General features: G+C 42.8%; 1 protein-coding gene across 1 annotated transcript; it reads right to left on the bottom strand.

Annotated features, from left to right (window-relative positions):
• Positions 1–21372: 21372 nt before the first annotated feature.
• Positions 21373–48780, bottom strand: EGLN3 (egl-9 family hypoxia inducible factor 3). Its single transcript, XM_063160385.1, has 5 exons — positions 48396–48780; positions 28805–28924; positions 26814–26950; positions 26052–26125; positions 21373–24961 (listed from the first exon to the last, which is right to left on the bottom strand). The coding sequence occupies exons 1-5, from the start codon at positions 48750–48752 to the stop codon at positions 24924–24926; spliced, it is 726 nt and encodes a 241-aa protein (XP_063016455.1). The 5' UTR covers positions 48753–48780; the 3' UTR covers positions 21373–24923.
• Between the last annotated feature and the right edge of the window lie 23309 nt (positions 48781–72089).

Raw genomic sequence — 72089 nt, 5'->3', positions numbered from 1 at the left:
AACTCATTTCATCAAAGGACATTTCCCAAAATAACTGATCTCAGTAACTGCCATCTCTAAAAAATTTGTTCCTAACCCACTTGTTTTGCAAGGTGATGTATGCAGGTATTTAAAAGCTAGCTGAAGTGTTGCAAGAGGAAAAGGGCTCTTTCCAAGCCTCATGACTCTGAGAAGTTACAGTGAAAGAAAAATATTTCAGGAGTACTTAAATAATCAGCTCTGACAGCTTGCACTGGTGCTTTTGCACAGTGGTCGTGTCACTGGAGTAACTGTGATGCCCCTGACAGCACATTTATTGTTATGATTCTAGGAAATGCATTAGTTTAAATGTGTCAGTGCTCTCAGAGTTATTTGCATAGTATTTTCCCTTCTTACCATTGTAATTTCTTTATTTTTCATTTTAGGGCTGGGGGAGGAGGGTGGAAAGACTGGATATGCATTGTCAACTAATTTAATGAACTGTCATCTATCCAGTGAGTTTACTGAAGAGCCTACTGAAATGTTAACAAATGGGATGTCACCAGAGCCACAGATGCTCAGGTAAGATCAAACCCTTTATAAAACATGCACATGCATGCACACAGGGTGGTACCTATGTATATATGCGTAATAAAGATCCTTTCTTCCTCTCTCACCTATTCTTTCATCTTTTCATAAGTGAGAATTGGAAGCTATTTTCATAAAACCTATCAAATCACATCCACATTTTTTCAGCAAATCATAGAATTATAGAGTAGTTTGGGTTGGAAGAAACCTTAAAGATCATTTAGTTCCAACCCCCTCCAGCTGCCCTCCAATGGGCAGGGATGCCACCCACTAGATCAGGTTGCTTAAGGCCCCATCCAACCCAGCCTTGAACACTTCAAGGGATGGTGATGCCTGGCTTGTCCACAACTTTTTGAGCAACCTGTTCCAGTGATTCACCACTCTCTGAGTAAAGGATTTCATCCTAGCATCTAATCTAAACCTGCCCTCTTTCTTTTTAAAACCATTGTCCCTTGTCCTGTCACTATTTGCCTGTATAAAAAAGTCCTTCTTCCTCCTTTTTTATAAACCCCCTCATGGTACTGGAAGGCTGCTAGGAGGTCTCCCTGAAGCCTTCTCTTCTCCATCTTGAACAACCCTAACTCTCTCAGCCTGTCCTCATAGAAAAGGTGCTCCAAACTTCTGATCATCTTCATGGCCCTAACAGGACCAAGTAGGATCTTTTTGAAAGCAAAATGACAGGAGATAAGCCAAGGATTCAGAGTTCTTCTTTTAATTGACCTGAATCAGGTTGTTCAGAAGTCTTGTTCAGAATCCTAAAGTCAGCAAGAGAGAGCGGAAGAACAGCTTTTATTTCCAGAATCACCATAGGGTGGGTCTTTCAGCAAAACAAAAACTCAGAGTAGTTCAGACTTTTTTTCATATAATATATTTCACATTTCCAGAAGTATCGTACTCTAGAAGTAAATACAGAAAGCTTAGTGACCTAGGTCTGAAGCCAAGCAGACAAAGTCAATAACTGTGAGGTTGATTACATTTGTAGGAAGTCATAAGTTTATTCCCAACTTGTAGGAGCTGTGTAGACTAGACGCAATGTGGAAAATAAGGGATCTTTTTGTAGACACCAGCAGTACAACGAGTACTGACTTAATGCTTGGGCAAAAAGATCATTGGGACCCAATAAAGGCTTATGGGATGCCAGTGGGAGAAGGTTTGCATGCTTTGCAGACAGGAGACTGTATTGCCCAGTACTTTGTCTCAACTAACTTCTCACTAACTCTAGAGACATGGAAATATTGAGATTACCTTTCCCCTTACAAGTTTTCCTGAGCAGAAGGACTCCTTGTTTTTCTTGTTTGTAATTCAAGGGAGCATAATATTTTCTGGCAAAAGGAAAGGAATCAGGTTTTCCTCTTGCTTTAAACACATTCACAGATTTATAGCGGAAATGACAGGAACAGGATGTATTAACCATATGACCCCAGCAGAATGAGTCTACGCTCTTGATTGATTTAAAAGTTTATCTCTGTCCTTTGCACAGCCACAAAGGGTCAAGTCTTGGTCTTGCTCAAATCAATGAGAGCTTGACTAATGACTTTAATGGCTCCAAGACCAAAGTTTTGAGCCAATACTCACAATCAAATAACAAAGCACAGCCTACAGCATGAACCACTGGCCAGTGAGTCAGGCTAATTGTTACCCTGCATCGTTTCCTTTCTAATCCTGTACCACATCAAAGAGAGAAGCTCTTTTTTGTTTGATTAAAAAGCCTTTCCCAGTTTTCCCAGCTGCATGGTCTGATCCATCCAGAGATTCCTACCTTTAAAACAGGTGAGGAGTGAGGCAAAGGCATATGCTGGCCTGCAAAGATTGCCTTCTCACCCATGATCTGTGGGAATGAGCCTGGCAGCCTGGGTCTTTTATATAAAAGCAATGGTGGAAACGCTGCTGGACAGCAAAGCTTGTATTTTCTTGAGCAGGCAGCAGTGCTAAGTGATGGCACATCAGTGTCACCAGTACAGCTTCCCAGATCCTCTTTTAATACCATCCAAGAGATGGGAAAGTTTACACTGTAAGGAGATGAGTATTCACTGAAACCAGTTCCTAATTTCTTTCAGTACTGTGAATTTCTGAGGTCTCTTAGTGTCCTCTGTTGACTTTCCTGTACTTCATTTCTTTCTTCTACCCACTTGTCTGCTTTATTACAGCATGTAAGGTAGCATCTTGCAGGGTAGTGACAAAAAATTATTTCATCTCAGGAAATCCAGTCTCCTTAGATCATAGAAAATGTAAAGAGTCAGTATTCTCCAAAGATTTCTTTGAGCTGAAAACACAACCTAAATGCTATGATTCATCCTTGCAGCAAGGCCCAAGAGATCTTTGACTTTTCAGGATAAAATCAGTTTCTGAGAACATGCCTCCCATTTATTGCTCATTGGCACCTTGAAAAAGCTGTAAGTTTTGCCCTTTCTCCTATTTAAAAGGGAAGATCCTTGCTGATCTGTATACTTTTGCCTTGCCACAAGACCTGCCACTTAGTTGCCTGACTTGGGCCCCTTCAGTTCCTAGAAAATTTTCTTCACTGAATATTACCTGAAATTTCGGGTTGCACGTTGGCATCACTTGCTTCTCATGAGATTGTAGCCTGCCTTCAGGTGTTCTTTTTTGCAGCATGTTTCCTCTTTTTTCCACCACCTTTGTTTTTGGCTTCGCTCATCCCTATTATCTTGAGAATGTCTTCAAACACACACCCCAGGTGCATAGCACTTCCCCAGCATGATCTATAACCATTACTGCCATTCCATGGGTCTTGTTACCAAGCCAATTTTATATCCAATTGAGGATTTTACTATCAATCCCATACTTGCTAACCTTATAAATTAATCTGTTATGTGGCACTGTATCGAGAGCCTTTTCAAGTCCAAGTAAATTATGTCTCCTTCTTCATCGCTGTCCACTTTCATTGCCACTTCCTCAGAGAAATGAATCAAGATTGTTAAGCATGACCTCCTTTTTGTAAATCCATGCTGACTACCTCTAACCAATCTATATTAGATTGATATTAAATCAGGACACAGACTCAAAGGGGGCCTGTTATATAAATGCAACCTAAGGTTGCTTCATGTGGAGATGAGAGATGGGAATCACTTATACACTGAAGTTAGCTGTACCAGGTCTGATGGTTTGCCAATAACTTATTAGTGGCCAGATCCCTCCCCAGGGTCTCAACCAAAACTCCCCTGGAGAGAAGAAAAGCTTTTATCTGCATTTGCCTAGCCTGTTTCTATTGCAGAAGTGAATGTGATCACCGAGGATGAGAACTGGTTCTGCTTTTATTCATCTGTGATTAAGTCAAAATCACAAAGGCATTGCAAAACCCTCATTTTCAACAGGATGTTGTCCCTCAGCTTCTGAGAGAGCTGTATCTGCATTGCCTAAGATGAATGTCAAAAGGCAGTGTGGGTGTTGCTTTCTGTGCAAATGCAGCCAAAGGATGCCAAGAGAGTCTCCCACCTTGGCCAATCTCCCACCTTGGCTGGAGAGCGTGGGTGCTCTGTCAACTGCAACAATTTTCCTGATATCCCATTAAGACACAGGGTCTTACTTCCCATGAAACATGTGTCTACTCTAAATCCACATCACTGCTGACTAGTGCCAGAAAAGCAAGCTTTTCCTCAGCAAGAGGTGGGGTCAGGGACTACAAGGTGCAGCCGTGTGACCTGCACCATGTTCCCTTGCTTGCTTGCTTGCTGGGGTATGAAGTTGGCAGCCCACATAAGCAGGATGAGGAAAGAGGCTCTCAGCAGTGAATCCTGGGAGCAGTTTAGGTATAAATTAGGTGTTTTGTGAGCTTTTCCACCTCAGTGACTGGAAATCCCTCCCCCAATGGTGTAAGCATAGTAGTGATCTCTTTAGTTTGGGAGGAGAAGGCAAATCCATCCCAACAGTCTGTCTTGAGCTTTTTTGACAACATATGCATCAAGAACACTGAACTCCAGAGGAAGTCAAAGACATCCCTCAGGAAACTAACCTTTGGCCCTCTGCCTCACAGGACACCCAAAGTGCACAAAGTGAGCCTTCTAATCTACACCCTGTGGAGGCTTATTGCTTATGTCCAATACATACACATGTGGTTCCCTTGTGCCTTCAAATCAGAAATGTGGTAGTCTGTGTATGGTGGGAGAGATGTCGCTTTGGGAGAGTTCAGCAGTCAGTGCTGCTGCAAGACTCAGATATTCTGGCAAACATCCACTGAAACAAAGGAAAGGGCCCCCCCAAACAGTTTGGCTTGTGTTCAAGGCCTTGACACTCTAACAGCCAGGACAGACATCATCAGAAAAATAACTTGCAGACAGAGTAGGTCAATACAGAGAAGCATAACTTAAAGATAAGGGTTATAAGAGTATAAAGAAATGGAGCATGTCTTCCCTGTTTGGAAGAGAAGATTTCTCTTTCACTTTATGATGAAAGAGTTCTGAAGAGAAAGTAAGACTACCATGTACTTCTTATGCAAATATTAAAGCAGAAATGCAAAAAAAAAAAAAAAAAAAAAAAAAGGGGCAAATCATGTTCTAGAGTTCTCATGTTCCAGTATGTGGTATCTGCAGGTAAAACAAACAGTCTTGTTGTTGGCATAAGATGCGTCACATCTACATGAAGTCCCACAATCAAATAAACATGGCTTAATAGCAAGTGCATCATGTAAACTTATATACGCAATCCAAATTACCTAATATCTTTAAAGAATCAGCTGTTGAATAAGTATAGACCTTAGAAAATATATCAGACAAGCAAGTTATATAACTTGCGGCAGAAATTGTAACAATGCTTTCCTAAACATATCTGGTCATGGGTGAGAGATCAGATGATGGTAACATTCCCTGCTGATGGTAAAACCCCATTCAAACAGTGATCTTGCTGAAACTAATAAGTCTGCTCTATATATGCACAATTTGTAGAGTTAAAACTTAGACTAACTAGGAACAACAAAAAGTGAACCAAAAATGTAAACAAAACCAGTAGCAAAATCATTTGTCATTACTGTAAGGTTCTGCCTATGATTTCTGGCATACTTTTGTGAGCAAATAGTGAAGTTTTGTAAAGGATCAAAAAGTACATTTTCATTATTATGTTTTCTCTATGTTACCCTGCAGCAGATGAGTTGTACTTACAGGAATCCACAGTGCACTTCAGAGAAAGCATCCATGAGAGGAGAGGGTGGAACTGACATTTGAGATAGGAGATATCCTTTAACTTCATCATTAAGCATCTGCAGGACATTTGCCTTCTTTGTATCACAGCTCAAACATCCCCATACACCAGGAGGGACCTGGCTCCCCATGATAAGCAGCTTTGACTCACACCAGCCAGAGCACTGAGTGGCAGAGCCACAGCTGGGCAGCACAGGACATGGAGCTCCCCCACAGCCCTGCCTTGCACACATCACTCCTGGCTGACACTGTCAGGGACACACTGACTTGCATGGCTGTGAGCACAGCACAAAATTTATAAATACGCTTTGGGCCATTAAAGTTAAAATCAGGTTGCTTAAAGTATGAAAATTCATATTACCAGAAATCTTACCCTGAAAACAATTTTCCCAAACTTCATAAATATTAACTTCAACATTGGCTTAGTACCAAGTTTAAAAAGAAGGATACAAAGCTCAAAAACTCTTTCATTACTTTAAAGGCATGGTGCTGAGGTGTGAATTGCCTCAAACATGCACCACTTTGGCTACATGATGCCGCAATGAGACACAGGACTTTGTCACCTAGTCATGCATTTATTTCCATCACTTAAATTCAGGTTCCAATGCAGACAAGAGATTTTTGAAACTGAATTAAGCCACTGCAATATTCTAGACCTTTGCTTTGACCATGAGCACAACCCTTCCTTTCTTACAGAGATGACAGAGGGAAAGATATATCCCTGTAGTCAACACATCCCCCTAAAAAGTGGAAAATCTAAAGTGCCTTCTTTGAGAAGGCTCAAAATCTCTTCTCCCCATCAATTTTGGTCAGGTCCAGAGGATGACAAAACAATCAAGAGAGCGATAAATAAATGAATCTAACAAAACAATTATTTGTAATTCCCTAAAAGCGTGTTGTGATACCACTTAGTAGCACTGCTGAGTAATGATGCTGCTGCTGTTAGCAGTTGTATGAGCATCAGCAGGAATGTGGTGTACTGTAGAAAAAGTATCACTTTTGCTATCTCCCAGTAGTGATGGTAGTGGTACAAGGATGAGTTCAAAGTACTTGCTGGATTTTCCTGTGCTCATGAAAGTGCACTCAGCTGGGAATGTTTGCTTGCAACTTCCTTGACCCTCTCTGCTTGCTTCTACCCATTTTGGTCACTGATAGACTCATTTTTTCATTTGTGCACAAGATTCCACACTGTCAGAGGTTAGCAAAGTAGGCAATTTGGAGTCTTTATGTTAGAATATTATTTGTCAGTTGACCTTGTAATACTATCATTTGATAACTGCATGTGACACCAGCATTTAATACTCTGTCTGGGCTGACAGATAAAATTCAAGGCACAAATCAGTAACTGTCCAAGGGCCTGATCACCACAAGGATGGCTTGCCTTTTCATGCCATGCTCAAACTAATGCTGCCCAAAGAAATCTGCATAAGCTATCAGGTGGTGGGTCACTAGTTCTCAAAATTAGTTACTTTATAATTTACCACAGTGGGAACTTGACAGCCTTGCAAGGAGCCAGAAAAAAGCCTTTCTTTATTTGTCTCAAACAGCTGATAAATGCTGTGATGTTGTATGTCAGAAATAACATTTTCATTGATGATATGGGTGGGTCTGGGAACCTCTGCTTCATACTACGAGAATATGTCCCACACCAGGGCTCAAAGAGTATTTAAGTGCTGATCACTAACTCAAAACAGTACCATAGTGTTAAAAATAATGATAATAATGATGAATGGTAGTGTTATTCATAATTGTTCATTACAAATCTGATTAGATCTGATTAGATCTTCAAACACATCCCATCCATGTACCTGACAGCCCTCTGCTGAGCTATAAAGGTGAGTGGCACGTGCTCAGTGAAGCTGACCCATACACTGAAATGGTTTATGAGGAATGACGATATATGATGAGAATACAAAACTTGATAATGGGTTTATTTATTGATTGCAAACAAAATTCATGAACTGTGAAGCTGGAAACTGCACCAGAGGGAATTGGTCCAAGAGGACATTAGGGGAGAATGGGAGAGGGAGAAAGAGAATGTATTACATGTAAACTAAGTTAAAGGTTGCCTAAAGGCTTCTGATTCCACAAGAAGAGCCTCTGAGGATAGGATCTGAAAGCCTTTAATGCTACTAAGGCTTTGTCAGTAAGATATTTGCATATTTTGCCTACAAACCCAAAATGCTGTATTAATTCATTTTTATTTACCTTTCTGCCACATCTAAAAGAAACCTTGCAGGAAGCTATTAATGACACCGCTTCATAAGAGATAATTTTCAGAGAGGCTTTGCAGGTAGTGACTGAAGGGGGGAAATATGTGTGTTAAATTTAGGTTATTAACAATATAATCCTTAAACAGACAGTATCTCAAAGGCTAATTCATCTTCAAATTTGTCTGTAAAAACCTCATGATCCTTCACTCTGTGTGCATGCAAACTTACATTGCAATGTCTTTTTTTCATCATGTTTACTAGAAAGTGAGGAAGGACAGCTTTGCAGCACTGGGCTGGAGGCTGGAAAACACAATTTTGCTACGGCACCTTCCATTCAAATTCAGGTCCCTTTCTCCACAGTCCACCAGCAAAACCAACAGACAAGCAGCTTTCTCTCACAGATCACGTGCAAAGAAACAGGGCAGCAACAGGGATGAGATTGATGTATTTTGTTCTAAGTTACACATGATGCATTTTGTTGTAAGTTACACAATATTTTTTGCTTAGTGCAATGCCAGGTTCTTGCTGGAAAAAACTTTGGACAAACTAAATGTGAAGCAATTGCTCTTAAATCTGTGGCTATGACCGTTTAATACAATTTTAATGGCATGACTTTTTAACCACAGTATGACAGAAGGAGTCTTGACCTTTTCCCTACTTGAGCATAAAGTACTGAAACCTTTGTGTCTTTCCACACTGAGAGAAGACCTTCATCTCATGTGAATTTATAATATTCAATACAAGCTTCTTTTAAACTTTCTGTTGTTGGAGGTACATTTTTCCTCCCCCTACTCAGATCCTTTTAAGATATAATTTATTAGAGATTTACTCTTCCTTCCTGTACTTTTCTGCTCTGCGTGTTCTATCTATAATCTTGGTAATGTCAAAGAAAAACTCTGAGGAAAACCACAGAGTCATATATGTCACCAACATGAGTGCCCCCATTGCAGAGCCACAGCCTTCGTGGTGCCTCCCAGCCCTGCTCCACACGGACGTGGGCTGGCAGGGAGGGAGCTGACAGGGGGGACAAAGACACCTGTGGCAGCAATGGCACCTGAGTGGAATCGCCTCTGTTTACAGCAGAGCCTTTTGTGTGCTCTGGGAGGGTTTCCATGACTCTGCACTGAAAGGCTACAGTGAACTGCAATTACATTTGTTCTTCACAGGTGCTGTTTTGTTTTCCTGGGGTTTTTCCACACAAAGTGAGGAAACATTGCATCTGGAAAATTACAGGCTCTGCTCATGCCAGTAGCTATTTCTGGAGAAGCAGCCCCGTGACACCATTAACACAATTAGTAGCAAACCCCAAAGATGTTTCTTAGATCATCACATAAATGATAGTAGAGATGGTAAGAAAAAGAAAACTTTTTCTTTGGGTAGGGGTCTTCAAATGGGATATTCCCTAAAGAAATTAATATGAGGTAATTAGAAAAGAATGATCAGTATTGTAAGGATGTCACAGAAGCACAGAATTACAGAATCTGATGAGTTGGAAGGGACCCACAAGAATCATCAAGTCCAAATCCTGGCCCTGCACAGGAACATCCCCAAGAGTCACACCATGTGCCTGAGAGTATTGTCCAAATCTTCTCAAACTCTGCTAGGCTAGGTACAGTGACCACTTCCCTGGGAGCCTGTTCCAGGGCTCAGTCACCCTCTGGGTGATGAACCTTCTTCCTAATTTCCAACCTAACCCTCCCCTGACACAACTCAGGCCATTCCCTGGGCTTCTGTCACTGTCACCACAGAGCAGAGCTCAGTGCCTGCCCCTCCTCTCCCCCTCACGAGGAAGCTGGAACTGCAGTGAGGTGTCCCCTCAGTGTCCTCCAGGCTGAACAGGCCAAGTGCCCTCAGCCACTCTCATATGGTTTCCTTCCGAGGCCCTTCACCACCTTTGCTGCTTCCTCTAACCACAAGTGCTGGACATAGCTTTGAAAACTTGCAGCATCTCTGTGTGACAGCATCCTCTCCTCTGTGTGTTACCCTGGGGACGTGGCAGGACAAGATGGAGAATTCTCAGGCGTGGGAACAGGCTTCACCAATGTACCTGCTCACTGAGTGTGCAGGAGTAGTCTCTGGAAAGGTCTTTTGTGTTGACATTCATGCCCTGGAGTTCTAATATGACAATTAGTTTATAATCCTTTAATATATTTTTTACCTAATTTAAGGTTCAGTGCTGAAAGAAGATTAGCCATATAGCTCAATTACATAAATGCTTAAGACTCTTCTTACACACCAAAAAGAAGGAAAGTTTAGGTATTTGAGCTTTAATGCCCCATGATAATTTTCCCCCTTCCTTCAAAAACAGCTGCAAAACAAACAAATTACAGGAAACATTCAGGGCCAGAAACTCTTTCTCTTTGCTGCTCTTCAGAGATCATTATCAAGGTTTAATCCTCATTTGTAGTCCAGTAAGACAAGCAAACCCCAGACATGGTTTAGTGGCAAACACAGTGGTGCTGGTTGAACTCAGTGACCTTAGAGGTCTTTTCTAACTTAAATGTTTTTGATTCTTTGACCTCCAGATATCTGGACAGGTTGGTCTGGAAGACCACATACCTAATTCTGTCACCATGCAAGTCAGTAGTGGCAAACCCTATCATTCACCTCCTCGTCCCTGAAGGATTGAGTGCACACAGGATCAGCAGGACTGGGTCCAAAGATGATCATCCTGGCCCTTGGCATGCTGCATGCCACATCTGTCACCTACTGCCTTGAAAAAAAGCAGCAGGACATGTCTTTGCTGTTAGTGCATTGTTCATGAGCATTTTCATTTGGGCAAATTGCCCCCAGGTTTCTTCTCTACTGTTTTGATCACCAAAATATGCACACTCTGCTCAAAAAAATATATACCTGAGCTTTTTGGTTTTCCTTTATTGTGTTTTGTTTCTATTTTTTTCAACAAGATACAGAGACGCACTAGAGATTTAACAACTGCAGTACAGGCACTGTATCTATACCATAAGCAAAAGTAGAAACAACTCTCTACAAAAGTAGAAAGTTTCCTGGACTTCATAAAATATTAATAAAAATGTTCTAAATAGTTGTCTAGTTGTCAAACACCTTGCTTAAAACTACTCTTTGTTGATGAACAGAATTATAGATGAAGTCATATTTGTCCAGTGACTCCTTTGTGTTTCATTTTTACATGGTTTTATGATAGCTTCTATTTATGTTTCTCTCTTCAGTAAGAGAAAGAATTCCACAGAGGGGGAAAAAAGTAGATATTTTGTTTACAAATACATGTATGACAGATATACAACAGCTATAGCCATGTATAAACTCTGTCTTAAGACTTGGCCTCCTCCATCTGCAAAACTTCACGGGAAAAGAAAGAAAACCTAATTTTGCTGTAATATTTTCCAAAAGAATTACTTCATCTGCTAGTAAATTTATTATATCAAATTGTCTGCTTATTTATATCTATTAATTATTAAAGGAGCAGTAGTAAAAATAAGTGGAATAACTATATGCAATTGTGATGTCTAAGGAAGAGACATATTGGAAAATAATTAGCTACTCAAAAATAATCATGTTAAACTTACTCTGTATAACAGACTAAAATAGAAGCCATTTTAGACAAATCCCTCTGCTCCTGTTAAGACATATTTTGTATAGCTAGGATCCTAATTTTAATCCTTTCCCTCTGGGTAACAATGCTAGGTGTTATTAAGGTTAACGTCACCTTTTGCATTTATTTTAATTCTTTAATTTAATTTATAATGCCAAAAACTAAAATTGAAATGTACTCACACGTGTAAGAGCTTTGGAAATCATGCAGCAAGATTTTTTTGAGACCTTTTGTCCTCTTAAGTTTCAACAACACACACTTACCAATTCCCTTCTTAGTGGGTCCTTTCAGGGGCTCAGCTGCATTAATTTAACTCCTCTACTGTAATTTGTAGTTAACAAAGACTACACCTGGGGATAAAAGGAGCTTGGTGACTGATTCTGCCTTTTGCCATCATTTGCTTGGTCGGAAGATAATGGTGGCAACACTGACAATGTTTAAAAAAAAATTAGGGGTATTTCAGGTTTGCACTCTAAGAAATACCTGACAGAGAGGGAGATAGAGGTTGTTGAGGAAAAAAGCTGAGAAAAGATGTCAGCTTTGAAAAAGTAGCTTTTTTACCTATTTTTTTTTCTGTTGGGCAGCTGTTCCAGATGTTTGATGATTTAATCTAAGCAGCCAGTCCAGCACTGCACTATCACCTCTGTCTATCTGAGGCCCATCACAACTCTCAGCTCTCCACACTCCTGCACCAGCCTCATCTTCCATTCAGCTGGAAACAGAAGGGTATGAGATCTGCAGACCCTCTGCACCCCTGGCAATGCTGGCATTGAAATATGCCTGTCCAGAGATGGGATCTGTGTGTGCAAGTGCACAAGTCTCTGCATCACCCCCTCTTTTGTTGCCTTGTGCCCCAAGAGGCTCTGGGGAGCCCTGTTCCCATGGGAGAGACATCTCTCAATAATAATGTGTGCCTCACAACATAAATAGCAAAGAAGCACTTCAGTCTAGTTTCCAGAAAAAGTTGGTTTTTTGTTGTTTTTTTTTTTTAAATAATCTAGGCTTTCTAAACAGCGGGGGAAAAAAGGACATTATTCAGCTCCTGCACTGTAATGACAAATACGTGGCTGAAGTACAACATACTAAATACTTTAGCTGAAAAACAAAACAGCTGAGCACACACATAGCATCATTAAAAAATCAGGTAAATCTGCACATGATTTCAAAATTGCCCAAGTTCTGCAGGATGGGTTGCACTGGAAATGTCAGGGGAGGGCTGGGAAATTCCTCAGCCAGTCTCCAGGACCTGGGGGACACATTCTACTGCAGGCCACTCTCTCTGCTCCCGTGTGAGGCTGAGGAGGGAGGGCTATGCCACATCCCAACCAGACAGGGGACTGCAGTGAAGACTGCCAGAACAGCCCCATCCATCCAGAGGGCTCTTCATGGTTGCCCCTCCACTGCCTGCAGCTCCAGAAGAAGCTGAAAGAGGCAAGCCATACATTCTGTGACTCTGTGGAGATGGGTGCAAGCATCATCATTTAACATCATGGGAAGTAAAATAAATGACACACACAGAGAAAAAAATATAGGTAAACAAAGGAGAAAGGAATCTTTTTGTAAAACATCAGGGCATCTCAGATACATTGCTGTGATCTAGAATTATGAGCCATTGCCTAATACAGTTTGTACCACTTGGTGGCAACACTTCCATGTTTGATTTATTGAACTTTTCTCATAATCTTTCTTCTGATACTGAAAAGGACAAGTGTAGGTTCTGTATGTCCAATTAATTATTGCAGAGAATAAAAATAAAAGGTTTGAATGGCTTTGGTACTACTTTCTGTCCAGGACTCATACTAAATTCTTTTCAAGATTACATTGTTTTATGTCCTGAGACATTTCTAATAGGAAAATTTCACATTCCTCAGGCATCAGTGAGAAGCCCTGTACAGCAATTTCATCTTAAATACTGGCAGAAGATAATTTTTTTCAATGTGCAGCCACAACCATGACAGAAAATGTTGACCACTTGCTTGCAGAGCACCAGGAAAGACAAGTTAGATGGCTACCACTGTGCAGGTTTCACCACTGCAAGTATGTTTTAAGACTGCAGGTGAACAAATGAAGGGAATTCTAGCTGTAGTCTTGCATGGTACACAGACAACAACCATGCCATGGCTCACTCTTGCAGTCTAAGTTTGATTTACAAGACTCATTCTTCCAGCAAAGTTGCTCAGTGTCCCCACCTGCTCAACTCTGGGTACCCCACTAAACCTGATAATCAACATCAATAATGTCAATACTTTCTAAATTAAAGGATGTGCAAGCTCACTGGCATTGGGTCCATATTCCTGCAGCTTGGGGTGTCCTGTTCTGCCACCTGTCTCTAAGCTAACAGGTCACTCTAAGGCTGTCAAGGGCCAGGCAGGGTGGCTTTGGGAAAAGCAGCCTGAAGTCACTCAGTGGCCCAGGGGTGGTGCTGAGGATGGGGATGCTCCTGGGCTCTGTTCACAGTCACGGGCAAATCCTGGGTAGAAAGCAGTCCTCAGACAGCTGCAGGTGAGGCTCATGAGCTGCAGTAACCTGCAGGAGTGCTCACCAGCCCAGCCCAGCCCAGCCTCAGCAAGAACAGGGACAATGCACGTGGCTCTGTAATGACCAGGTGACTGGCCAGGATTTAGGAATGCTGAATGTCTGCAATCATCACCAAACCAGGCAGCAGCAGCCAAGTGACTAGAGCACCCAGCTGCTGCTGGCCTCCCTGGATCCTCTGCTGCATTTCAGCTTCCCTCCATGAGACTTGGAACTACAAGCCCCCTGCGAGACACAGGATTTTAAAAGGGTTTTTAAACAAATAGGTTTTTCCACCCACACTGAGTCTGTAGCTTGGGTTGCACTCTCAGTAGAAGGAGCCAGGGGTACTGACGCATCTGTGCTGTCGGCCTTGCTCCTGCTCCACACACACAGGTCCACCTCAGGAAGAGAGAACAGGCACCAGATCAGTCAGACACAGAGGGACCCTGGCTCTGGCAGGTCACTGTCACTGTCACTGCAGTCACAGCCACCAGGACAACCCACACAGACCCAACCCTTCCAGCCCCAACACTCACCTGCTGATGTCCAGTGCAGACAGGGGCACTGTGAAGGGAAGGTTTCTCAAGTGCCCTAGCTTTCTGATTTACCCAAGTGCTAGATCAACTCTGGGTAATAATTGATATTGCTGAGAGCTTGAGCTGAGTAAGCCTACACTTGAGCTCAGCTGGAACGTGCTGCAGGAGCCAGATCTGAGTGTCTGTGCAGCCAGAGGCCTGGAGAGCCAATGGGAACTGGGCAGGCAGGAAACAGGCAGAGCATTGCAGGAAAGGCATCAGGTGCAGGAACATATCAGGGTCCTGAGAAGCAACACCTTGTCAGTTTGGACTCCCCCAGTCCAAGCTGAGACTCACCAAGGTACCAGTGCAGCCCCTGGCAAGGAAGCACTGCCTGGAGGAGGCTGGCAGCTGCCTTCTGCCCTTCAACAGATGCTGAAAGCAGTAAGGTGTCACCAGGCTGCTGCAATGCCAGCTCTCCAGCAGAGCCTGCCAGCATGGTGAGGGACAGACAGGTCCCAGACTGTGTCAGCACCATCGTGGTGCAAAACAGCTTCCTGGCTCGCAGCCAGACACTCCTGAACAGCGCCACGTGGCCAGGGACCTCTCACACACAAACATGCAGTGGATGCCATGCACGTGTCTGCACAGGAGGTGATCCTGATAGAGCCACATGAAAATATTATATAAGGATCTGTGAAATATATATATATATATATATATATATATATATATATATATATATATATATATATATGGCTCTGGGTTGTGACGCCCAGCCTTATCACACGCAGGGAAACCAGCTACACATTTCCTGCTCTTTAACATTTCCATCACTGCTACCACAACATCCTGGCTTGGGCCAGAGCTACCTGGCGCAGGTGAAGAAAAATACATGCTTGCAAAACTTTCCTTATTTCACATTGGGAAAGGAGCAACAGTATAAAGCACAACTAAAATCACACACATGGCAGGGATTGAGCCAAAAACCCTCTTTGCACATATGGATGCTACTACTTGCAGTGCAAACTGGGAGAGTGTTTAGCAAGTGAAATGTCAATTAACATATTTTGCTTGACTTCTGTGTATTAAGTCTGGGATAATTTGGCCCTAATGGTAAGGAAACACTTTGAGTCCCCTTGGGATGATGCCCAGTCCTGGGCTGTTTTCTCAACTGCTCCAAAGGTCTCCAAGACATACCCATTACTTTCTCCATTTGGTGCCTGCACTGTGTTTAAACTGAGATTGATTTAAATCTCTCTGCCCTGGGAGGAAAGAGGCTGGTGCCCATGGGTTTGCTTTGTCATTCTTCCCTAGGAGACCCGTGCAGAAAGGGAGTTCCACCTCATGCCTGCTAATTACTGCCCAGTTTCTCTAATCATTCTGTAGCTGTATTCAGCTCTATGTAAAGTCATTTATTAAATAATGGGGACACTATTTACTGAACCCATATAGACTTTCTGGGCTGTGCACCAACAATTTAGCACTCTTAATGAGAAGTACAAGTTTGGATTAATTTTTAAGCATTCCTTTGGTGTCCAGCAGCTGCTGGAGCTGGAGAGTATGGTGCTGTGCTTCCAGATAGTGCCAGGATCTGGCAGAGGTGGTGCTATGCCTTCAAGGGAGGAGAAAAGAGCAAGAAGTAAGGCTTGGATTCAGCTTGAGAGAAGCTGGGGAGGCAGAAATCCATCTGAAGAAATTTTGATAGCATGCAGAAAAGCCTAAAGTCAGTTTCTATTGCAAACCCACAGATAATAACCAAGAACAAGGCATACATGGGCAGAGGAGAACGTGCAGTCCCAGTGTCACACTCTGCTGAGAGTCCTGTAGAGCCATCCCCATCTGACATGGCTCATGCTTTCTTAGATAACAGAATATTCTGAGTTGGAAGGGACCCACAAGCATTGCTGAGTCCAACTCCTTAGTGAATAGCCCATACAAGCATTGACCACACAACCAACCCCCAACACAACCTTGGTGTTAATAGCACCAAGCTCTGACCAACTGTGCCAACCTCAGGGCCACCAGGAAAAGCACTTTGTGAGCCTCCTCCTGAGGCAGCAAGGCCCGAGCTGTGCAGTCCTAGGACGCTATGGCAGATGCTGCATTTCCAGGCCTGAGCAGGACTCTCCAGTCTGTGTTTCCTGAGAATGGGAGGCCACATGCTGACCCTACATCTGCAGCCCTGCCCGGGTCCCAAAGGCACTGAGGAGCCTCAGCCTGCCCCAGGAGCCCTTACAGAAACCCACCTGCAGAAGCACAGGTCAGTGTGATGAAACAGGTGATCTTCAGAGCTGGGCTGCTTTTACCGATTCCTCAACTCTCAGGAGACAGAGCATAAATATAATAGCACAGAAACCTCAAAATCAGCAGTGGACAGAGCAAACTGAGACTTGGAGTCCTAAGATGGCAGGGCAGAAAACTCCTTTGTGCTGCTGCACAGGGTGACGCTGGCCAGGGTGCTGCTGGCATGGGTGCTCTGGCCAGTGGGGATGATGAGGGATCCATCCCTTCAAAACGCCAAGCCAGCTGGGGGAAGGCATGCCACCTGCAGAGGCTGGGGACTCCCCCATGTCCTCCAAAACGTCTTATGGGCATGATTTGCTGACAAGGGGAATGAAAGGAAGCAGAGATTCCAACAATTTTCATGTGTTCCCTGGGCACAGTTGCAGAGGCAAAGAAAAGGAAATATACTAACAATGAAGGGAAAATGTTTAGCTTATGATATTAACATGTTTATAGCAGCAACAATAGTATAGGTTCCAACCTCATATAAAATTTTGATGAACTGCCAGTTTTAGAAGTGAAAGAAAAGTTTGCAAGAACTACTCATGGTATTTAATATTAATAATAAACATATTTATGCTCAAGTACTGATATTCAAAGTCGTTGAATTTATGATCACATTAGTTAACTCAAGCCCTTTCAGATGTGTGAATTAATGACTCAACTGAGAATTACTTAAAATATATTTGGAAAACAACATGGGAGAAAATGTTTAATGGACATAGCAAACAGAGACTCAGACACATGCACACTCTCTTTAATCAGAACGTGAACTTTTGAACAGAGGGAAGGTTCCTGCCTTTAAAACCATAGGCTCCAAAGGCTAACTTCTAATACCCCACTGTATATTTCTTCATCATTCCCTTTTCTTCCCCCCAATATTATTTCCATGAGTAGTGACTGATTGATGACCTATAACACATTTCCTAGGAAACAAAGAACCCAACCAGCTTCATGGCTGTTCTGGACAGGAGGGGAAGTTGCTTCCCACTACACCCTACTATATCTTGAGTCTAGATACAAAGGGGCATCACACTCAGGATTGCAATTCTTGAATTGAGACAGGAAAATAAGGATGAGAGGAAAGCACAGCTTTAGGTTTGGACAACAAATAAGTGCAACCTGCATGAATTGTCTTAAGCAAGTGGGTTCCAAAGGAGATACCGATGCCTCATTGCTGTGGAAAATGTGGGTTCAGCTCTTTGCTGCCCAAGAAGAGGAGAGGTGCTGCTCAGCACAGACCAGTGCCAGGCTGCAGGATCCTCCTGAGGTGCCTGCTCACCAAGCCCACCCTGCTGTGCAGTGCATGCCTGTGGTAACTGCGAGTGCATAGTGACTGAAACAAAAGTGCAGGGAGAACAACTGAGCACAGCAGGGCTGGGCTGAACCTCACCCCTGGGAAAGGGCAGCCCTGGTCTAGTCCTGCAACAATGCATGTAGTGGTCTTTACAACCTTTACTGGAACAGGACAACCTCTTACCTCTTCCCTTCTTGGGATGCCTTGACCACGTAAGTTCCAAAATTATGCTTACGTCGCCATGACACAGAATGTGTCATTTAACCTGGCTGGTCCTTACTCATTGCTCCAAGAGAAAAAACAAAAATAACAAAAAAACCCTTCTACTTACATCACTCCTGGCAGACATTTTCTCCAGCCAAATGTTTGGTAAGAAAACTCTGTAACATCTTCAGATAGTCCAGTGGTTCAGCATCCCAGCCATAAGAAAGCTTTTCCCAACAAATGACTCGTAACTTCCTTGCTCCAATTTTATCCCATTATTTGGGTGCTATGCATCACAAGTATAGAGAGCAAACTACTCATAATGCTTTTACTTCTTCCTTCACTTGTCTTCTCACTCCCCTTGTCCCTGGAAGGAACAGTACCAGATCTTTTAGCTTGTCCTCACAGGTTATAGTTTGTAGGTCTCTGATCATACTTATTTTTTCCAGTGGACTGATAGGTGAACATTTTTTTCCACATCTTTCTTGAAGACAGAAGCCAAAATATCTGAGTTCACACAAATTTCCTCTTGAATCAATGAAAAGATATTAACTCCCTCAGAAATGTAACAACTAAATGGGTTCAACAGAAAGGTCACACTCCTCCCTCATCACGTGGACACACTGTGTAGCCTAATCCTGAGGATCCTCTCCTTTGGGATAAATGAAGCCAGTCTGACTGTCCGTGGGTAAGCCTGGTGTCTGACCTTTGGCATCCTGCATCCATGCGCTGACAGACAGGGATCAGAGAAGGGTAGAGAGGGCAATTCCCCTCCCTCCTGTTTTTGTCTCAGTGCTGGCTTTGGCTGGGATAGTTAATTTTCTTCACAGCGGCTGTTTTGGATCTGTGCTGAATACTGGGTTGATAATACAGAGATGTTTTTGCTATCACTGAGCAATGCTCATACAAACCTTTTCTGCCTTTCCTACTGCCACGATGGCTAGGGGACTGGGGGTATGTGGGATATTTCAGGAGAGAATGAAGAGTAGAAACTAAGTAGAAGGCAAAATAAAGCAGCTGAAGAAAGAAAAATCAAAATAACTTTCTGTATTGACACTTGTTTTCAAACTAAAGACATAATTATCCTGTAGCAAGTCTTGGCTACAGAGAAAAACATTTTGTTGGGAACTAATTAAAGAATTAGCCAGTGTTTAGCTTCACAAGATAAAGGAGCATAAGCTTTGAAACAGAAGTGTTTGCAGTATGCTTTTGAAAACTCTCTGAAGACAGCCAAGCTTAAGTCTGTTAAGACTCTCCCTTTGACAATTAAATGTCTGTTCAGATGTCTTTTTTTTCCTTCCTTGATTTTTTTCTTCTTATAAAAGAAGCAGCTGGTACCTCTTAACAGCAGGCACTTTCTCCCTTGCTTAGATCAGGGGGTGTTGTGTTACCATGTATCACAGTCAGGAACACAGGCCATCCACTGAACCACTGTATGGTGGGACAGGTGTCAAAGCTGCCATGAAATACAGTGTTTAAAAAATTAAAAGGAACCTGCTGGCACTGCATTCCACATCAACCCCCCAAGACTACATCCTAACCAGACCTTTCCCAGGCACAAGGTGATCAGCACCGTGTCCCTGACAGACAACCTCTGGGTGCTGCAGAAGAATGCCAAGTCCCTTTTAGGAAGATAATTAACTTCTTGGTTCAGCAAGAGGGCACAATGACAGTAACCATTGCCTCCCATCCACTTTAACAACTCAACATCCTCTGCCAGGGAATGATAATCCATCCTGAAGAGGATGTTCTGCTCTGCTCCCTCTGCCCAGGGAGCTGTGAACACATGTATTCACAAGTGATTTTTTTCAGAGCTCCACTAGCTTGGACTACAGGGTCTTTCTTTCCACGCTTCTCACCAGCACTGACTCTGTTTGCCACCATGTAAGAACTGCTGGTGACTGCCATTGACCCAGTGTGGTTTATTAGCATCTCCAGCTGTGTTTAAAATAAGCACACATGCAGATGAAATTATCCCTGCTTTCTGCAAGACAGATAAAAAACTCTATCTATGCCTTGTGGAAGATGATGGGAGTTTTAATGAACTCTCTGAAGCAGAAGTACTCCATGGAGACAACATTATGTGGGAAAGGGGAATCAAGTTTTACTAACCTCTCTTCCACTGTCATGCTCCTTTGCAATTTTCAGTGCAACCTCCAATATCAGATGCATTCTCAAGAGTCATGAGAATTGTCAGTGCAAATATATTTAGCCATATCCCTTTGGGTAGGTGGGGGAGGAAAGAAACCCCTAAATAGCTGTAAGATAACAATTACTGCAAACATATTTGCTTAGAGAAAGTTTAGTCAGAGTTCAAAGTCCTTGGCAGCTGGATGGCCAACAGCCAGCTTCTTCTCAAGCTGTCCCTAGAAACCTTTACTCATTGAGGAGCATGCTCAGAAGAGAAACCCCTCTGCTTTCCATAGGTCTTCTCCCTATGCTCTAAGAACTCCTCGGTCCAAAAGAAATGCTTAAATCAATGGCAAATTATTTAGACATCTCTTCCCTCTCTAACAAAAAAATCCCACAAGTCAAATTCAAGCCCTCCATGATAGAAAGGACGTTTTAAATAGGAAAAGGGAAATTCTCACTCTTCATAAGATTGTAAAGGAATCAGAAAGTTCACAGCTCTACCAAATGAGTGAAAATACCTTGGCTTTCATTCAACTGCACTGTTAGTGGGAGTGAGGAGAAGTCTCCCACACAGCCACAGGACAAAACTGTGGGATTCAGACTGGAAAAGTAGCAGGGGGAGGATGTGAACACTGTTAAAAATAAAACTTATCAGACAACAATTGAATCGTGAGAATGTTATCTGGTTCAACTGGAGCGTGAAAACAAATGGGCATTTCAAGAAGAGGGTCACTAGCAAGGTAAATAACTTCAAAATAGCAGGAAGTGACCAAGGGAATGTGCCAAGCCCAGGGCAACACAAAAGGGCTCTCCATCAGCAGAAGACAGTCGTGGATACAGATTTCAGTGTCACCTCACATGCAGCTGCATGGCACTGCACCCACCCTTGCATCCCTGGCCACAGCAAGACACAAGACTGAGAGATTTGCACAGGACAGTGTTTAACATGACCCAGTGTTTATTGACTCCCGCAACATTTTTTTTAACAGTAACAGGAACACAAAATGTGATGTGTGGTAAAATACTACAAGGGGTTTCTACATGGATCCAATGCAAAGTGCCAGCATTGTTGACCAGCATACAACCTGACAAGAGAAGATGTAGTCATAACTCACTCTCAGATATCTGCTGGGAGTACATCACAGTCAAAGTAGAACTAGTCCTTTGCCTGCAAATAGACACATTTTCTTCTAGATGCAAGTGGTGTTAGAGCCAGCTATTTTGCAACAAGAAATATATATAATATATTCCAGCATTTTAAAAAACACACAGGACTAAAACTGTTTAAAAATAGAAGGGGAAAAAAGAGTGGAACTTTTTAGACACTATTTTGTAGAAGTCATTCTTCATAGAACCAGAAGTAATCTAGAGAAAAAGATTTATTAGAGGCTAGTTTGCTCAAAAGGCCAGTGCTCACAGGTTTAAGAATAAAAACAGTCTCTTGATTTTCAGCACTGTCTCCTGGCCTTTTTTCCTCCCTGCACAACAAAAACCTCCTGTTGAAAATTGCAGCTTAGTGGCTCTGCACATTTTTCCCACGCAATTGAAAAGGCAACCATGTTTTTTAGAGCCATCAAAAACTTGCATGACATGACATGCCTGTCATGAAACATCTTCACAGATATGAACAACGAAGGCACATTACCTAAAGATTAAAAAAAATACCAACCAGAATTTTTGGAGGATTCAAAGTTAAATACCTTAGAGAAAGCATTCCTTTTCACAACTGGCTGACAAGTGCTGTTTAGCCATTTGATTCAAACAGTTTGTATGAAGACAGAACACAAGGAAAAGGCCTCTTTGAAATACCCTCCCCATGTGTATGTCACACATGGCCAACACCCCCCTACACCCCACTCCCAATTAAACTACAGCTTCTTCAAGGTGATCATCCCACTGAAAACAGAGTAGAGACCTGAAATGGAGGACTGAGGAATTGGTTACAAGCTCTCAAGCCCTCAGTGTTTTTGCACTTGATTACAAGTGTTAATAAAGACAACACACCCTGCCACAGAATAATTTGCTCTGTCTTCTATATATGTAATATAGATGAGGAAGATCTTCACAAAAAAAGAAAATATGTATTTATTTACAATAAATGCAACTATACTGCTCCATGCTCCATTCACCACACGTTGCTGACCACTGCAGAAACCTGGTGGCAGCAACAGTGATAACTGAAGTACCTTCCCTTTTCAGCCCTTACACAAAGCTTTTCCCCTTCTACCACATTGTTTTCCCACTGTTCCAGGCTCCAGTGAGATGTGTACTAACAATGCTTTCTAGTTCATTTTTAAGGTTACAGTTTCTAGAGGCAAAGCAGTATTTCCTCTGCTCTGATTCTCCTCCTTTTAAAATCATATAAGAGTTTCAAATTTATGTGCCATTATTAACTTTGAATAGGTGTATTCCATCACCTTCTGTAAATAGTAATGCTGTCTTCTCCAACACCTCTCACATTTCAAAGGATTACCTCTCTCAAGGAAGACCCTTTCACCTCCCACATGAACATTTTAGAATAAGAATTTCAAGTTATCACTAAGTTTCCTTCAAGTCTCTGGTATTACTTAGAATCAACCGTAGTAGAATAACGTTTTTTTTAACATTAAAGAACATTTATCACGTTCTTTGTCTTTTTCTAGTTGTAAAGATATTAGTCACAAATGTTCCCTCATACTCCTCTCTTAGGGTGCACAGTGCTCAGGCCTATACAACCTTAGCTGGATCTCTGGGAGAAGCCAGAGAGAATAAGGGGTTTCTTAGCACTGCTGTATTTACATTCAGCATTCATGGGCAGGCTGAAGGATGCTCAGCTTTTCTTTAAGACACAAAACAACTTTAAAAAATGCTCCATTTTCTATTATCATTTTTTAAGTCATGAAAGTTACTTCTCTTCTGTCCTATGCAGCTGTTACCTGTCACTGACATTTAATAGCTGCCATTGCATACAACTTTTCCATTCCCTAGTTGTTCAAGTGCAGCCCATCACAGCACAACAACGCAGCAGAGCGTGGGGAAGCCATGCAGGGGCCAGAGGTTCAGACACACCACCTTCCCCAGCATGGGCAGGTGGCACAGGAAAATATGGGACACTGAAGGGGGCATCTATTTGGAACATTTAATAGGGTCTGACATACACACTGACAGCACGAGATAAAAATGAATGCAAGTGAGTGTATTAGGCTGAGAACAATTCGTGTGAGTGATAAATACATCCACTGACAGATCCCAGCTTCATTAAGAGCTATTCTGAACTGCATAGTAAGTGCTGGTTGTAGAAGTTTAGACAGTAGACCAGTTACTCACTGAGTCTAATAAGTTTAAAAAAAATAATGGAGGGAAAAAATGTGTGCTTTGCCATTGGATAACTCTGATCTCACAGCCTGGACACAGCAGCAGTAGTTACCTGCCATCACAGATCAATTGAAACAGAATTGCAGTTTCATTCAAATTACATATGCATGCAAAATTAAACAAGTGTGTTCACTAAGAATATGTAGCATAAAAATAATCAGGTCTAAGTTACCCATTATTCATCATGTATTTGTCAGACTGCCAGACACATCTTTCCCTTTCAGATTCATATCTATGTCATACAGAACACAGCAGATGGAGAAATCACAAAGCAAACACTTCTCTACATATCACTGGCCTTAAGGGCCAATGCATTGTGTGCCATAAGCCTTTCAAGTTTACCAGATTTTTGGGAGAAAACAGCTGCTTTACCAAACTGTGAAAATAGAACACATACAACCCATACTGCTCAAAACAGAAAAAATAATGGTTTTATGAAGTGTGAACAGATGCATAACTACTTTCCCCCCGGTCCTGGGACAGAAAGGGCAGTAAAGCTACAGAGCTAGAATGTGCCTCTTGAAGAGCAAACAAAATCCAGAAAATGCAACAACTGTGTAGACAAACATCTGGGAAGTCATGTTTCTGAAGAGCTGAACCAATGTTCTGCACAGCAAAATGATGAACAATACATCAACAGGTCCATTTGGGACAGACTGTAAAATGCTCTACAAACATCCAATTTAATTTCTCCTGTCAAATATCTCTCTGTGCCTGTCAGCAGTCTGCCAACTGATTTTAAACTTGCAAGGCTTCTTCCCATTTAACTAGAACTTTTTTCCCCATAAAGTGCAAATAAGACTCAGTTTTTTACCACTAGTTCCAATGACCATTATCTTAGTTACAAGACTGATCAAAAGCCAATTGGCTGAGCCACTACCACTAGGCTTGAGTATCACATACTCTTTTTTTTTTTTTTTTTAAACCCTGGTTATTTTTTCCAGCAAAGAGCAAACAAGTCCTTCTTCTACCAGATGCAGCATGACAGGAGGCTGCCTTAAGTACCATCAGTGTAAGATGCACGTGCTAGACACCACTGGTGCATACTTGTGCATAAAAATGTTTTGCCCTTATTTGCTGGAAATGGAAGTCATCTTTGGGATCTTATTTCCTCACAAAGAGTTCATGAGCAGTTGATTAGTCTTCATTAAGAGGTGCTTCTCTCTTCCTCGCATCTACATCAAAAAGAAAAAAAAAACAAGAAGTGGTTAAACCAGGGGGTTCTGACTGTATTCATCTGAAAACTCAGAAACAGAAAAAAATTGGTTTATTTTCAATGGACAATACTTTACATTTCAGAATCATGCCATGAATCCACTATGTGGATTGAACTGCTACATGATACCACAGCATGTTAACAAGGACAGTGACACAAAGATCTTATACATTTTTCATGTTCAAATTCAAGATTATGCATGCAATATTTAAGTAACCCAATAAACTCTGAGACCCCAGATCAGTGATACTTTTCCCCCACAGCCTCTTGGCCCCTTTTTCATGATCCTCTTTAAGGGTGAAAGCAGTATTTGCTTTCCATACAAGCTAGAGAGATGACAACAGTCTCTTCTGAAAATCATTTGACTAATTACAACTTTGCCCAGCTGCACACATTTTTAAAAAGACAAGTACTCTCTCCACGCTGTTTTTTGAGGAGGCAGCCCCTGAAGACCAGATCTTAAACTGCTCTGAACAGCAACCCTTAGATCATGGTCCCCGGTAGGGTGTTGGAACACACCTGGACAACTCAGTCTGTGACCCATATGCCATTACTGCAGCAGTGCCATTAGAAAGCTGGGTCACCCCTTTGTGGGCTTCTGCCCTTCACTAGTACAGGAGACCCTATTCATCCAGAACATTTAGAGAACACAATTATTAAACTGTCCGTGAAAGTCCAAACAGAGTACTAAACAGGGTTTGGAGGAGGCAAAATATACCTCCCAAATAACAAAAGAACAGCTGACTCCCTGCGGTTGGAGTATCCACCTAGGGTAGGAAAAAAATGTCAGTCATTTGGGACTCAAATCAGAAACTGTCTCTCCCATTCTCCCCATTTTGTTCATCAGGGATTCTAGGGCCAGGCCTGATCTCCTGTCACAACTTCTCCACCTGCATAAAATAACTGACTAGCAATAACAGGAGAAAAAGCTTCCTAAATATGCATTACATATGCTTGTAGTTACAGAACCACTTCTGCTCTATCTCTGACTCTGGAAATACCAAAATGCATTAAATTCTTTCTAGTGAACATTTATAAAAAAATCATACCAGTTAAGTTCCTGAACTTCTTTTTGGCTTCTGCTCTTTCTTCGGCATCAAAATACCACACGGTCATGGCATATCTATAAAAGAAAGAAATCTTGCATGTCTTTCCACAATTGATATTAAAATACAGCAGTGCACTTTTATGGTCATGGAGAAAGCAAAAACAAGACTGGATTAGTAGACTAAAAAAGTAAATGAAAGTGACACATCTTTAGAGGCAAACACAGGCAGCATTTTAGTGCATATTTTAACAAGTCAGATAGAAATATAGGTGAGAATTTCTGCTGGAGGCACAAAAGAGAGCACAGCCCCTGGTAACAGAGGGCAAAAGTAGCTTCCAGACCTTTGCATGTTTTTCTGTTCTGGGAGGCCTGTAGGCAGCTTGGGGGCTGCCCTGCGTCACATCAGCTTTTCACAGGCTGCTGACAGATGGTAGCCCCAACAATCCCTATAGTGTTGCAAGGGCAAAAGAATAACCCAGCACCTCCCAGCTAAATAGCTATGCCCAGCTTGGAAGATTTCTCCTGTTAATGGTTGAGGGCCTTTCTTTCCAACACATGAGGAAATGTATCATTCGAGCTTGCTCCTCCTTACTTAATGAGAGAATTCCCAATGACTCAAAACCAGGAAATTCACTCAACATCTGTCTATTCTTTATGCACATGTATTTAAACATGATGGCCATAATTTTGGATTAAAATACTGGTAGAAGAGATGCTCTGGGGTTTTTCCTAGCCAAAAAGCAATATTAAATATGCTACTTACCTGGTTGCATAAGAAGGCTGGACTTCATGTGGGTTCCTTCGATCTGACCAAAAAAAAAGTAATCGGTCAAAAATCGGCTCAACATCTGCTACATAGGACTTTCCTTCTGGGAATATTCGAAGAATTCCACCATGCAGCTGAAAGAAAAGGAAAGATTGGTTTTTTGCACATATAAACAGCCACACATTCACATGAAAAATAACTTATTTCTCTCTCCTCCACACCTAACAAATGGGGTATAAACATCTAATGATAAACGTGACACCTACGTGACAACACTGGAAAACCTTACTGTGTCTCTTGGCCACTTTGTTTTACCAGTCTGTAATGCTTCAGCTTAAGCTTCTGTCTAAAGCAAATGGACCAAGATAAGGTAACACCAGCCCTGCAGCAAACACTGGGAAACTTCTGAGCTTCCAGTCATATTTCTAGAACCAGCGAATACCACAAGCTGCTCTACCTGACCAGTCTGAGATCAAGCTCTCTGCCCAACTCTTCTTAGATACTGCTCACAGTATTTCAGACAACATGCCTGATCACTTAGGAGTTAAATTCTACACCTCAGGAAGAGTGAAGTCTGTTTTATTGTTAGATTTGTAAAACTTCTCAAATGCATTATAGATCCCAGCCACCATTTTCCCTACTCATAACACAGCCTGGTTTCTCTACCATACAATTCCTGTCTTTCACGTGCCACGATTTTCAGGAAAAAGGTCTGATGATCTGCACACAGTCCAGAAACTTCAAGAAAAGATGAAGATGAACCCTGCCTCATCCTGCTGCTGTTAGAGTGCTCTTTGGAGACTTTAATGCTGCATCACAGAGTGCAGTGCAGCACCAACCTGATGTGGTACCTCCACGTCACATGCAGACCTCAGTGAGAAACTACTAAGCCAGGTTTAAAGTCACATAGCCCAGTACTATTATACTCTTATACAGCATGTCCTCCAGCATACACTTACATAAAATCACCATCACATCTACATAATAAACTCCATCAGTGCCCTGAATTTCAGTTAGCTTTTCTTGGTGCTCACTTGGGTGCCTCCCCACTATTTGGATAAGGGTGTAATGCACAAAATAAACTGGATATTTGCATTTCTTCCCACATCTCCTCCTTCATTTTATTACATTGAGATGTTTCACTGTCATACTCTCTGTAACAAGATGTGCTTTTCTGCAACACTGCATTTTTCAATCACATTGTCTCTGTATCTGAACTCACTTATTAGGGTTCATTAGTATTAGTATTTACCTGTTCTTAAAGAGCATATTGTCTTAAAAAGAGGTTAGAGAAGCAAACAACATTGTACAATTTTCAAGTGATAACCCTCATGAACATTCGTGGTGCATTACAACAGACAACAGACTTGAAAAGAGACATTCTGCAATTTTACAAACTCCTCTTTTGTTTCTAATTTAATAGTATGGCACATTCAGGGGTGACTTAACTGCCTTATAGTAGTAATATAGGCAGGAACAAGAGTTCTATCCAGTCAAGAAACCCACTGGTGGAATCAAACCATGTTTGTTCCTCTTCCTAAGCCCCACTGCTTCATAAATAAGAAAAGGGAACTGCCTGAATATCTTCTGCAGGTTAGCCTGAAGTATCAAGAATGACAAAGTCACAAATTTGGGCTGTCATTTTACTCTGCTCCCACAATCCACTTATTCTGTAGTGAATTGATTTTCTTTTTCTGCTGTTTCCTCTAAACAAAGTGTTAAGAGCATACAGGCTGGTGCTTATAGCTTTATCCTATAGCAACAAAACAGTATGTGTGTAGAATGAGAGAGGACGATAACGAAACAATTCACATTCTTACTTCCAAAGCATTGACAAAAACAGACAGAAAAAAAAAAAAGAAGAGATGAAGAATGGACCAGCAGCTCAGAAGTTCATCAGAGTTCACAGAAACAACAGACAGCTCCAGAGCTCTGTTTCTGAAGTAGTTTTTCCTTCCTGTTGTGCCTCGACCCCATGGCTTACTCACCTTGGAGTCCCAGTTCTTGTTCAGGTAATAAATACAGGTGATGCAGCGCCCGTCACCATTTGGATTGTCCACATGACGAACGTACCCAGTCCCATTTCCAGGATAGCAAGCAACCATAGCCTGAAACATATAGATTGTAAAATAATTAATTCTACAAGATGTCCACCTTCAGTTTTAATTTGCTAAGCATCCTCCCACCACCAGTTTGGCTCACTATTTCTCAGATGATCAATCCAAAACCTAGAGCAGACATCACCTGAATGTATTTTTGCACAAGTGTTCTTCACAGGACAGCTCAGCCAGTGTGAAATTCAAAACTGGAAAATAAATACCCTTATAATTCACAACATATACACTAAAATAAAAGGGAAAAAAGTGAAACTAGAGCACTAGTATGCATGGTACAAGCTTGTAATAAGCTACGTGACTTTGAGGCAGTTTCAGCTGAAATTTGCTTGGGTTTCTACAGATAAGCAGTCATTGCAAAACAGATTTTCCAGTCATAATGAAAGTAGAAAGCATCCCAGGATGTCATGCTTTACTACCACCATCCTCCTCCATTCATATCTTCCAGCCATTGTCATGTACACCCCTGTGTGCAACTCAAAGTGAGTGGTCCCCAGGAGGTGTTGGTAAAACTCCATAGAGCAAAGTGTGCAAAAAGCTGCAGCTCCTTTGTGCTGTGTTTGCACAGGGCAGTGCACGTTTGCTTTCATGGACTGAGCCACAGAACTAACCAAATAGCTTTCAGAGCATTTCTCTCTTTGATCATCTTCAGACTTGCTGATACAATCACTTAATTAATGGTTTAAATTTCGTCTTGAATGATAAGATAAGCCTAATATGAATTACTCCAAACCACAAGGCAATCAACAGGTCTTAAAAGGTTTTTACAGTAAAAACATATTAAACTTAATTGACTTAATTAGCAGCCTAGGCAGAATGCAGGCAAGATCAGGTGAGACTGCTGGTAGGGTACTAGATCTTTCACTCAGTGTCTCAGTCACTCATCATTATTGGGGCTACTTGGCAGTGATACTGATCACCCCTAAAGCTGTTGCAATAGAAGTCTTGTTCCTACTCCCCTGACAACTCCAGATTGCTTGCCAGTAATTAGCAGCAAGAGTGATGGGAAATGATGAACTAAGTTCAGCTGGAAAACTGCAGATAGTGTTCAGATGTGGGTTCTGCAATTATCACTCCTCAATCTGTGTGCTGCGCTACCATGAACAACTTGTGCACGGAGCCCACCACAGGCTCAAGTTCAGCTCACTGTCCACCAGGATGAGCTGGGGGTTCCCAGGTTCCCCTGGGGAGCAGAGCTTCTGGCAGCCCCCAGCCTGTATGTCTGCAAGGGGCTCCTCCTTCCCAGGGCAGGAGTCAGATTTGCCCACGTTTAATTTCATAAGGCTCCTGTTGGCCTGTTTCCCCAGCCTATCTGGTTTCCTTTGAGTGGCAGCCTTGCCCCCAAGGGCATCAATTGATCCCTCTCAGTTTGGTGTCTTCTGCACAGCTGAAGAGCACACTCTGCCATCTGTTCCAGGTTACTGATAAATAAAGGTGTGTGTTTAACACAACAGGTCCCATGACAGATCCCTGTTGTGCCCCATTTGGTAGCAGCCTCCAGTTATTGGAGGTCTGATGGACCATGACCCTTCAAGTCCAACCATCCAATCAGTTTTTTACCCACCTACTTTTCCATCCTTTCAGACAATAAAACCCTAACTTCACATATAACAGTATTTTACGTGCCTGTGCCACAGAATGAGGATTGTGTACCATTTGCATGACCTGCAATGATCTGATATGCACAATTTATAATGTAATTGATAGTTGGAGGTTGACAGTATAGGCTTTACCAAGAAATTTTTATCTAAGAACCCCAGAATTCCTGTTTTCTTCTTGCAAGCACATGTGAAAGGCATGCTGTTCTCATGGGACATGACCAGGTACAGTACAGCACATGCTGATTTAATCAACAAGGAAATTTCACTGTGCCAACAAACACCAGCACAGAAGCTACTGCCAGCCAGCACAGTACATCCCTCAAACCCTCTGCTACCAAGAACAAAACCTATCCACAGGAGTCACCATGTATGAATTAACTTTCCTCCCCACAACAAGCACCAGCTCAGCACCTGCAGGCAGCAGTAAGGCACCAGGGCCCGCTCTCCACACCTCAGGCCAAAGGTGCTGACAGACTAGCGGCCTGCAGGGTCAGGACTTTATGCTAAACAAAAGCAAATACTTTTAATTCCAAGTAATAAGCCCTCTTCCATACACCTAGCAGTCAGGTAGATGCCTTGCTGTAGATCCTATCTGCTCTGTTGTCATTCTGCTGTAACAAACGGCTCCAGAGCTGCACTACGTTTCACTACCAGCCTGATAACAGCAGTAAGGGCCGGTCTACAGCTCAGTGCTAGAAACATGTTAAGGGCATAAGTCTGGTGGAAACCACAAGTCAGCTGTATCTGCAATGTAATAATGGTCTGAGGAAGCTGGGCCCTCACTGGAGGGAATAACCCAGCTTGTGCATTCCCCATCCCAGTTACTAGCACAGCACCTCATGCAGGGGCACCTTCACCCATCCCACATGCCACGAGCTGCATCAGGTCTAACAATTAAAATAGCAACCTTGTGTAAAACAGGATCTTCACACGCTGGGAAACATGACCCTGGTGCCCCTGAAGCCATTCAGTCACTCCACTCCTCAACTGAGCAGGGAAAAATGTAATGAAAGGCTCATGGGTTCATAAGGATAGGAAGAGATCACCCACCAGTAACTGTTGCAGGCTGGGGAAACTAATTTAATTTATTGCCAATCAAATCAGAGTAAGATAGTGAGAAATAAAACCAAACCTTAAGACACCTTCCCCCCACCCCTCCCTTCCTCCCAAGCTCAACTTCGCTCCCAAGTTCTCTATAGGCCAGCAGTGGGTCCATCTTGTAGCCAGCTGGCATTGGCTCTGTTGGACATGGGAGAAGCTTCTAGCACCTTCTCACAAAAAAACCCTGATGGGCTCTCAGCTACCAAAACCTTTCCCTGCAAACCCAACCCACCGTGGGAGCTAAGAGCACCAAGGAGAGGGGCAGGGAGGAGGGCAGTGCTGGAGCTGGATGTGGCACAGGGGCACAGGCACCTGCAGTGCCAGCTCAGCACAGCCCTGCTCACCACACCAGGGGATGATGAATGACAGGAATACAACCTCACTGGCCAACACTACCTCGTTTGAAGTCAATGTACAACACAAAATTATGGCCTTAAGTATCTCTTTGGAGAGTAGACATTACTCCAAGATTACTGAACTGCCTAAAAATCAACCCAATATTACTACTGTTTTTAACGCCACAAACAAAAAGCTACTGAACTGCAGACCCTGAAAGGGATTTAGGTGCTTTATTTACTATGGAAATCTAGGCAAAAGGCCAGAGTTTCCCCTGGCCTCCCCCACATAATATGCTCCCTTAGAACATGTGCTTTGTCTCCAGCATTGATGCATAATTTATTTATGTACAGTGTGCACCTTTTGCAACTGCAACACTCCATCCCTGGAGATTAAGTGGAACAATTCCCACAGAATCCTAAAGCATGGGCCACACTATAGCTTAACTTTCAGAAAAGCAAAGAGAAAAAAGTTTCTAGTAGCAGTAGCAAAAGAAGAAAAGCAGAAGTGAAATATCCTTTTTCCTGGCACAGCGAATATTTGAATGAAACCTTAAACAATGAAGGGAAATCATTCTGGTCCTCCTAGAGACTGTTGAAATGATATGAAGCTTTATCAGAGCAATGGCTGGAGCAGCTCCAGAGCAGATCAAGCTGGCCTCAGCAGGGATTCCAGCTGTTAGCAGTACTTTTGGAATCATTTAAAGCAAACAAGAAACAGGAGATGAGATGCGTGACCCAGACTTAATTTAGGTAATTTGTGAACATTGGTATCTGCCAGATTAGTGCACAGTCCAGCTACAAAAGCCAGAGGCTCGATAACAATAATCAAACCATTTACCAGGTGTGCACGTGGAGTGTTAGTTAAAAATGTTTCCTACACTTTTGGCTATTTTGTCCAGAAGAGCACACTCCAATTTTGGAAGCAACTCCTCTCTTCATTAATGATTTTCAAACCTAATCAAACTTACTATAGCAGACAGTGATGAGTAGGAATGTACCTAATATTTCTGCTTTTCCAATACAATCTATTACAATGGCTGCTGGTTGGCTTAACTTCCCAGTGTAAGCACTCAGAAAATTTCTGCAACACTCCCTTTTTTTAAGTTAAAAAAGAAGAGTTTGTCTTACACTACAGCTGAATAGTTAAAAACTCATACCCAGATGCATGTCTTTGGAGTCACACACACCACCACATGAAGACCAATGCTCTGGTAGTCTAGTCAACAGTCATAAATTAAACCTACAAAACTTGGAAAATGAAAAGCGAATCATCAAGACTAAAGCTTCTGCCCTGTCATTTTCAGGGATGTTAGATTTCCCAAGAGGGTGCAAATCAACCACAATTTAAACAAGCAGCAATTACCAGCTTTAGGATGGACCCAGGAATCGCCAGTAAATTCCACACTGCACAGAAGCTTGCAGAAATAAGTTATCTATCATTCAGTCTAAGTATTACACTCAAGTCAGCCAGAGAAATCTGCAAGTCAAACTGCAAGACACTAGTAAAGTTTGAAGGCAGATAAAAAACAACTGTTCCATTGAGAGGATTTTTCCGTGCCTCCCAGTGCTTCTAGCAAGCAGAAAAACAAATTCTCTTAGCTGATGGCCAGGATCATGCTGTGAGACATGATTTACAAAATAAGCAATGCTAGAGCAGCCTGATACGTGGAACAGAACATTTCAGAAAATATCTCTGCTAGAAGATGTTTGTAGGTGGAAACAAACAGTGCTTAATAGGAAGCAGCAGAGACACCAGGTCAGAAGGTCCCAAATTTCAGCCCAATATGTGGTTGTCAGGTCTGAACTTGAGGGCAAACAAAAATCACTTTTGATCAGTCCTCTAGGGTATTAGGACTACCAGAATTCACCTGATTGTCTTAGTTTTGAATGTATATTGTGCTCAACCTGATTCTAGTTCATAGATGTGCACAGTCTTTATATCCAGAAAGGGAAAAGCACCCAGCATGCTCTACATTAAAAGAACATGAGTAGTCTGACATTTCATGATCAAAGGCAGGAGATTCTCAGTTGAGGCTTGACTGACATATAAACACTATGGGGTATTAAGTAATTTCTTATTGCACCCAATTGCACCTAAGCGTTTTGTGATGCACAGCTTATAATGGTTAAGTATAAAATATTCATGAACATAATTAAACATTAGTTTGAGTTTATGAAAGTTTAAATATTCAACTACTATACTGAAGTATGAACTGGGAACATTGATCTAACTTAATACTCTATAGAGATGGGAAGGAACAGAGGGGAAAAAATTATGTTGAAACACCAACAAATCAGAAACATTAGCTTAATGCCTGTTGGAAAGGGAATCACCAGTCCCAAGAGGGAGTAAAAGTCTGCTAATTTCAATCAAGCAACACATGAAATGGGCTTCAGTAGCATTTTTCTCATATTGCATGAGAAACTGGTCCCTCATTTCCTCACCAGAACTTGGTTACCAGTCTTCAATCAAACTATTACTTGTAACTGTGTAAAAAAATCCTTTTTCCATGGATAGCACTTTCACCAGGTGGTCTGGTACTTGCTTCTTGCTTACATGCAAGCCTGATCATTAGATTCAGATCTTCCAGCAGCTGAAACCTCATCTCTGCTTTCTTATTTTTTTAGTCTTTTGAATGCACCACAGCTTGCTTGTTGCTTACAGGTACATAAAAGGACTTTTTAAAAGAATTTCTTGAGAAACAACCTGAGGATGGGAATTGTGGGAAAGACTATTCTCTCATTTGCAGGAAGAAGATGCTAAGACACTGATTTATTTTTGCTCACCAACCAGAAGTCTTTTATTACCTGATAATACTCTGACTACTGTATGACGGAAAACTGTCCCCGCTTGTTAAATTTCTTTTAAGAACTAAGAGTAGAAAGAAAGAACTACCCATGAAAGCTCTGTTCATGGATTAGCTCCATGCCACACAGCTGTTGGTGATTGGCATGTTATCTAGTTGTAGCTCAAGGAGCCTCTAATAAGCTCTCAAATCTTATGGAAGGTGTCTGTAAGGAAAACAGATCACAGATTGATGCTGCTTTAAAAATGAGCTCCCTGTTAAATGAATCTGTGATGGCGCTTAAGAAGCTTTCCTTATGATTGGCAACAAGATTTAGTTTTTCATAGCCTATTAATATGAAGGACTGTTTCAGCCTGTGACTACATTTTTTTTTTTTCCTTAGAAGAACACACACTTAGAAATAAATCTGGATGCCCTTCAAGTTCAAGCTGGCTGCCAGAGCAGTGCCACTGTGAAATGGGAAGGCAGCAAACAGCCGTGCCTCATGTGGGCAGCAGCCACATGCAACTGTCGAGAGAGCAGGGAGCATTTGGGAACCAGCCTTTGGATACAGCAGCGACTCTGCTGAGCTGTTCCCACTGCTGGATACTTCCTGGGATCCTACAGGATCCTAAAGTCAAGGGACAATTCAGAAACTCTGAAAGGATCTGGCCATGGAAGTAGTTCTCCAGGTTTCCACGGGCAAGAGAGTTCCAGGCATTCATTTACCACTGTATACTGCCTACATGGCTCACATTTTTTAAAAAGCCAAGGAAACTAACACTGCTTTCAGATCACCACCCACATTATCTGTATTCAGCCTCTGGTCACAGCAAGAAGAAAACAGAACACTGAAAGTAAAGGAAACAAATCTGAAACTGCCATAGGAGCACAACTGTCCTTGCAACGAGCATCTTTGCCTGTTGTAGTAATTAAAACAATTAGCCTCCTTTCTTGTACGCTTAATAAATCTACATAAGCCTATGTGCATGTCAATTAACACTTTTCTCCACTACTTCAAGCGCTTCTCTCGTCTTCCGCAAACACAGAATCAGACAAGATTCTTATTTTACATCCTCCTCTGACCTAAAACCACGCTTTGGTCGGTGCTGTCACCGCTCGCTGCGCCTCGCACGCACACGGCGGCCGCGCCGCTCCAGAGGCGCTCAGCGCTGTGCAGAGCGGGCACACCAGCACGGCAGGACCTCGAACTTGAAAGGCTATTGCCAGTGAATTAGTTCAGTCAAGGATATTCAGATTAAGTCTCCAATTAGCAGCTGTAAACATGCGCAGTGCGTGGATGTATCAATAAAGGCTGTTGAGTTTAGAGAGACCGCCCGCCCTGCGCCGGGGAGCGCTGGCTGCGGGCCAGCGGGGTGATGGCTCAGCGACAGTGCTACGTGCGGAGCGTGAGGCCACGGCCAGCGAGGCAAACTCCGCTCCCGAGAGCGCCTCACACACGGGCTGGGGGAACAACGGGAAACCCACACAGGCAGCGGCACACAGCGAGGCAAACTCCGCTCCCGAGAGCGCCTCACACACGGGGAACCCACACAGGCGCTCAGGCACTTCTCGCTCTCCTTCTTACTGGGCTGTCCCTCCCTCCTGCGCTGCGAACACAGGCACGGAGGCTTATCTCCCACACTTCAAAAAAAATGCTGCCTAATTACATTTAGGATTATTTTTGCCTTTTGCTGAAGCCCTCTTTCATCACCCAGAAAACTCTTTCAGTCCTCTCCTCTCCCCAAAGAACCAAACCTGGCCAAGCTGCACTAATGAGAAAGCATCCCAAGCAATTGATGCAGATGGAGAAAGCATCCCCTGTAATGAGCCCTGGGGGACATGGTGACAAGCACCACCCCCGCAGAAAGGCAAATTCATAAATAAGTGCAAGCTCATTAAGGAAATCTGTAAGGACTGTCCCTGTATGTTCAGTTTCTCAGCAGGGAATAAAAGCCTGGTAACCAGCACACACATCCTCTGAGGGTGGAACATTCCTCATCTGTGGGGTAGGAAGATAACCTCACAGTTTCTGAAATATTCCAGCCTTTCATTCTTCATCAGCAAGTCAGACCTTTTCAGTTCTGCTACTAGTCACCCAGAGGATTACACACTTTTTTTTTTTTTATTTGCAACATTGAAATAACTGCATATTTTGATGCTCTTGTGGTTGTACTAATAAAGGTCAGGAAAGACAGCCACAACATAGCCAAACTTTTGCTGCTGTTGGAGCTGCCTCAGCTGCCAATATCCTTTTCTTTTTATTACCCATTTATTTTTAGCCTGTGGGCCCAGGGCAAGTGAGCAGCAGAGCCCACAAGACTTTTATCAGCTCACATTTGGTATGCAGCACTTCAAACCCTTCCCGTGAGCTCATCAGGGCAGCCCTGGACAGGCTGGCAGGCAGAGGTGATGAGCCACCACCTTGCTGTGCCAAGGGGACAGCAGGCCCCAGCTGCCAACAACAACCCCTCCTTGAGGCCACCACCCAGGATGCCTCTTGTGAGCCCACACGATCCCACCAAGCAGAGGCAGCACCACACTGGGGGAGATGTTTTCCTTTGCCCCTCTGGCTCAGTGAAGAACACCCTTCACTGCCAGAGAGGAACGCAGGGTTCAGAGAAGCACCACCACGCTTGGCAGGTACCCCAAATGCGCCTCAAGGGTCCTCCCTGTCAGAGCCATCTGGGCTCCTGAGGCTGCTAAGAATCACTGCGCTGCATAAACAGAGAGATCAACGTTCTTAAGTGCTTGTTATCACAGCAGTAAAACCAAATAATTGCTAATTGATGAGACCAGTTATCTCCTATGTTAATTTTGGAAGGAAGCCATCTCACTCACTACCCACACATCTTTTGCTCACCCATACCTTTACAGAGGACTTGCCTAGATAACAGTATCCTGCATAAGATTTTGAATGAATAATTAAGTGTAAAACCCATTAAAATTATCTAAAACAAATTACCATCAGAAATAATTTCTACTACGGTTCAATAATGTATAGTTCTTTACCTGCACATAAAGTTGTACTGCTCTGTCTACAGGTGCACTTTACAGCAGTGTAATCTCTCAGTTAAAGTGGACAGATGTGTATTCAGTGGCACACCATCCTTCCATGCAGGAAGGGAAACAAGATATTCAGATTCAAGGGAAATTTGTAATAATCAAACTGTGCACCTGTTCTAAAGCTAGGCAATAAAACCTATTGGTAAAAAAAACCAAATAAATCTTAAGTGTTTTAGTGCCTTTCCTCTCCACCACGTACACAGCTGGTACTTACACCACTAAAGTATGGGTGGACAGACACTCAGCAACTCTGAGCAAAGCAAGCACGCACAGACAGACATGCACACACCACAAACTGACTGCCTGCCTTACATCTGCATGTCTCAGAGATATCCACAAAAGCTCTCATCTCCTGAACAAGGAAGTCTGCTCCTTAGCAACATGGACAACGTTAGATTTTGGATTTGAACACCGCCTGCTGAATTCCCACTTCCCTCTGTCCACTGGTCAAGTGTGTCCCGTGGATTTATGCTGCCACCACCTGACAGAAGAGACCAAGCTAAAGGCCAGCTCTGTTGTGGCCACTGACACAGGCTTCCACTCTCCTGCTGGGGCAGTGGCCCTGCACAGGGACACATCCATGCCTGGCAGGTTTCAGCCTGCTCACACCTGCTGCTCTGCTTTGCTGCAGCCCCCTCTGGAACCTTACCCAGTCACTCCCACCACCACAACTCAGTGAAGCAGCAGCCCTTGGGAGATTTCTCAAGGCCCAGCTCAGGACTGAGTCTCAGAGCAATAATGTTCTGTGGCATCTAAGGTAGTTTCTGCAGGAAGCACTGCAAGTGTTGAGCAATGGAGGCAGACTCTCTGGTGTGACTTCAGGATGTTTCCTGAGGATGCAGAAAGCCTGGAGCGTTCTTTCTGGCTTACTCCCCTCCTTCTTCCTCTTCCTCTCTATAATCTTTCTTCTGGCAGCCAGTGTGACAAGAGCAGTACGTACTCAGAGCCACCCCAGGGGAAGGCAAGGCTGAGCCAAGCTGGAGGCTGGACAGAGGCTGCCTGGGCAGCCAGAGGAGGCAGCCCTCATCCCTGTCTCTGCCCTGGGATGGAGATGAGAGATCATGGCTGCATAGGCATGACAGGGGTAAGAAACCACCTGGTGGGGGCCCTGCAGCTGGTTTTGCTAGAGATATGGGCTACAAATGCATCTCTGTGGTGGGAAGCGCAGAGGGGGAAGGCAGGACAGATACTTGAGGGGAAGGCAGAGCTCTAGGGTTACATATGCCCTTTTCAGTGTGAGGGTCAAGCAGGTACTGTGTCTGCCTGTAGCTCTGGTCAGCATTGGCACAGCTAGAGCCTTTTCTAACTGCAGCCAAAACATTGTACCAATACAGCTTATAACTAGCAGCAGTAGCTTCTACAGATGGTAAATAGTGAAACATGCTTCTAACCAAGTGCCAGCAAAGAAAAAACTATTTGTTTCAGTTACAGACATCCAAGTGTAAAGAAACAAACAAAAAAATCATGTCAACTACATTTTTACTCTTGCCAATAAATTATCAGTGCAAATGTGAGACTGCACCGAGCCTTTACATCACCAGTTAAACATCAAGTTATTCAATCAAATATCTTGGTAAAATGCACAACTTTGAGACTTCAGTGTTTGACCATCATGAAATGTTGAATTACGCCAAATCTGGCAATGAGGACCAGAGCTCACAAATCCTCTCACTGCTCCTTCATGAGGAGGAAGTCTGTAAAACAGTGAACCAGGCAGTGACCCTTCCTGTTGGGCTGCTTCAGAGACACCATGCACGTGCTCCATACAGCAGATGACAGAGGGTGAGTTAACTTACTGAGGTGGAAACATTAGTGAATATTGTCAAGAACAGAGTTATCAATACATTCTGGGGGACTCTCTCCTGTTTGTGTACATCTACTTGTATGGCTTTTATGTGTTAACAGCAGGACATGTTATAGCATTTATGGTGATGCTTCTCCTTTTTCCAGTGTGGATGGCTATGCAAGAAGCTTTCTTCACTCCCTGGAGTTCCAAGGCAGTCAGGAAGCTCCATGCCAATCTCCACCAACACAAAGCCCACTGTTCTTACACTCAGGCTTTTCCCATTCCATATGGCATTCCTCACCACACACTGCCTATCTCTTTGCATGCATTGCTGGAATAAGTGCTACTGTTAATGGTATTAGGACAAGTTTGCCATAAGACTGTCAGTTGCAAAAGGCCAGATAAAAATCATTACTATCTATATCATCACGTGAGGCTCCTTGCTGCCTCCCAGGAGAGCACATAAAAGATCACCCGCATTTCAAATGTAACAAAAATATTTATACAAACACCAGGGATGGCACAAGATAAACAACTTTTCCTACAGTTTTCTAAACATATTCTAGCATAGTCTAACACAAGCACCAGAATATGTGCTTGAAGTCCCATTGATCTGAAACTGCCCTTAAGAAAAACTAGTTAAGTGAATTGCTGAACTGGAGCCAGAGTTTTAAAAAGATTTGTCTTATCACTTTGTATAAAAAATTACAGCGCAAGAACACATAAGCAATGATTAATTATATTATGACTTACAGACAGGAAAAATGCAGACATATATCTTGTTTGGATTTTCAGGTCCAGAAAGAAAGTACAGAAAACAGACTATTTATTTTGACCAAAGGATTCACATGAACTAGATAGACACAAGACTCAAAATGGGTATCTTTTTTTTGCTACAAAGCAGGATGCAATTTCCTGATGTTTGGCAAAAGACATGGCTACTCTGCCATTTCCAACTGCAAAACTTTGGACAAACTGTGCTGTTTCCAGTCAGTGCAGATAGAGTGCTATGGTGTACTCCTGCCATTCAGACTACTCATTTTTATCTGGGTGGCTAAACATGAACATTTAGTAAGCCTCCATGGAACCACTAAGGTCAGCAAAAATCTCTTTGATTACTTTATTTGTGAAAAATCAGAGCAACAAGTAGGTTGTTTAATCAACTGCTTTCTACTAAGTGCTTTGCATGTTGGCAGTAAGTTTATTCACCTACTAATCTTATCAAAGCACAATGTCAAGAGAAAAATGACTGTAGGGGAAAAAGCTCCTTTCTGTCACTGAGAGATACTAGATGCACATATGTGAGTGATGGAGGGGAAACAGAGCTTACAGCTCTCCCCAGATCCTTCACAGGAATGATCACAAGTGGTGTGCTGATGGGATGATGTGCCTGTGAACAGTTTAAACAGTGGGAAATAGATGATTTACTTGACATGAACCTCCTTCATGATCTTACTTCACATCACTGACTGAACTGAGAGACCTTCTTGCTTTTCTGACCAACTCTGTAACATCTTTTCAAAGCAGTAACAGGTCTAAACCAAATTGTTACATAGTGTTATGCATCAGTCAAAATCTTCTGTCAAACCCCACCAAGTTCTGCACCACTGCATCAGTTATTCACCCTGGAGCCCACCACAGCAGCCATCAGCCATAGGCACAGGTACCAGAGGCAGTTTCCAAAACACCTCTTCCCAAGAGCTCCTCTACTAATAAACCTTACCAATAAAGCCTTTTCACAGAAGCTTAGGGAGATGTGTTGTTGGCAGCTTTCTAACAATGTTGTTTCAGTCTTCAGCTTTGTGACAGAAGGATTACAGTCATGACAAATCCAACCCAGTGCTTTAAATTCCCTCAAGCTGGAATGCACACATCCTCCTTCATGGAGGTAAAACAGGTAACACTTCCTCCTAGGCTTTCCTTCCTAAGGAAGAAAAGATGGGTGAGTGCTACGGGGCCTGCTGGTGCCAAGGGACCACTTGCCCCCAGCCTGCTACACAATGGGAAAACTCAATCCAATTGCAAGAGGAGCAGAAACAAGTGACTACCTCAAAAAAACAAAAAAAAAAGAAAGTACCTTGTCTTAGTAAGAGTCATCTTGAAACATTTGATAAAAGTATTGATCTCTTCCAAGCGTATTGAGTTTGTTCAGGAAACATCTAAAATTCATCTAATTAAAAATGCATACACGCTTGGATCATTGTGGTTCTATCTCCTCCCTCTCTCATCCTTTCCACATGCAAAAGGGAAAGACTTGCACTACTGTTCCACCACCACCTCAGGAAAAAGAATTAAAAAAATATCTCTGCAATATGGAAGAGGATACTTCCATGTAATAAATCAACCAAATTTCCCAGGAAGCAACATGCAAGAAAAGACTGAATTACATTGAGCCACCATCCAGAAAAATTTGAAAGTCAGAGAAAGAAGAGTTTACTGTGAAATCAAATAAAAGCATTGGGATTAACACAGCTGGAATCTTTAATGCAAAGTAACAGGTCACTTTTACTGCATACTTCCTGCCCTGCATCAGTGTTATAAGAATCAATGTCCATTTTAACATATACTGCTATTAGCAATGAACTGTATGAAATGGACTGAATTATTCATTAACAATTACCTTGGGAAAAGGCACACAAATATTAATAGCAAGGATCATTAGGAAGAAATTCTTTGCAGAAAGGGTGATTCGATATTGGAATGAGCTACCCAGGGATGTGGTGGAGTCACTGTCCCTGGAGGTGACTGGATGTGACACTTAGTGCCCTGGTGGTGTTCAGTCACAGTGTGGACTCAATGCTCTCAGAGGTCTTTTCCAAACTAATTGATTCAGTGATTCCACGGCCAGCTCTCCTCCCTCCCAAAATGCAGGCTCAGCAGGGCAGGGCACTGAACTCTGAATCTTGTCATTTCCCCAGTGGCTTTCCCAAGGATACTGCACCTTGTGATGCCACACACACATCCCCGTGGGTACAAAGGACAAACACTCCCATACACAGAGGCCTTGATGCCCTGTATTACAGTCACACCAGCATTCAGTGAGCAATGGGTCCTCACACTACAGCAAACTGAGTGGCACATACCTGTTTAGGGCTTGCAAGTGATCAAGCTCTGGTCAGCACAGCAGTAAGGCAACCTCTGCAAGTCCCTGGCACTAAGAGCTGACACGGTAGCAGCAAGAACTGCTACCAGAGCAGGCACAGCAATGAATAAGTTACTGCAGAAAATGCATGACCAATGTATGAGAGATTGTGGAAAACTTCACTGCTTTGCCATTACTGTGTAATTACCAGAGTCTATCAAGACACACTAAGAACTGCTGGACTGTAAAACTACAAACAACAAAAAAAAAAATTGGCCTGATGCCACAAACACATGCAAAACTCAGGATAAACAGACCATTCATATCTTTACATTGCCTGAGAGCACTGACACTTCCCTTCATTTATAGGATTAACCACCTTCTGCCTTTCTGTGGGACTATGGCATGGACAGGCTCCTGGCACAGTGTGATAAACTCACTGGGTGGATACAGACTTCCCTGGCAAAAGGGGGAAAGGAGGACCAAGAGAAGCCACTTGGCAGCCAAAGGCCCTGGTGTAACACAACTGAAGGCAGCAGGTTTTGCCACTGCCTACCATGAAATAAGTTTGCCAGCGCACTACAGTCAGGTTTTTAAGAGTGAGGATACAAAACAGCTACTGAATTCAAGCTGCTTGCAACTTCAACACCTGAGTATTAACTCAAACACCATTCCCTAGAGGCTTTCCATGCTTCTGAACCCACTTGCAGACATGTCCATCACTGTCTGTGAAATATTGATCCATTTCTCCAATACCCTGGCCCTGCTGAAAGAAGAATTTATTGAAAAGATTTTCCAAGTGCCTCTTTCAGAGAAGTAGTTCTTCTGAAAGTTTCAAAAGTCATTGAGAATAATTTGATGAAGAACAAAAACAAGTGTTAATATGCCCAAGTTTATACTCATCTGATTGTCAAGTAAAAATTATACATTCCTGTGTATAATTAACCAGGCTAACTAATCTTGCTTGACAAACAGAGATATAAACATCAGCTTTGACACTGAGCCAAAGCAACCACACTAGGATCTGTGCCAATGCTGAATTCTTCAGTTTCATATCATAAAATGACTTGTCTGTTGTATTTACAGTTCCAGTGGCTCTGGACTCCGCCGGCAGCTGGCCAGAAGAACAGATTTGAACTTGTGCATTATGGCACAACATGTGCATTTGATTAGAAGAAAGAAATTATGCATATTTCTTCTGGATGGTGGTACTCATCAGACCTCCAATTGTAAACTAACTGCACATTGCTACCCAATATCAAAAATACTTTGTAAGTACAATAAGCCAGTATATCTATCTCAAGGGGCAGTACTGCTCTTCAGCCTACTATAGCTAGAGTTTTCTGTTATCTCACTCTTCAAATCAGTACCTCAAGTCAGAAAACTCAGCATTTCACTGTGTTTTAATTGCAAAGGATAGAATTTGAATGTTATAGAACAGCACTTTTCTTTTTTCATATATAAATGCAAAAACACCTCACCTCCTTACCTGAGTTATAAGGGACTTTATAAAACTACTGCTGTAACATCTCATCCATTTCTGCAATCTTCAGGAACAAAAATCTTGGTAACAACCTGCTAGGCAGACCATATTTCAAAACCTACCTAGGACCACCCCATCATTTGATAGGCAGAAGAACCCACTCTGGTTTCCAGCAAACACTCACTAGCTATGAGCTGCTACCAAAAGACCTACTTCTCCTGTGACCATTAGAGAGGGTCCACCAGGCTGGTGTTATGGCCACAAGCAAGTTTTTGAGAAGGTTCACATCCCACATGGACTTCTAAATTAACTAATCTTACATTCAAAACACTTTTTTATTTTTTAACTTTAGGCCATACACTTGACACAACGTGAGCAGTTCTGTTCTGAGCTGAAAACATCAGTCACAGGCTTCCTTCAGCACAGAGCAACTACTAAGATTACAAATTCTTGTTTTATTTTCAAACCAGCAGGACTCACTGGTGTCCAGCAGGTGCAAGACGGGCTCAAAGTCCCCAGAGGCAGCCCTGACATGGATTTCAGCCCTTGGTGGTACCCAAGAGGGTATCTGTGACTCAGGGCAGGAGGTGCAGAGTCCACTGAGAGTGCAGCCACACCAGTTCAAAGTACCTTCCACCCCTCAGCATGAGGACCCAGGCAGCGCTGGCAGCACGTCAAGAGCTGACTCAGCTGGGGTACCCAGGGCAGCAGGCCCTGCTGGCATTGCCCTGGGACCTGCCCAGCCACAGGGACAGCTGCCCCTCTCCAGCAGAGGCAAAATGAGACAAGGGCATCAGCCTCGTAGCAGCAGATGAACTATGCAGACATCCCACTGCAAACACAGCTTTAACTCTTCCACCCACCAGCCAGCCAGCCTGGCTCCTGCCATACTCGGTTCCCTGCCTCCTCACATCAGGGACTTCCAAATTCCCCCAGACCCCGCAGAGTCTCTTAAAAAAACACCCAAAAAACCTCCAAAGACACTCCACCCATGACCAAAACATTTCTCAAGTCTTGAAGGAGAAATTTATAGTACAGTGTTTTCCTGCAGGGCACCCCCCTCAAGCCCCTGCAAATGCCAGTAAACCCCAAGATGGAACTTTGGGATCTGGGGAGCCAGAAGCTGCAGCACATCACCCTTCCACCTGCAGTCCCTGGAGCACCACCTGATCCAGAGGGCACTCTGGGTGACTGGCCTCACAGAGCAAGCTGCAGCTTTGCTGCTGACCTGAAACACCCACCCCCACTTCTCCACCAAGGAAAGCTCCAGCAGGGTAGTGACAGGTCCTCAAAAACGGAGTGACTTCTGTCCCCAGGCCAGAACATCTCTCTGTACAAGGACATCAATCTTCTCACTCTGAGAAGAAGACTGAACTTGGGTCAATTATGCCTCAGTGATGTCCTTAGTCATTTACCTACTAGAAAAGGGGAACCATTCCATTATCTTACTAGACAATGGAGACTAGCTGATGAGAACACAAAAGCCAACAAGCAGTGCATTGCGTCCATCAACCTTTAACCATGCTTTGATCATTTAACCAGCCAGTAATTTAAAATACAACTTACACCAAAGATATATTTGTATGACTGGTCTGCAAAGATGGCAGGTTACATTTCATGATCAGCCCTCAAATGTCAGCCAGCAGCTCCTATGAATATCCAGCACCGTTGAAAATTTTACTTCTGTTCATTCTCTTTGATGCAATCTTAACTCTCTTGAAATGCTCTTGAAATTAATTTGGCAACAGCACAATCCCAAGTGACTTGTTTCTCTCATTTAGCTGAAAGGAAAATTTCAATCATTGGACAAAAGTTGTTCAGGACTTATGTTTGTGTAGCTACAAAAATATGAAGCACTTCACACTGAACTGACATAATCTGACATAAGTTCATTTACCAGGCAAATCTCTCGCCTTCTTCCAATACTTAGGCTGAAGACTAAAGTCATACTACTTATTAAAAGAATAAACCTTTAAATAATGATGGGCTGATATAACATAAGTACATTTTCATGACAAACTGAGTTAACATGTACCTAAATGCTTACATTTTAAACAAATTGTTCAGAACTCTCAGTTTTGAGTAATATCTATATCCCAAAACAATAAATTACAACAGCACATGTCCCACAGAGATGTTCTGGTCCAGTTGCCCATGAACATCCCACATCCCCACAAATGTTAAGCTGTGAAAGTTTTATGGGCATTCATTTACATGCATAATCTGTCAGATAAAAATACTGGATTTAAATTTGAGATTTGTGTGTATGCATTCATAAGACTTCAGATGAAAAGCAGAATGAGAAGATTTTATGGTGGAAGAGAAATGTCTTAAACCTACGTGGGAACCTGCATGCACTGTAGCAATCAGTTGTTAGTCACAGGAATAATCTTCCTGCTGAAGGCATCCCACATCTCAGTTACAGACAGCAGCTGCTATTCCAGGGCCTCACATACCCATGGTACTTCTTATTGTAACAAGAGGATTGGTTACCATTAACATCTGATGAAAATTTCTCTGCATTTGGTTTTATAAAAAATACTGAGATATTGAGTCCCTTTCAGTCCCAGACTGTTGTGCAGCACTTACATGTGCTGTTTGGAGTCTGACAACTTTCACATTAAAGCACAAGAGCCAGAAGTCTTTCTTCATTGTAAATAGCAAGGCTGGACAGCCTCCTTTTCACTCCCCACACACACACACACAATATCCACCCCTACACACACCCCCTTGGCCAGAAATGCACTTTCAGCAGTAAACAGGTAAACAGAAATCACCCAGAGAAAGGATGGGGATGACCTTTAAGGTGTGCCAAGGCAGGATGGTTATTTATGCCTCCTCATACAAGGGTCTCAACAGGAATAAGTATAATCCAACCTACCCACATTTTAAAACATACCTACCCAAGCTTTAACTGAATTGATGATCAGTAATTCAATGGAGCAAAGAGTAAGGAACCTTTATTGTTCCCACTACTGTATGTAAATGTGTGGCGTTGTATGCACAGGTTTCAGTGTGTTCCCAAGTCACTGGTGAACATCACTGTACTTTTTTCTTCATTTTCAGGGCAGAATCGCAGTACCATTCACACATGCCCTTAGTCCAGTGCAAGTTAGGATCTAGAGAAATGCCTAATTTCTCCCTATTGTCATTTTTAAAAGTTTCATTGTTTTTGTTTCTGGCATACTCTAAAAGCAGTGGACCTTTTGAAAATGTACTATGTCAAGTCAGAAATAAAGAAATAAGCATTCAGGACGACAAAGTAAACGTAGTTCCAAGCTAGTTCATTTAGCCGTAGCAAAACAGGTAAGGAAAGACAAGACAAGTTATCCCACACTAATGTCTTTGCAAGTGCAAATAAACTTCATTGGGAAAGAAACTAATAATACAAGTGTCGCCTCCATTTCTGAGAAAGCCTAGAAAAAAACAACTTATCTCTTTAAAACAAAAGTTTTGCTGCGCTCAAACCACTAAACATCCCTTATTCTGTGCGTACTCGATTCAGTAACGATAATCTCTTCAGCTGTAGAACGGCGACAAGAGTCGGAACCGCGAAACTATTCAGGATAATACATGGGCGAAACATCCAAACAATCGGATCAGAGCCGGGTCCGTGCGTTCGCAGGGAGAGAACGGAGAGCTTGCTCCCCCGCGGAACGCAGTCACGGTCAGACGTTTTCGGTGGGGCACGCCCCGCACTGTCCCACCCTGTCCGCACCCGGGGTGAGCACAGCCAGAAGCGGGGGGCAGCCCGCTCCAGCCCACCGCCAGGAGCCGCCGGCAGAAGGCACGGCCGGCGTCACACAGGTGCAAAGGCGAGGGACGGGACGGGGTCCGGCAGCCGAAAAGCCCGGCGAAAACGCAGCAAGGGAGCGGCGAGGAGCCGGCCCGGAGCGCTGCTGGCACCGGCGGGGCGAGGGACCCGCAGGGGGCGGCCCCGCTTCCAGCGGGACCCCGCACGCGGCGGCGAGGGCCGGAGAGCGGCTGCGGTCACGGGAGCCCCGCAGGCGGGCACGGCGCCTCCGCCGCCCGGGGACGGCCCGGGGGACTGCCCGAGCCACGGGTCCCCGCCGGCACCCCCGGCAGCGCGGACGCGCCACGGGCCGGCGCCCGCGGAAAGTTTCGGGCAGGTCCCGGCGGCAGCTGCGAGGCGGGTCGGGCCGGGCCGGCTGGGAGCCGGTGCCGCGGGCGGACAGCAGGTCGGGGCCCCGCGGACCCTTACCTTGGATCGCTCTTTCACGTAGTACTTGCCGAGCCGGCTCCCGCAGTACATCACCAGCCGGTCTATCAGCGTGAGGAGAAAGTTGATGGCCTCGCAGCCCTCCTCCGTGCCTCCGATCCACTTGATTTGGTCGCCGCGGAGGTGCCGCTTGGCGACGCCGCGGCTGGGGCCGGCCAGCTGCCCGTCGGCCAGTTCCCCGTCGCGGTGCATCCGCTTCACCCGCTCCAGCACGCAGTCCCCCACCACCTCCCCCAAGAAGTTGTCCAGGTAGCAGAAGCCGATGTCGTGCAAGCAGGGCACGACATACTCCAGGGCGATTCTCTCCAGGTCCAGCCTCATGATGTGCCCCAGCGGCATGGCGCGGCGGGGACGGGCGCGCCGCTGCTCCGCCGGCGCCCGCGCTGGGAGGCGATGCCCGCGGGGCTGCTGTCCGCTCCAGGCCGAGCCGGGCAGGGGCTCCGCCGCGGCGCGACGCCAGGCGAGGCCAGGCAAAACTTTCGCCGCTGCGGGCTCGGCTACGCACCGCGGCCCGGCGCTGCGGGAGCGGCGGTGCTGCCGAAGCCCCGAGCTGCTGCTGCTACCGCCGCCGGCGGCGCCCCGGCAGTGTGCGGGAGCGGCCCGGGGCGGGCGGGAAGGGCACGGGCAGCCCCCGCCCCGGCAGGAGGGCGGCAGATGGCCGCGCGCTGATTAACGCGCCGGCTACGTGCGGGATGTGTGCTCGCGCCGCCGCACGTGGGAGGGGCCGCCCGCCGCGGCGCGATCGCCCCGCCCGCGGGGCCCGGACAGCCAATCGCGTGGGGCGGGGCGGGGCCGGCCCGCGGGGAACGCGCGGCGAGGGCTCCCACACGTGCGCGGGGGGCGTGGCCCGCGGTCCCGCGCGCCCCCGGAGTGGGCGTGGGCAGCGCCATTGAGGAATTCTCCCCCGGCATGTCGGCTGCGACCCCCGCGCCTCGCCTCGCCCTGCTCCGTCCTGCTCCGCCGCTCCGGAGCTCTTGGAACAGCCCCAGTGAAGTTTGCCAATGCCCCGCCGGGGCTCTCCGGCCGCCTCTTACCTCCGCCTACCGCAGCGGTACTTTCAGCACCAGACGGAACTGTTGCATTAAGCGGCAGATGCAGTTCTTCTGAGCGAGAAATGCACCTTTTACAAAAGGTTTACATAGCAAAACAGCACTTCCCTGAATTATCTATCCCAAAGGGCCCGCCAGGTTGCTTGGCTCTGGTAGCAGGAAACACCCCTCGACCGTCGGCGGCTTCGTGCCACCACGGGACAGCTGCGGTCAAACCGTGACAAAATTCGTGCCAAACCAAAACTCGCCGTTCCCCCGCGTGCCCCTTGCCGGTAACACTGTCCCTGTACCGGCCGGCCACGAAGTACGGTCCCGGGGTCGCTGTTGGGTCTGTTCCGACCGAGCAGCATGCTTTCATGCCTCCTGAGAAGCGAGCAGCAGGCAGCCGCTCAGCTCCGCTCACGCACGCAACACGCCCGGGATTTGCTAACCAAACAAGAGAAGCCTCCACAGAAACCAAAACCGAAGCAAAGTCACGTTGCGGACAGGCGCTGCCCGCGGGCAAGCCGGGCGGGACCGGGCGGCCGTGCCGGAGTCGGTGTCTGTGAAGTTACCGATGCCACCGAGCCCCGCAGCGCTGTCCGTGTGCCGAGCCATCCCCCTGCTCGGCGGCCACCTGCGCTGGCCCAGAGTCGGCACACACAGACACACTGTAATGGGCTAACCTGTAACACACACTGACACAGCCGCACCCCTCCGCACCCCGCGGGGGCAGCGCGGGCCGAGCCCCGGCCGGAGCCCGCAGGACGCGGTCTGTGTGTGTGCCTGCCCGTCCGGGATGTGCCCCCCGAGCCCGCAGGTCGCGGTCCGTGTGTGTGCCTGCCCGTCCGGGATGTGCCCCCCGAGCCCGCAGGACGCGGTCTGTGTGTGCGCCTGCCCGTCCGGGATGTGCCCCCCGAGCCCGCAGGTCGCGGTCCGTGTGTGTGCCTGCCCGTCCGGGATGTGCCCCCCGAGCCCGCAGGACGCGGTCTGTGTGTGCGCCTGCCCGTGCGGGATGTGCCCCCGAGCCCGCTCAGCAACCGGCACGGCACGGCACGGCGCGGGACTGACGGCCCCGGCTGGAACCCGGCACATTTCACCCCCAAAAAAGGCAAAATTTGTGCTGGTTCTTTTCTTCCCCTTCCCGTCGCGAATCCTGACGGGATTACGAGCAGTCCGTGCTGCTGGTGCTGCTCGAGCTGCAAACTCCAGGCCCCGGCAGATGCAGGAGCGGGTCACGTATTCCACGTTTGTTCTCCTTGAATCCAGTGGTGTCTACCCTCAGTGCATAGCACTGAGCACAGGTCTAATCCTCTAAAGTTAGTCCCTGACAGCTCTGTCGAGAGCTGAGCAACATTACATCAGATAAATTCGTATGTGGGGAGATATGGACTGTCAAAGGACCTTATTTGATTTAGGTACACACTTCACATTAAAATGGGGTTATAATTAATAAGATACAATTCTGAATCTTATTAATCCCTTAATGCTTATCTGAGAAATCAGTAATGTATGATAGGGTAAGAGCAGTTGTCATAATCAGCACGGGATGCAAGATTAGTTCAGCTTCAAAATCTCAACATTATGAAATTTGGATACATTAGGAAATATTGTTGATGCATATTATTGTATACATTTTTATTATATAAAAGCCATTATGTGCCAAAACCTTTTGATTTTTTCCCCTTTTCTTGTTCACACGCACATGCAGATATACAGTCCTGTACCAGAGTCAGGTATATGTAAACACTGAACTTCCAGCCTTTCTATCAAGTGTAATGACGCCACTTTGACAAGTCAAGGGCTAAGAGGGATGCCTTCTGGCAGTAGCTGAAGGTGGTCTTTACAGCTTTATTTCTCTCCTTTTGAAAGTTTGAAATTATGAGTTAGTTAGATTACAGGTCTCCATCAGAAAAAGTCACCTTAGAGAGTTAGAGATTTGTCTCAGAAAATTGAGTCCACAGCCCCAGTTGCAGAGTGATGTTTACAGAGTTGTAAACATTTTATTCCTCCAGCATTGATGTCATGTCTTCCTCAGGAGGGAATGTGCTGCCCTTTGTTGGCAAATCAGGTTTTCTGGTGGACAAAGTGTTTTGGCCCTTGAAACATGATGTGCTTTTCATACTAGTATTTGCAATAGCAGTCAGATGCATTACTGTTCCATGTGAGGATAAAACATGAGGAACAAAGAGTGGTGATTCTATTTAGTTTTATTTACCGGTGCCATTTTACTTCATCTCTTTGTCCCTTGATGATGATAATAATGAAGGTGTATGACAGAGGTTGTGATTGCTTAGGTTAGACTGCACCCAAAAACAGTTTTCGTTCCACCATTACAGTTTGTGACCTGAGCAATCACAGCCTCTATCACACATCACCTTTTTCATCACCAAGAAAGGACAAATTCCTGCCTAGCCCACAGACACTCTTCAAGAGCTCTCTCATTCCCCTTAGGGGTACCAAAGCTGAGTTGAGAGATGCTGGGCTGCAATTGCAGTAATTCCTAGGCTAAGCCATGAACTTGCCAATAGAAAGGCAAAGCAGTGTATCCTCAGTGTATACTGCAGTGGATGAAAACCACCCAGAAGAACAAAAGAGCTGGAACAGGACCAGGCATTGAACCTTCCATAGCACTTCTTGTGACCACTCCACTGCTCTCCAAACAAATGTACATGTACAATGTCAGTGTTGCACAGGGTGCAAACAAAGGCATGAGGGTGGGAAATCAGGCAATTCACATCACCTGCACTTCTGGACATGCATAAGGTTTGTTTACAGTGCTGTGCATCTCAGGCATGAAAGGTGTCACCACAATTTAATTAAAAATCCTACATCATTCATTTATAGATGAGCAATCCCTCTGCCATGTAAAGCTCTGTTTATCCTTACAATAGAGATTTTTTTTTTCACTTCTAAAATTAATTCTGTGCCTTTTTATTTTCCATTTCATCTAATTTTGAAAACTTCTGAATCCTGCATATCTGTTGCTTTCACTGCCAGTATGGCACACATTAGAGTTCAGTAGACTAAAAAAGGACATTAGCAAGCTGGCAGAAGGATTTTAAGGAGATTTGTTTTAGAGGATTAGAATAATTGGTGTCAGTCAAGCCTGGATATTAGTTATACACTAATGCTATTTTTCTGACAAGAGAATTTACAGATGAACTGCTTCACACTTTTTTAGAGCAGGGAGTTTTAAGCATTTTGAGTCTTGTTTTCAGATTTTTCCTGCTGGAAAGCCAGACTTCTTCAGTGCCAAGGGGTGAACTGCAAAGGCCTCAGTAAGCGAAAGGGAAGAAGGGAAGAATATTCTTTTTATCCATGAGAAACTGTAAAACAGCACTCTTTGTACCTCATAGCATGATTTGTAGAGCTGATGTCTCATGATCTAGTGAGAAAATAACTGAAATTCTGCCTACAGAAGGTACTTTTCTGACAATGTTGGTATGGTTATACAACCCCTCTGGCCAAGGGCAGGTAGTGTTTGTACAGGGATGACACACCAGTGCTAGCACACCTTGCCATGGCTTCCTGAGAGGTCACTGACCCCACCTGCCCTTCCTATCCCTCTGCTGCAGCTTTCAACCTCTCCTCTGCAGTGCTGGCAGAAGAGAATGTATTTCTGTCTCAGCCTCTTCAAAAGTGCCAAGTCCAGAGCCTTTCATCCACCATCGCTGGGGGCTTAGCTTTACACAGAAATAGCTGGGGCACCAGCAGCTGTACCTTTCCTTTGCCTGCTGTGCAGGTACCATGGCAGAGCAGCCGTGTTTTGGTGTGATGTGTCCTCCACTTGCAGCCACAAGACCTGACAGAGCTCCTTTGTCAGCACCCTTAATATTAGGTCACACTGAAAGGTACCTGTCATGGCTTGAGCTGACCTAACAACTCATTCAGCACCTTTCCCCCCCCACACCTCTCTTTGCACTTGCTTCGGCACACTTTGGACTCCCTGATAGCTGATCTCCTTTGCTAAGGTGGCAGAAAAGCAATTCTGAGCAAAAAAATAGAGAGTTATTTGGGGAGTTGTCTTAGGTCCAGTGAGCTGCCCTGGAAGGATGGGAGCCATTGGGACTGACGTCTTTGGGCAGGAGTGAACAGTTTGATAACCAAGAAGGAACACCAGCTGTCTGGCTGAGGTGGTGACTCTGCCCCTCAGCTCTGCCCTCGTGAGACCCCACAAGGAGTGCTGGGTCCAGATCTGGAGTCCTCAGCACCAGAGGTACATGGAGCTCTTAGAGCAGGCCCAGAGGGGCACGAGGATAATTGGGGGCTGGAGCACCTCTCTTGTGAAGACAGGCTGAGAGAGCTGGGAGAAGAGAAGGCTCCAAGGAGACCTCATTGTGACTTTCCAGTACTTACAAGGGTTTTTAAAAAAGAGGGAGAGGAACTTTTTGTATGGGCAGATAGTCCTAGAACAAGGGTAAATGACTTAAACTAAAAGAGAAGAGATTTAGACTGGATGTAAGGAGGAAATTCCTTACTGTGACGTTGCTGAGGCTCTGGAACAGGCTGCTCAGAGAAGTTGGGGATGTCCCATCCCTGGAAGCGTTCAAGGCCAGGTTGGATGGGGCTCTGAGCAATCTGCTCTAGTGGTTGACGTCCCTGCCCAGGACAAGGTGTTTGGAACTAGATGATGTTTAAGGTTTCTTCCAACCCATGGCATTCTATGACAGCTCAGCTGTCACTGGTATCTTCCCTTCCTTTCCAGCCATCCAGCCTGAACCAGGTTTGAGTTAGTTAATGCGTGATAAACTTCCAGGTAGGCTTTGACTAGTCTAAACATCTGCTAAAGATTGCCTTGTTTGAAGTGGGCTCAGTATCTGATGCACCAGTATCTTCCAAATCCTTGTCTTGGGAAAAAGCAACACTGTAAGTGTTGTTATGGCTAAGGGAGCTCAGGTACCTGTCAGCCGCAATCAGGTGTTCTATCAAGGTTTTCCTAAAGCAGTTTGGGTGTAAAAATGGCTCTTTGGGAAGTGAGATTTCCAGCTTCCTGATAAGATTAACTGCTCCTATCTTGTTCCAGCAGCCCCTGCGGAATGCCAGACCTTAAATTTGCAGCTTTTACTGGCCTGTGGTGCATCTCTGGTAGAGCAATGGATGTTTGTGGCACGTTGTCAGCTGCTTGAGGAGCCCTGGGCTGTTCCAAACTGTCCTGCAGGGAGTTAGCAAGTGAGCAGAGTGCAAGGAGAGCAAAGTTGTTTGGTAAATGCACTTCATGCACAGTCTGACAATATTGTACTAGGCAGTTAATTTTATGGCTATCAAGTATCATACCATCAAGAACTTGGAATTAAGTATGGCTATGAGGGTAAAAGAGGCAACTATTGAGATTTTCATTTATGTAAACAGAAGTTCAATATGGTAAATCAATAGCACAAAGAAGGGAAAACAGTAAATTTTTAGAGTATAATATTTTTGTAAAACAACGTTTCAATGAATTTGAAATTGCTAACATTTTTGTAGGAATCTGAGTGTGCAGATATCCATATGTATTTTTCCATGTTTCAGAGAGGTTTGTTTTCCCTTTTTGATTTGGATTGATCAGTTAAGAACTGTATCCAATGCAAGTATTTAGGTTTGAATTTAAATAGAAAATTACCATAGATAGCATTATGATTAATTTAAAGGTTACTTTCTTTTTAAGTAGATATTCCTCCCCATAAACCACATCCCTTTCTCCCAAGTTTTCTCCCAAGCGTATCTCAGTGTTTCTGGAATTAAACAGTAAATCCTGATGACTGAGAAATAAGTCTGCCCCAAATAGTGCATTGAAATAAAATAGAGGATATGTCCAGGAAACAGTAATCCACAATCTTTTGATCAGAAGACTGGAGCCATAGACATGTTAACTGCATTGCCAGGGATTTCAAGCCAGAGAACTATAACAGCCAGAAACATAAATTTTGACAGACAAGAAATCAAAGTTCTCAATATTAAAGAGACTTCTACTGATAAAACCAGATCTCAAAATCTTTTCTATGTCTTTTCTTTCTCAAAGACATTAGCTGATTATTAATACAGATGAAGAAGAATGCCAGAAATTAAATGTTTAAAGTATCTTCCCTGCTGGTTTGCAGTTGTTGAGTTTTCACATTTCTAGTTTTCCCATAGCTTCCAAGGAAAACAAGGAATAAGTATGTGATGTAAACAAAAATCAGAACAAGAGTATATTTGAAGATAGACAGTTTTAGGGATCAGACTTGCCACTTTTCCTGTTCTATTAGTTAATGAATGAGCAGTCATTTATTGCCCAGGTTTTATAATTAGTTGCTTCTGTGCAGCTGTAGTACAGGCAAATTTAATTTCTGAGAAATCCCTAGCTGGCAAGAAAAATTACAGTTGACTTAGAGCAGTTACTGAAATGCCAGTGAGATAGTAGAGCTGTCTGGGTGGGGTTGTTGTTGACTTTTCTCTTTGGATGTCTTTTGTGTGCATATGTGTGTGTGGTTGGGGTTTTCATTTTATTTTTTTTAAGTTGCTGAATCAGAGACAACAAAAATCCTTACAAAGGGAATAAAATCAGAATTCTGGTTTTTCTTACCATTTCAGATCAATATGAATACAAAAATAGTCTTCAACATGGGGGGAGTGTGATTTTGCTTTATCTTATTTCATCTCCTTGCCTTTTTATTTATTTTCCTCTTACCCATGAGTAGAAAATTTTTAAGCAACTTAGTGAGCGTACATTTTAAATCTCTTGCCTTAGCTGTCAAGAATTATGGTCCTCCATTTTGGCTTTAGATTAAGATATTATACAAATTAAACAAATAAAAAGAAACCAAGATTTTTTTTTAAAGTTCCTGAGTGAAAAGTTAAAATGTTTCTACACTACTTAAGATAATTAAAGCGGTGTGTTTCTGCCTTTTATTCCTATCCTACAAGTATAGGGCCTTTACGCTACAATGTAGACTTTTTTGCATCAGGAAAATAATAAATCCCATAAAATACAAGGCATAATCATTTTGTTAAAAATAGAATTTACATTTTTACATAAAGATCACAATAAAATAATCTTGATTTGTGTTTCTGTTATACAAAATTAATACAGATGTAAGTTTTGTCCATATTGTAAGATTGATAATTAGGAACAGATGTTTAAGCACTTGGACATCTTACTCTATATGTAATTACTAGAACTGTCCTCCTATTCATAGCTTGCAAAATTGATCACTTACCATACCTAATCAAAGCAATTTTTCCTCCTAATGCAGAACCATGAAAATACTGTTCCCTAAATTCTCTTCTGAATAGCTTGCTAATAAAACTTACACAAAAGATTTGTTTTCCTCTCTTAAATTAATTTTTCTAATAAAACTCATCTATTTTGTAGGACATTTGCCAGATGTTATTCTGAACAGTAGTGCCTAAGTTTGACTCTGGCTGCATAAAATGTAAAATACGTGTTCATGTAAAGTTTTAAAATTGATAATTTATACATATAAATAGTTGTAGTGCCAGCCTTATAACAAAAGTGCATTTAGTTTGTCCTGTACACAGTTCTAAACATCCTCATGGCAGGGCATAGGGTTTGATCTATTTAAAATATTTCTTTCTTTTTTTGTAAATAAAATTTAATCAAAATCTGGACAGTCATGGATTTCTGAGGATCATGTGGCTGGCTACTGCTTGTTCACACATTTGGTTTTCTGATAAGCAATTTCTTATTGCAATTTCTTTCTGATAGCAAGCACTGATAGCAAGCTACCCAGCCACATAATAGCAACAGAAATCAATGCTATTGGGCGATTTTCATAAATCAAGAGCTAAAGGCAGAAGTCCCAGTAGTTATCGATCCCACTTGCACAGCTTCCAGCTCATGTCGGCCAAATGCTGTGCAAGTCCTCTTACACCTGCAAGTCCTTGTCCTAGTGCTTAGAACAGTGTGCACAAGGCTGTTCCATCTCTGACACGAGGTCTCTTTGCTGGCCAAATAACATGACTTTTCACAAATTACTTGCAACTTAGCAAAACAGAACAATACTTGTAATTAAAACCTGCCTTTTCGAACATACTTTGCTGTTTCCAACTAGCTAGTAATGTCTTTGCCCAGCAAAACTTTCTAAAGGCAATGCAGAAAAGAAAATTTAGGCCTTCATGTAGTGCATTAAAAAAAGAAGACTCTTAGAGGAATTACAAGTATTGTGGAAAAATACTGTCCATATCTCTTTCCATAAGTGTTGAAATTATTTTTGTGTCCTGTGGGAAAACTTAAATAGAATTTGTGTTACAGGCACAAGGTGGTGACTTAAGTGATAGATCAGGGGGTTTAATGGAGAAAGGCCTTGTGTAATGACTTTCTTGCCTATTTAAAGCAAAAGGAGTGGAAAATACCATAACCAAAAGAGTTGATCAATTATTTAATTCATATATATTTAAAACATTGATTTTGTGGACAAGCCAATGTTCCTACAACTCAAAGCAAGGATCCAGTTACTCCTAGTTTAATGCCAGAATGGATTGATTGACTTTAATTCACATTTTTCGTCATTCTTCCACAGAGAAGAAGCTGATGTTAATATTTTTTTCACTGTCGGATTGACCGTGAAATGTTAGCATGTCAGGATGCTAGTATGTTCAAACAGAACCCTTGGATATTGCAACCATAATCTCTCTTTTGAAGAGGAACATTTTTGTCACCAACATTTTTTTCATGAGGGGTCTTTTGAGCTGCCTTTTCTGAACAGACACTGCAGTAATTAGACTCAGTACAAAATGTCATTCTTACTTAATAAGCAGCTCAATCTCACTTTTCAGTTCCTTCATTGCCTTTTTGGGGATTTCCAAGTCAGAGGGTAAGTAGCCATTTACTGCCAAAAATCTGCTGGGGGCTCAAAAGCAGCCTCAAGGACATCAAGCCTGGACATCAGAGCAACTCCACCTTTGGGAATGTGGGTGCTCAAACCAGAGAGGAGCAGCTAGTATCTTCACTGGAGATTTACATTAAGATAATTTGAGCAGATACAGGTAGCTGCCTTATCCAGAGACTGCAGCAGCCAGGCACATCTTCAAAACTTTATGTCTGTGCGAAATGAGCCTCTACCTAATTCATTCTTCTTCAATTTTCTGAGAAAAATATCCATTTCTTTCTGGATGTGTGGGAGAAATATAAATAGAGACTACCCATGACTAAACTTGTCTTCTCATTGTGTGGTTGTGAATGGAAACTTCATCTGGGCTCTTTGCACTGCTGTGCTCTGAATGATCAGATACTGTGTTCCAAAAAAAAATCCCATATTTTTTCTCCCTTCCCTAAGCCAGAAAGAGATGTTTATGTTTTGAAAAGAAAGGTTTTTGGCAAATGACGGCACCCTTACTTAACTAGGAATTTCTGATGATGCCCTCTGGCTTGGGGGTGAGGAGTCACCTGAAGAGATCTGTGCCACACTGTTGTAATTTTAGATGTTGATTACACTCTTTGCTTAGGCTTGATTGAGGCATGAATCTATCCTGCAGTCCCAGGAGAGGATTCTTAAGGTCATGTTATATCCCAGAAGCTACTCTGCATTTATAAGTAAGAGAAAACTGCTTGATGAAAAGTCCATAAAATCTTGCATGTGACCTCAGTCAAGTCTTGGGGGGAAAAAGAGATTTCTTGTAGCAGATTTATTGGTTTTATACAGGCCAGATCAATAGGCTGTAGTGTATTGATCCTAGAGTAGATTGATTCATGTTCATCTCTTTTCTTGACATTTTTGTTATAAACTTCTGTCTTTCCCATGAAATACAGAAAAGATAAATCAACATTTTAAAGATAGTCTTTAAAGTAAGCTGCTGTTTCATCAACAAGCTCTCTGAGTGTATGTGTATTATAAATATGTGACCAGGAGTAGATACAGCATCAATGATAAGGATAGGTTGATTTTATAGAGAAAACTGGATCATCCTGTTAATCTGTCTAGTATCAGCAACACATTTTAGTGCAAATGAACTATGTACTAAGAAGTAAAGAACATAGATAAGATCTGGGTCTCAGCATGCATGTATATTTAGATGTATAATAGCTAAACTGTATACTATTTTATGCTCTGGGCACCACAGTGATTTTCAAAAGGCCTTAAAGGTCAGGGAAAATAAGTTTGCTTTGCAGGATCATGGCTGAGAAAGTAATGCAATCACAACAGAATTGTTCATCTGAGCATGGAGATTATGCCATGAGAATTTACTTTGTTGTAGAAATGTATATGCATCCCACCCATATCTATCTGGCACTGACACATCCTGCTGACACTTTGGCACACTCTTTTCTAGTAGTGCAAACCCCCCCCAGTGGGTCACATCAGAGCAGTGGAAGGGGTGACTTACACTGATAAAGTCATCTTGGGGCAGATCACATCCCACATTCAAGTGTCTGGTAAATGTTGTCAGTGCTGATACCCATAATTCAAAGACAAAGTCATATTAAAAGATTTTTTTAAATTATGAGATGCTACATTTCCACTTCTATTCCCTGTCAGTGAATATGAATTACATGGTCAATAAGGTGCAGAGAGGAAGTCATGGATTGTCTTGGACAGAAAGGCAAAGTAATTGAATCGAAAGCCCAGCATTGGTCCATGTCCAACCCTAACACAGAGACAGAGCCCAGAATCTCTCTGATGCTTGAACTTTTATTACTCCACAAGAAACAAACTCAGCTAAATATTTGGTACTCATGCTCTCTGTCCAATTCCTGACAAATAACCTTGAATTCAAAGTAATATTCACTGCACAGAAAATTTTGAGTAAGCCTCTCTGATCCTACCTTCCCAGCTGATGAAAACATGTATGAGTGAAAATGTGGGAATCCTATCTTTCTTCCAGCTCATTCACATGCTTTCAAATTATCTTCCATTTCCTCTCTGGCAAGATTTTTTTTCTGAATCTCCACTATCCAAAACAAACAAACAAACAAAACCTCTAAAACCCCAAAGATTTTCCCGAAAATAGATCATAAGTTTCCTCAAACTCACTAAAATCCTCATTTATAACAGTTCAGTATATTCCAATGAGCTGTCTCCTCTACGTCACATAACACCCAAAGGCAGCTAATTATTGCCAAAAGCTGCATGCAAGAGCAAAAGGCAGTGCTTGTGGAGGCAGTATTTTCACCTCAGTGATATAGCAAACAGTAATTTGTTGATCTTTTTAAAGCATGTGATTCAATCTATTAATGAAAAATATTTAAATCCTATGAAGTGTATTATTTAGTGTTTTTATGACAAAACTAATTTTCTGTAATGCCATCATAGAGAAAATTAGAGGAATAAATTTTATGATAGATGCATGCAAACCACACATTGATTATGTTACATGTGGTGTGAAATGTGATGGACACATATAAGCAAGTAAGGGAGAAGACATCTAAGATTGCCTGCAGAAATTCAATTACAATATTTCCAAGATAACATACATGGTTTTTAAGTAGAACAAGATTATTTTTTTTTGCTACAAACTCAGTCACAGGTAAGTAATCTTGTTTTGTGGGTGCATCACCTACTCCCTTTTTTGTTCACAAACTTGAGTAGTCGATTGTATCCTGCATGTTTCAGGCCGTGCTCTGTCTGTCTGAGCACATGATAGAAGTACTGCAAAGGCAGTATGTATTCAGGGCATGGGAAGTAGTGGCATCACCCACAGGATAATGTCACAGTGCTCTAAGGAGCCCCTCGGCCACTGGGGTCTGCTCTGATCCCCCAGGCAGATGAAGCACCACTGGAGAGGGAGAGGGGAGGGAGCTACAGAAGCCTCTGACAGCTCACTGGAGGTGCCACACTCACTCCTGTAGTTTATAACTATGGAAACCTGTTAGCATCATGTATTTAAAGGCAGTATTTCACAAGATGCTTAACGTTTTGCCAGCACACAGGAGGAAACTGAATGTGGCAAGAAAGGAAAACATTGTTTGTATTATTCCAACAGCTCTTCAGAAGGCTGTAAAATATATTGGTGTCATATTTTCCCAGCTTGTGTCTTGCCACTTAGGGATTTCTCTTGAAAGCTATTCCCTCAAGGGTTCTGTCTGGAATAGTTTAATATCCGTCACTAAATACTTCTTCTGCTTACCCTTCCCTGTCCCTTCAGATCTGTATTCCCAGGAGTTTTACTGGGAATATGCTGATCTTGCACAGTAAAGGAAAAAAACCTCAAACCCAAGGCCTTAAATGGAGTATTTGCTTCAAGGCTCTAATAAAGGTTTAAATATATGTTTTTAAGTGGGGAAATAAAATGACCAGGAACAATTGTCTGTTCTTTGTTTTTCCTGTTAACCCATGACCTCAAGAAGCAAATTTCTGCAATCTCTTATTATCCCTCTGAAAAATTTCTGGTCAAGGTTGGAACCATAAGAGAGGGGGGAAAAAAAAGAGTGGTGAGCATATATTTTGTAATCTTACATCCAGAGGCCAGCAAAACACCAACAGAAATTGTAAATCCTATGCTATCTGGAGCTTCACAAGGAGTCATATGTAACTGGATTTCTTCTCCAATGTAGTATGGCCATCCATCTGGAATGGCAAAAAAATGCCAAAAGACATGCAGTTGGATGCAATCTGGACAAGGAAACATAAGGCAGAACTACTGCAAAGAACAATAAGGAATATGCTGGCAATGGCAGGAAATTTAAGCCCAGACCTTTAAGAGCCAGACTTGCAAATCATTGCAACCAGCAAATACAGACATCACACTCCATCAAGCCACCTTCCTCCTTCTGCTGTGGAACTCTCAATTGACTTCATCATCTTACAACAATGCCTTGTTAATAAAGTTCAAGTGTTTTGTAAATCAATGTCCTTTTATTGTAAGTGATAACCATAACAATAGATAGGAAATGAACAATAGAGAGAGTAGAGATAAGCACCAGGGTGCAGCCTTACAATCACTTTTATATCATGATCACCTACTCTCAAATTAGTGCTACATTCCCCATCACCACCCAAAATGGCAGTCCACCCCCATGCCAAAGGTGAACTTCACAAATTTTATGTACCAAAAACTCAGCAGGGGAGTCTTGTGTATTTTCCTTGTTGAACTTAAGCCATATCCACTTGCCTGTTGACTTCTTGCAGAACAGCTCCACACCCTCTGTGATCACCTGCCACTTGTCTTCCTCAGCAGGAAGAGAGCACAGCATTTCATCAGACTGGAAAAGAAGAGAGACAAGCAGGGACAGCTATTATCTTGATTAGTATCATAAATATCAACTAGGTGATTAGGGAGGGAGAAGTCCTTACTAATAGCTTTTCCAAATGCTTCCTGAATTGCCTAATGCTCTTCTCCACCCCAGGCTGATGGTACTGAGGCACTCCCTCAGTTACATAGGGGTAACTAGCTCCTGGTTATCTCCCTGGCAGGTGGGTGAGGATGTCTGAAAATAGCACCCACAACCAATTAGGAACTTATTCTAAGTGCTTGTGGGAACTCTAGTCACCCTGTACATTTTCTTGCTGAAAATCCTCAGCTCAAAGGACTTGATGCACCCTGGGTTTTTTGTTTCATTGCTGGCCAATAACCAGATTCACCAAACTGTTCATCTGCTTTGAAAACACAGCACTCACAAGCAGCTATGCTTTATTCCTCTCAGGCTCTCATGTTCTCCACCCTTGGGCATAAACACTCCTGGAGTCCTTCCCACCACAGCAGCATTTATGCTGACCTAACAATAGGAAAGTACTTAACTATTCAGTCCTCATCCACGCAGGTGATGATGCGCTCAGGAATGAGACAGTCACATAAATTAAGAGGTTAAACAAAGCAAAGTCAGTGTTGGAACCTCATTTCCCACTGTTCTGAGGAGAGCTGGTGCACTGACAGGGCCTCCAGCCCATCCCTGCTCCCAGACAGGCTGCAGGGTCCCTTTGGGGCTGTGGGTGGGGAGCCCAGGCAAGGCTGACTGGGCAGCCACCAGAATTGCTTGCATATATGTTTTGAAAATGACAGTCTATTACCATTTTTCACTTGTGTCAAAGGTGGGTTTTTTCTGTGGTCTGTGGAGCTAGACTTTCCTCTGAGTTTTATCAGTAGAGACTGAAGCCAGATTAGTCCAACAAACCTCTGATATGTTGTCCTCCTGCTAATCAAAAATTCATCTTTTTTATACAATGCCATTTATACCTGGGAACATAATCAAAGAAAGCCTATGTGAATTGTCCAGTTAGTTTATACCAAAACTCTTTCCAGGGTAAAAGCACTAACATCTTCAAATGAATGAAAATATTTAATATAAACCACTTTATCCTGCCCCTGTTCTAACACTAAAAGGGTTAAGCCTTCTATTCTGTTAAATTAACAAATGCACTGTTATTATTTCCTTCTTGCTTGCCAGCGTGGTTTCCTCTGCAATAACATCTGTGACACCACAGAATTTTTTCAAGACCTAATTAGTGATGTTAGAAGAAAATGCTAGCTCACCAGATAGTTTGAGGAATAATATAATTTTTACCTACATATATATACATATATTTTTTTTTAGCATCTTGAATCTTCCTCATGTCCCCATGAATCTTGTGTGGTAGCAGTCCTGGAATGCAAAAATAATCTAGGGAATTTCTGATCACTAAGTTTAGGGCTAAAGAGCCAATAGTTTCAGTATGCTGGATTGTTTAGATGTGAGGTTAAATTCAGAGATCAGACTAAGTTCCTTTTCTGGAAAACCAGTCTAAATAGAGTCAGGGTATGCAAATTCCATTTTTACTGCCTGGCATTGGACTGTGGAAGGAGGACCCTGGAAAATGCAGAACAGTTTATTTAGGAGAGCAGAAATTTGGTTAGGAGAGAAAAAGACAGTCAGTTTTTTATTTCTAATTCTCCAATCATTAAAATATTTTCTGTCACCAGAATGAGAAGGGTTAAGAAAGATCACTGGCTTTAAAGAAAATACATTGACTGAATTCTTCAGAAAATCAGAGCTGATACGTGAATTTAATTCCAACATCTTCAAAGGAGTCAGCTTATACAAACTGTCTTATATAAATTAAAATGTTCAAAGGATCTGGTTCACTGTAGTTCCTGAAAATCAAATGTATCCCACTTCAATTTTATAAATTTTTATATCTAGAATTTTCTTTTCAACCTGTGTTAATGTCTCGCTTGTTCAACCCTTTTTATCTCCTGACCTATTTTCAAAGGATAGGGAATTGACTTTTAGTCATATTCTAACACTACTGAAGGGATCCTAAAGGTCTCTTCTAACCAAACTAATTGTATGATTCTTTGGTTCTATGACTGCTGAGTTTGGTCAGGAATCTGTGCCTTTAGAATACAAGGGCAGAAATCTGTTAATTGTTGTAGCTATACCTATAAAGACTGTGAAGTAAAACCAGAGTTGTGCAATCTGCTAGGCTTAAAATAAAAATAAATGTATTACTGTCACTAGAAATAGCAGGCCACCACTGGGAAACAGAATTAAAAAATAATTGATTCTAACTTTAATTACATAACCAGGGCAAAAGACAGGTAAATCAATTATAAATTTTAAAAAGATTACTCAAATACATTCTTCTATGACCTGTGCCAGATTCCAATAATGAGAACAGTTTAACAACAAATATTGTGACATGAGCAAAAGATATAAACCCACATCTCCACCTGCTTTCTTTTACCCAATCTCTGTAATCTCAAATATGATGATGTGAAGATAATCTGGGATTTATAGAAAGTGGTTCCCATAGCACAGCAGTACCAGTTACTCTACACCTTTTCCAGACCAGCTAGTGTTTTAGATGGCTTCTCTTGGGTAACCTGAGAAGGTTCACAAACCTATAGTATAGAATACTCTTTTCTGATCTTTCATGCAAGCCTTCATGATGCCTTATATTTACCTATAATAACTTTTGAATATGATTCAGTAGTAGATCCTAAGTTTTCCACAAGCAAATTTCAAAGCCCTGTGCTTATGAAGCTGGTGGCATGTTTAAGAGATTGTGTAGCATGGATTTATTATACATAGAACTGATAAATTAGTGTATATGAGAAAGACAAGTTTTCCTATCTATTGTATTTAATTTGTGCTGAGAATATTTAGAGTTAAGTAAGGAAAAGCAGAAGAAAATAATGCAGGTTTTCCAATGTCACACACCTGACTTACCATTTCTTTCTCTAAGCAGATTTAGATAGACAGTGCAGACTGTGAACTCCTATTGTCAGTAAGCAGAAGTATAAAATGGCAGTGAAACTGGTAACTGAAGCATTTCCAAAGAGATTGCCGACTGTTTAAGGCAGGATACTTTCAACAATCAAAGAAAGATCTATGCAAGTTGATTTTGTTAAAGATACTGTAATTTTCTACTAGCAAGATGTACTGCCTTTTGCTATTTTATGGCCACTGGTGCTATTCCATCGTTCTGTAGAAAAAATCATCTATGGAATTGTTCATTTCTTTTTGTGGTGAGGACAAAATAAGCTTTCCACATAAATTAAACTAGATTGAGATTGTATATTTAAAAAACCCAAAACATTTCCTTCTGACGCTATCTGAAAACAGCAGCAGGCTGCATCCACTATTACCACTTTTTTTTACATTGAAAATATTGTACATATAGGAAAGGTAACTGACAATAGTAAATCAGTCATGTTATATACTGAAATGGTAAGTCAGAATTACAGAAAGAAACAGAAACCAACAAAAATTACCATAAACTGCGTTTTAATCTGACAATAAAAGATTAGGCTTATGATGACAAAGACCAAGCAGAATATGAATACTAGCAACTTTTTAGTGAATGTACACTAGGGCATAACATGAAAGTTGCTTTGTAATGACAAAATTTCTCTCACCCCAAGGTGAAATTGATGCTGGAAGACATTTCTATGAAGAATATTGTTTTCTTGAAAAAAATGAGATAATCATAATGATTCTAATTATTAGCTGAGACTTATAACAAAATACATCTGCACCCAGAGCTGCTAATAGCACCCAGTTGATGTAGGTCTTTGTTCTTTCCATGCAGCTCAAGTCACATGAGGATAACATTGACCTTATTTCAAGGAAGAATTATTCATGTCATTTCTTTTAGTTATAGAGGTTGTTCACCCAGTCACGCCTGACTGAAATGGAAAGCATGGATTTACAAATTCAGTGCCAGACACACTGGGTCGACAAAGTACTTCATTTAATATGTAAAATTAGTTCCAGAGCTGTGAAAGGCAGAGGAAGAGAGAGATCCAGCACGCTCTCTGAACTCAATGATATGAACTCGACTATCATTTAGGACCTCAAGCAGTCACCTGTCAACTTCTATAGTCTCTCTCCTGCTGACTTTTTCTCTCTATCCTTAGTACATTCCATATTCTTGTCTAACCACACTGTGGCTAGACAAGGCATTTGTTAGTCATTAGTCATTTGTTTTCTTTCTACTTCCACTATCATCTCTGCACTAGCATCTTTCACACAAGAGACCCTCTGAAAACCTGGCAATCTTGAACATGCCTTTAGAGGGTTGCTCTCTGAAAAGTAAACTTATTCCTCACCAGAAATCCCTCTCTTTTCTTCAATCCCTCTCTTTTCTTTAAAATCCAGGGAAAGAAAACAGAACTCTGACATGCCAAGGTGACAAAGGGCAGCTATGCTAAGCTGACAATTAAATTCAAGACATCTACAGTCTTCACAACAGGGTATCCTTCATGTCTTCCAAGTCCCCTTTCCCTCTTCGTTAAGTCCACCTTTACTGCTAATTGGAATTTAGCCCGGGCAACTACTTGTAAAACAAAAGGCTAAGATTACAAGGAGTCCAAACCTTTTTGGTCCTACATGTGAGATGAAAGATGTCTCTGCCTAGCAAGTAATGCTCCTTACACTTTGGACACAGACCTTGGGATAATTCAGGCCCCCCCTAAATCCCTGCTGGAATCTGGCACTGAGAAGAAATTGTATCATCAACTTGCTTTCATTTTGAGTAAAGAGTATCCATGCAGTAGAATACTGTCCAACCACTACACTTTGGAGTCTCGTTCACAGCAGACAAATATTCCTATATGCAGAGGTTTTAGTGGATTTTCCATGCAGATACCAGTCCAGTCAAGCCCAGTTCAGCATTAGAGGTGTGCCTTATATTCATATAAGACACCTTATTCTGCAGATATATGTTCTGTGTTGTCCACTTTTGGTAAGATATGCTATGGGGCATAGCACTAGGTGCCAGTTATCTTTACATTTATTAAGTGACTCATAAAGGTCAGCAAATGACAAGAATTGCTTGTTCTGTCACACACCATTACTTGAATGGGCATTACAGCAAGCAGCACTTCTGCTCACATTTTAGTCCAGTGTGAGGGCTGTTTTCCACAATGATGCAATAAAACAGGCAAAAACTGCCTCATGACAAGCTTCCTCTGTGGAACTTCAGAGCCTAAGCAGGGAAGGGATTAGTAGTGCTGCTTTTACAGTCATTTTGATATCGGTATGGAAAGTAGCTAAACTAACAAGAGGGCAGTTTTTCACTTGAGTATGTTTCTATTTCATCTCTTTTATGTAAGTGCATCCATTTCTGTGTTTATTCCATCACCTCACTAACACAGGAAATAATTGTGAAACTTTCTTTCAAACAAAGCGCTGCATCGTTGACTCTATTTTATCTTTGCTGCAATTATGATAACAAAAACAAGTATATGAAATATGGATGGTCTTGTCATAGGCATTATCTTTCTCCCGTTGGCTTTTTGAGTTCAGCATGAACTATTTACACTTAACCTTTGGAATCACAGAAATAAGGGCAGGGAAGGACCTCAGGAGGTCAGCCATTGCCTCTCCCTGCTGCAGGGCAGAGCCAAAGAGCTAAACCTCAGCCAAAGAGATCTGAGCTCTCCCTCGCTGGTACTGTCTGCCCCATGTCCACTCAATAGCTGCTGGTGGCTGTTTACCTCAGCTTCAGGACCTGATCTGTTTGTAGCTGCTTTAACCTGAATAGATGATGTGATCCATACTGTGCATTGCATATACAGCTCTCTTCATTCCATGCTCTTACAGTCTCCTTTCACAGTGCTCTGTGTCCTCTGCAGGTCTGGAAATCTCTACATTGCAGTGGAAAGAAGGGCATTTCCACTGTCCCTATAACCACCCATGATCTACAAATAGTTTCATCACTCTCCATGTCCTCACATAAATCCTCTGCTTACACAAGCCTGAGCAGTTATAAATAGCAAGACATGATACCGTGTCTTTTAAAAGCCACAACATTTCCCAAGAAACCAACTGCTCAGCAGAAAATGAAGGAAAAAAGGGCAAAACTGACCATGATGCAACAGGTAAGCAAAATGACTGAGACTCAGTTTCCTGCTTTCTTTCATTTGCAAACCCCTCAGACACAAGTGTCATTTTGAGAGCTGACAGGTAACACATGACATTCCACAGCTGATTGAAGAAGACATTTTTGGGAAAAAGAAATTAAATGTTGTGAATTAAGTTTACAGATTGAAAGCCAGCAAAGCACAGGAGGTCTACTGAAGAATAGCTGCTTTCCTTATTGAATTCTTCTGCTAACAAGAATATAACATATAAAATGCACAAGAACAAATGAAATTCTTCATTAATCAGGGCAGAGTAATTAACCTTATCCAGATTATTTCTAAGAATCATAATTTTGGATGATAGTCATGTGAAAACCAAAAGGGAATGGAACTTGCATGGAAATATGGAAAAGAACTGTGCTTTTAACTGCTGCAAATGGAAGACTTAAAAAGACGTAAATAGTTCTGCGGCTATTTACTTGCACACAGATATATACCAGCCTCAGCAGTACTGCTCCTTGGAAGGGAGACCATAGCAATCATTCCTGATGTTACAGAGTCTGGTAGAAAGTTGGATTTATGCAGAAAGTGATTTATGAATTTCAGAGGGAAGAGGTGACAGCACAATATCTGCAGAGGATGCTCAGCTTTGGAATGACAACACCAGCAGGGACTATGGGTATGCAGTTTGGCTGAGGATCTGCAGTATGATGGACCAAGATTACACTTCTTTCCTTGGCTGTACCTGTCTCACAGGCTGCAGATATCTCCAACACCAGGGCTTCTAGCCTTGCTCTGAGCAGGTCTCATTAGTAAGGATTTGAAACTGCCTGTGGCACCCAGTGACTCAACTTCTATAATGATTCACTGTTGCAAGCTCATGGAGCTCAGCCAGACTGAACAACAGTGGAAAGTTTTCAATTTTTTTTTCTTTTCTCAGACAAGATTTTTGAGTCCACCATCTACTTCTCTGCTCACGGATCCCTGTTCAGAGCCCATTGACAATCCATTTCACAGATCTCACTGCAAGGTGCTTCAAGTTTTGAAAGTTGCTCAGTTCCCACAGTTACTCTATTCTTATCATGTGAACAACAGTTACAGCATTCTTCCTGGAGGACATCCCTCAGAGCATGTGATCTTTTAAAGGACACACCAGAGATCCATAATCAAATTATCAGATATGAGCTTACAAGATTGTCCTTATGAGGAAGTATGATTCAGGAAAGCAATGGCTGGTTTTAGAACAGCACAGTTTATGTATGATATTTGTGCTGCAAGGCAAAGCTCTGTCTAAGCAGGTGTTGGGTAACGAAGGTTCAGTGGAAGCTGCACTGCCCATTCCAACATTTCCCTCCTTATTAGGCTGCAGTAATCATGTTCCGCAGGCACAGGCCTCCTGGAAGTGCAGGCAGGCTTTGTGTGACAGACTGCTGATATTCATGCAGGAAAGCAAGACCACCAAACCTTTGCACTTGTCAATATTTGTACTCTAGCAGTTGGTGGCTAATGGCTTAACACATTGATTCTTGTTGCCACCCTCCCCCTGTATTCCAGGAAAAATAAGATTCAGTTTCCCAACTCAGGGATTAGAAAAAAATCAAAAATGCAACCCAAGCCCAGCCTCCAAAATAAATATCCTTAATTCTCACAGAGCCCTGTACATCCAGGTACACCCTAGGCTTTTCTTAAAAGCCAAACCAAATTAAATAAAATACCAAAACCAGAATCAACCCCACCCACTACCAGCAACAAACCCAGCAAGGACTGTGACATATACTTCAGATGCAAAGCCTTAGTGTTTTGGCTGTGCAAAGCAGGAGATTTCTATTTGATCTGGAACCAGAACTTATAGACTCACATCAGCTAGGTCAGGCCAACCTACCCAGTGCTTCCCCACCCAAATCTTGCCTGCAGGTATCTGCATCCAACTTGCAGCCATGTCTTGGCAGAGGTGGGGACAGAAGGTTCAAACATCCTCAGCAGTGAAATATCACCTCCAAAATCTCTGAATAGCATTACATCAACTCAGAAGAGCTGCCTCTCCTCACTTCCACTTAAGTAAGGATGAAGTAAACACAAACCAAATTAATCATCTGCAGGAGCATGGTCAGCACAGGCATACCTAAGCAAAACAGCCTGTAAAGGGCCAAAGACCTGGAGGTCAACTCCTTTGTCTGCCAAGATGAGGCATGGTCTTCCCATCCACTGAGCTCAGCACGGATCATTACAGGTAATTTTAGTCCTCTTGTTTCAGAAAATGCCTGGTTTATTAACTAGGAACTCTCTGCTTTGGCAAAACCAAACAGATTTGTATTGCTTTAAGTGGGCAGCCACATCTCAGGCTACATCAGGGTGGAACTCAACAGTAATTATAGTTTGATTTCCTTAATGAATCTCTGAAAGTATTTGGTTTCAGTTTCATGTCTGAAAGGAAAAAAAAAATGGAGATGGGAAAGGGAAAATAAATATGGCCGCCCAAAGAATCCTCAAATTCTTTTATACTGTGAGTTTTCTGCCAAAGCTATCCACAGAAGCAAAGGAAGGACATTTACAGTAAAGTAGACTTTACTGGCAGACTCTCCCTTTGAAAAACTGATTTTACTAGAAGCCTTAACACAATTCTCAATTTATAGAAAGATTGTGGCAAGATTACAGGAAGAATACAGGGCACTCCTTCAAGGATCCCATTCTTAGGCCTGGTGGTGCCAAGAGATGCTGTGTGAAACCTATTCCCTCTGCCTGTACACAGTTCCAGAGATGGCTGATGCATTCCACATAGCAATAGTCAAGGTAAAATCCACAGATGTCAGAAGCCAGAACTGAAACTGAGAACAACCATATTCTTCAAGAGTGTCTTCATTAAGCAGCAGCCCAGCAGATTTTCAGTCTACATCTATTTATTCAGATGCAATTGCTCGCTTATTTCATTGTCTGTCATAATTACCTTTACCTATTTGTAAAGGTAATTATGACAGTGACACAAGTATAAGCCAAAAAGTATACTTACTTTTCAAAATGAAAACTTCTCAATTAAAAAAAAAATAGAATTGCAATGGAAATGTGTTTTTTCTTTGGTTTTTTTCTTTTTTTTTTTTTTTTGAGAAAAGATTTTTTATTTTTGCTGGAAATATTTTTTTCCAAGTTTAGGTGAAATAAGTTTACAAATCAGTATTTTGACTCAAGACTTATTCAAATCTGATATTTTTTGGAGGATCCTTTTATAGAAGACTAACCGAATACACAGGATTGTGGGCTCATTCCTTTTCCTATTATTTTTTAAAGTTTTTTTTTCACAGGAATTACTTATGATTTTGCCAGAAAGAGAATGCCTGTAAGTATTTTAGCCACATTCTTTGGGGTACCACAAAGACATTAGTATTCCTAATCCAAGGTGTTGGAACCAGATCTCCAAGGTCCCTTCCAAGCCAAACCATTCTGTGACTCTAGT

The sequence above is a fragment of the Melospiza melodia genome, chromosome 6 (genome assembly GCF_035770615.1).
Source record: "Melospiza melodia melodia isolate bMelMel2 chromosome 6, bMelMel2.pri, whole genome shotgun sequence".
Classification (NCBI taxonomy): Eukaryota; Metazoa; Chordata; class Aves; order Passeriformes; family Passerellidae; genus Melospiza; species Melospiza melodia.
The sequence above is the reverse complement of the archived record's forward strand: the minus strand, read 5'-3'. Positions and strand labels throughout refer to the sequence as shown.

Bases quoted from the DNA above. Each gene is read 5' to 3' on its own strand.
- EGLN3 (XM_063160385.1), bottom strand. From the start codon at position 48,752: ATGCCGCTGGGGCACATCATGAGGCTGGACCTGGAGAGAATCGCCCTG. The intron at 26,126-26,813 runs GTAAGTAGCATA...TTTCTTTTATAG, and splicing joins CAGCCTTCTTATGCAACCAG to ATATGCCATGACCGTGTGGT. The intron at 24,962-26,051 runs GTATGATTTTTT...TTTTTGATGTAG, and splicing joins GAAGTTCAGGAACTTAACTG to ATGCGAGGAAGAGAGAAGCA.